Source organism: Saccoglossus kowalevskii, chromosome 18 (genome assembly GCF_978046115.1).
Source record: "Saccoglossus kowalevskii chromosome 18, keSacKowa6.1, whole genome shotgun sequence".
NCBI classification, from domain to species: Eukaryota; Metazoa; Hemichordata; class Enteropneusta; family Harrimaniidae; genus Saccoglossus; species Saccoglossus kowalevskii.
The window spans coordinates 15,336,427-15,399,880 of NC_140658.1; the positions used below are offsets into that span (position 1 = coordinate 15,336,427).

Genomic DNA, 63,454 nt, shown 5'->3' on the forward strand with positions numbered 1-63,454 from the left:
ACATTTTAGGGAGCCCAATTTGGTGGGAAACATTTTAGGAAGCACAATTTGGTGGGTAACATTTTAGAGAGCACAATTTGGTTGCAATATTTTAGGAAGCACAATTTGGTGAGAAATATTCAAGAAGCACAATTTGGGGGGGACATTTTAGAGAATACAATTTGGTGAGCAATATTTTAGAGAGCACAATTTGATGGGAAACTTTTTAGGGAGGACACTTTGGTGGCAATATTTTAGGGAGCACGATTTGGTGAGCAATATTTTACAGAGTACAATTTGGTGAGCAATATTTTAGAGAATACAATTTGGTGAGCAATATTTTAGAGAGCACAATTTGGTGGGAAACATTTTAGGAAGCACAATTTGGTGGGAAACATTTTAGGGAGCACAATTTGGTGGCAATATTTTAGGAAGCACAATTTGGTGAGAAATATTCAAGGGGCACAATTTGGGGGGAAACATTTTAGGAAGCACAATTTGGTGGGAAACATTTTAGGAAGCACAATTTGGTGGGAAACATTTTAGGGAGCACAATTTGGTGGCAATATTTTAGGAAGCACAATTTGGTGAGAAATATTCAAGGAGCACAATTTGGGGGGAAACATTTTAGAGAGCACAATTTGGTGGGAAACATTTTAGGGAGCCCAATTTGGTGGGAAACATTTTAGGAAGCACAATTTGGTGGGTAACATTTTAGAGAGCACAATTTGGTTGCAATATTTTAGGAAGCACAATTTGGTGAGAAATATTCAAGAAGCACAATTTGGGGGGGACATTTTAGGGAGCACAATTTGGTGGGAAACATTTTAGGGAGCACAATTTGGTGGGAAACATTTTAGAAAGCACAATTTGGTGGGAAACATTTTAGGAAGCACAATTTGGTGGGAAACATTTTAGGAAGCACAATTTGGTGGGAAACATTTTAGGGAGCACAATTTGGTGGGAAACATTTTAGGGAGCACAATTTGGTGGGAAACATTTTAGGAAGCACAATTTGGGGGGGACATTTTAGGAAGCACAATTTGGTGGGAAACATTTTAGGGAGCACAATTTGGTGGGAAACATTTTAGGGAGCACAATTTGGTGGGAAACATTTTAGGAAGCACAATTTGGGGGGGACATTTTAGGGAGCACAATTTGGTGGGAAACATTTTAGAAAGCACAATTTGGTGGGAAACATTTTAGGGAGCACAATTTGGTGGGAAACATTTTAGGAAGCACAATTTGGTGGGAAACATTTTAGGAAGCACAATTTGGTGGGAAACATTTTAGGGAGCACAATTTGGTGGGAAACATTTTAGGGAGCACAATTTGGTGGGAAACATTTTAGGAAGCACAATTTGGTGGGAAACATTTTAGGAAGCACAATTTGGGGGGGGAACATTTTAGGGAGCACAATTTGGTGGGAAACATTTTAGGGAGCACAATTTGGTGGGAAACATTTTAGGGAGCGCAATTTGTTCGGCAATATTTTAGGGAGTACAATTTGGTGACCATGTTTTAGGAAGCACAGTTTGGTAAGCAATATTTTAAGGAGCACTATTTGGGTAGACAATCGCATAAAACAACGCTCTTTGTGAAATACTGAAAAAGTCTCGTGCACATTGGTTTCTAATTTACATATATGTACAGGTCACTGGTACTTTCCGATTGCCCCCAAAAAAGCTTAATTTTGTTTAACGATAATTTATAAATAATGATGTTTTCAAAATGCAGTATCAATTCAAATTAAAGCGGGGGAGTCGTCGCCTGCACATGCGTCAGGAGGCAATAGCGTGTCATTGTTTACAAACAAGCGTCTACCCATGAGCCTTTGCGTGTGCTGTTATCGTCGCTTGGGACTCTCCCGCTTTAACTACACCAGACAAAAGATGCGATGTCCCTAATCGGGAATTGTGCGTAAGTAAACTTGAAATAAAAAATATAATTTAACTAACAATGTATACATAATATGTTTGTTTTTATTGAAGCTCACCCGCGCACACTCACGCACGCGCACACACGCACACACACTCACACACACACACGCACCCAATCTCCTTCCCAGAGGCCTTTGCGATTTACGCAATAGTGCCTCTGCCACAGGCAGCCTTCAATTTTGTGGTCAATCACCTCACTACGCACGGCCATTTTCCTGTAGCTGTTACATCTGAAAACGTACTACAAAAAGTGGAAAAAAACGTATGTGACATCCGAACTATTTATTAATGTCAGACTTCAGTAAAAACGTAAATACGAACCATTTTATCGCGGACTATGTTTTGCGAGGTAATGTTATAGTGGTGAAATGGCGCACGTGATACACTGAAATTTAGAGGAAAGAAACGTTCTGTTAACGAATATAGTTGGGAAAGAAACATTAAAGACTAATTTTACTGAAAAGAGTTTCCTAACATTTCCGTTCATCTTGTATTCTGGTGAATATTTCAATACTATTTCTGGCTTGAACGGGTTCGATTTTCCGCGTCTAACAGCAATAGAACACAAAGGGTTATAAGTTTATAAAGTTAGCCATTTATTGTAGAAACTAATGCTTTGGCATGTAGGAAAGGATTGCACTTTTCTAGCGCAAGTCATGTATATTTTAATCTAATTAACAGAACATTTTATTCGGAGTCGGGGCGTGAAACGTCTTTTTAAAGTGATTAAAGTAACCAAGTGACTTACGCATAACTTTGTTAACCGACGGGGTCTTGTAGTTCGAACACATTCGAATATGCAAATGAGTTCGATGCAAAGCTGCTTTGTGCAGTGATGATAAGTAACGCGCATCGAACTGTGCGGAGTTCGTTCTGTACGCTGTCAATCGATTCCTTTTCATAGGCCCTGAACCTGTATAACATTTAAATTTGGTAACGAACAACCATGCAACTTTTCCGGTGTTGTTGGACCGTGAATAAAAAAAAAATATTTTTATAAAAACAAATCACTTCACATGAAGCATGTACCAACTTAAAACATTTTACTTGTGTGTCGATTCAACCGCGGAATAAAACGTAGCACATCCTGATCGTAAATCATGAGACCGATTAAAATAAACCTCATTAATTTATGCCCGGTTGTCTAACGCTATTATATACCTGGCGATGTAGGAATGCCGTTTAAGTTCATAAATATTAAGATTAATAATATTTTATGACGTTTATGGTTAAATATGAAAATTGTACAATGTCTTACATTGGAACTATTTAATCTATAAAGTTGTCAATAAATAAATCCACCTTTGTTTCGATTTTCGACCAAATGATTATCGACCAAATGGGCTTTCAACGAAATGTTTTTCTCAACATAACATTTTTCGACAAAACGTCGAACACCGCCAGGCAACCGAGGTTGCATGTACTTCTTTTATACGGATTGTCATTATCCTATCTGAAATTCTACGTCGTCGTATTATATAGTGACATCTTGATAATACTGTATAATACTGGAAAGTGGCCAAATTAGGCATGTATGTTTCCAACTACAAAATAATCAGCCAGCCCGAGGCGCTCGTTAATAACTATTATATTTATTCAATATTACAATTTCTACATACTACGAGAGACTGTGATAATTGCCGTTATTTGTTAGACGGCTCAGTGTGTAGAGAATTATAGTGAATGAAATTTATTCTTTTCTTCTAAATTTCGAAGATAAACACGCCCTTGCTAAAAAATGAAAAACATACTAGTATTTTCGTCGACCGTCCGATTCTTTTTAATATAATAAGTTCGTAATATTGTAACAATCTGTTCTGGTTAATTTAATTAAGAAAGAGATTAAAACAGCAAATTCATTTCCTCGAGGACTGTTTTTTTTCCTAGAAACTACGAGAATGACGGTAACATTTTGCGAGCTAAGTCGAATGTATATGGTGCGGTGGTTCTTGGTAATTGAAAATGGACAGGGATTATCCCCTGCCGGAGGACGGCAAATAATGGAGCTCGATCTCAGTGCGTGTGGCGATGAACAACCTCGGTGTCATATGTATTATAAGCGTTCCCGTCATCTAATCTTAAACAAATATTTTTCTCTAATCGTTTACAAATAAATTCAATTTCGATATTTTAAAGCTACAACTACACATGTAAAGCGAGAGGGTCATTACCTGCGCACGAGCGGGCATTGAGTCCCAAGCGACGATAATAACACACGCTTAAAAACGCAAAGGCTCATGGGTAGGCGCTTGTTTGTAAACAATGATACGCAATGGCCCTCTGACGCATGCGCAGTTGACGACTCCCTCGCTTTAAATAATGAGCTCCACATTATTATTATTACGCACATTCTCGTCTTTGTGTATAATAGACAGTGCATCGTCCTTCATTCAAGCATATGCCACACATGACATTAACACTGTACAAACATCCAGGGGTCCAGATTCCCATGTAATAAGTGAACTAGATTGAACATCTGAGATAGCAACAGGAGAAAATCGAGTTAAAAATTGATCTCTAAAGGTTACTAAGCATGCTACTATAACAAAATATACATCGTCGGAAAGCTTATATACTGGCAGACGAATGCGGCAGTGCGCGTTGCCGTACCAATGTCGTCACCCGGGGGGGGGTGCAGGCCACCTCTCGTAAATCATACTCACTTCTAAGCCATTTTTTTCTATTTATATGCCCGCTTACAAAATAAACATTCTTTTTTTTTTATTCAGAATGTTTCTAACATGGAATGACAACCGTGCTTTTTTGTACTTAGATCTATGTCCATTTTTAGGATACGACTTCAATAAAGACTATTAATATTATTACACTATGTCAGCTGGGGTGGGGTGGGGTGGGGTGGGGTAGGTGTTGGTCACTGACATGAAATACTACAAACGTGGTAAGTATATTTATTGCCCAAATTACAGTTGATTTAAGTTTCAAGTTACATGTGCATGCTTTACCATGTTGCTGCCATTAAGGATTAACACTGACATTTGCACTAATATGCTACACACTTCTAAACCAAAACATTGATACATCATTACCCACTTCTAAACAAAAAAACGTGGAACGACACCGGCAGTCGGGCAGCATATACCCGTATTGCACTTCTATACAAAACAAAACAAAACAAAACAAAACAAAACAAAATCAATAAACCGATCGCTTCGGATACATAGCGGTTTCTAAACCTTCGCGATTTTTCTTCTGGGCAAATAAGGTAAAATCACGAAATCATGGATATGCCGTTTGAGAGTAAAGTCGTGTACGATAATTGAGGTGAACAGATCACTTCGGAATGCTGCCAACGCTAAATTGCAATTCGACTCTCTAGACGTCGAATCCCGGCGACTTCATTCGGTAGTCCGCTATACTCGTATTCACTAACGCTAGGCTTACTGTGTGGTCAGGTGATCACGGGTCAAGTACAGTCATTAAGTCAAGGAGAAAAGAATGCTTTAATCTACATGGTGACTACGATCGTAAAACAGAGACCGTGAAATGACTTTTGAGGGAAATTTGAGCAATGAATGTTCTGCGGCATTCCCGTGGTGACATCTCGCTATATGCTAGAGTTTTTTTTTATTACGCACACATGGGTCACATGTTTTACATTTGATGCTGAAAAACGTTTTTTTTTGGAGCAAAAACAAGATTGGCATCACACTGAAAATATTCATAAATTTAGTCATTTAATATAACACTGAGCGAGATACCTTGGTGTGGGTAAAAGCACGCCGTTACCCAGCGTTAGCTAACTGTGGTATAAAATACTGGATAAAATGTTAAAAATGGAAGATCGTATAATACTTATAAAAAAAAACAAAAAACTATTAACTGTTATACCCGGCCGAGGTGGGGGCAAGGTCAAAGCTCACAGCTTACGGAAATAAAACAAAACAACAACTTTATTTCATTAATTATGGAGTTGTCCATTGAATTCATGGTTAATTCACAATACGAATCTAGAAGTAATACTTCTTTACTGCATGCGATCTCTGCATTCGGCAGTGCGATGTATCATACACTTTATATTCTATTCTATTCTGCTCAGTGGTCCGATTCACGGTTACATGAAAAACTAATAACCATGTCTGATTGCAAGAAGGCAGCATAAGAGGCGTAACAGTTTACAAAGGTAGGTTCTCTATTTTCATTGAAATTTAATCTTTGGGTTGTACCTCAGACAAGGTTGAACATTCAGTGACGTGCATAGTGATGTATTAGTGATGTTAATATTAATATAATATTATGTTATGTTATCACCTACTTTATATTCACATGAAAGCCAGATTATTATAATCAAAATATTCTCTTCAATCCACGAACCTAATTCGCAAAAAAATCTGTATACCCTGTCAAATTATTGTACATGATTAATTCTTGATGTCGTAGTTGTCAAGTAAATTTCTTTCCGGTCTGTTGTGTCTGTTGCGTGTGTCACGATTTCCAAAATATCTACAACTCGGGGAAAAGAATGTTCATGTGTTGATTAAATGTATTCATTGGAAATTATACGTTGCCTATAGTTATATTCGTATGTTTGATGTTGAGAGTTGGGGGCAACCGAAGAATGGAGTAAATTTTAATATCAGTTTTTTGTCAGACTGATTTGTAAATTGTGGTCACTGAACCTACTGATCACACGTACCTCACTGAAATGATGAACTTGCTGTGAACTCCAAAACCATACGAGACAGCGCATACTTGAGTAAATTGCAGATTTAGTCTTACAAACCTTGGAGATGCAAAATAGATGAAAACGTATATTTTATTTTTGTTCGTAATCCACACAGTACCCCAACACGATTAAAAGTATGATTGCCCGATGTATAATAAACACAACATTATTCGAAAAAGCAAAACAACTAATACGCATGTCCAGTCATTATTATTGTACAACAAGGTCACGTGCGTATTTCACTGTTTTAGTATCACACAAAACAACTAAACATGACATGTTCTCGTCTTTCATTTTAACAAATTGATTAATCTGGTCGTATCTTTTTGTAAATTTATTTATCTACAAATCATTCTCTAATTCCTAGCACATGTTGACACTTTCCACTCAAAAGCCGCTGTCACGCCTGTTTTACAACTTCTTAAATCAACTCCACCTCCTCAACAACATATTTCAGGCCAGCTGATTCAAAGTTCGCATTGGGAAATTGTAGCCAGTAACACCATGGCTTGTCTCTCATTATTGCAAGAAATCAACTGATGCAACGTGGTAGGTGATTGGCTACTCGCTCTGTCATTCACCTGGCCGGTGTATAATGTACGCAACACAACGTAGCTAACAAAGAATAACCGTACAGAAGAAATTCCTGTGCTGTCTGGAAATACTCATTTCTGCCCATAGCTGAATTCGATGTTCTTTTGCCACGTAATTAAAGGGCTAATCTGCACTGGCTCGGAAGGTTGTAAATGATTAGCTAGTTTGAATTTGCATAACAATACTGACAATGAACGTGCATTCAACGCCACAAGTTTTTTGTTTTTTTAGCCAATCAGAATTCATCTTCCGAGCCAGTGCAGATCAGCCGTAATTAAAAGGTACTCTTTGGGAAAAGTGTTAGTATTTAATTATATTGACCAAAAAAAAAAAACAGATTATCCCCGAATCCATGATATTGGACAACATTCACTCATGATGTCATGAACTACTAGTAAATTATCGGCTCTACGAATTATTGATATCAGTTGATATATATTATTCATTAGGTAGATATTCAATGTTATTGGTCGAAAACGGTCACATGATCGTTTGATAAATATTTATATTGGCTCTCCCAGCTAATATCTTACTGCTGACACCATGAGTTACTGCCTCCGATGCCATAACATCCGACGAAAAGATGCATAGTTGACACTTTCTAATTGTGACGACCTATGAGGGCGCACTCTTATGTTTTTGTAGATTTAGCATTCGTTTGAGGGCACACTTCATTTTGTTTTTTTGTGTGTCATGTTCTTGACAATCCATTTAAATTTGCCTTATCTAAAGTATAATGTGTTTGGTAAAGTTGACAATTTACCTCAACTACTCCAACGATTCCTGTTAGTAAATCTGTGTGATTGCATTGAAACATGAGACTCATCCTTCAAGTCAGCTAAAAACGGCCAACGTAAGATTTGGCTAATAGCGGAAACTGTGTTGAACATCTGAAAATGAAACTGAAAAATAACCACACTGAACTTTCGTTCTTTGATGCTTGTGACAATGTTATAAAGTTAATTAGTAGGGTTAAAACAAAGGTGAAGCTCAGTGCTGCCGTTCATGGGAGGCATAGGTGGAGTCGAGGACTACCATAGTCCGAATCACATACAAGATGGATAGATAACAGCACCACAGAAACAGATACATTTACTGAGTACCTCATCACAAAGTAAATCTACCTAGCCGATAATAGAAAAGCCAGTTTCTGTTTATGGTAAACATTATTGGGTTTGTGGATCAACTAGCCATGTTCGTAGTGACTGTGAAGCCTCGACGCACAGGGAAGGTGGCATCGTCACAACTACAAAGTTTAAACTACTCAAGCCATCTAAGAGCCGTGTGGTTGGTGAGAAAAAGATTCAGAGAGGCTCAATTGTTCATATTATATTGGACATTGACTTGAAATAACTGTAAACATGGACAGGACGGAAATTACAAGTGTTACTGACAACACTGCAGCTTTCCACAGTGACAGAACATTTTTTAGGGAGTACCTAGCTCAGAAAGGAAAGTTGGTTGATGTCACATCTTTTATAACGGATCTTCCCGTATCATTATTTAATCATACTTAATATTGTTGTTTCTGTCCATGACATAGAGGCGTGTAATATCAGGTGCATTTGGTTCAGTTTGTTTTGAGATATTAGGAAATCACTTGTGGAGAAGTCCATTCCCTAGACAAACCAACGAAGAAATATTGTATACAAGTATACAAGTATACAAAAAATGCAAGTCTACATGTATAAGACAGGATACCTATGTCACTGTACTAAAGGTAACGTCTGTCCGGGTAGCTGGTAAGAATCCTGTGTTATTTCATGCCCATTCATAATAAAGTGTCATTGACGGGGTTTGCAGACAAACATAACATGTAATGTAATTTGGAGTTATATATTTTGATAGGTGTATGTGTCTTGCATAATTTATTTTAACTACCAAATATAGTAATATCACCACAAATGCACTGAGCAGAAAGACCATTCAAGTTTTTTTCTCTGCTTACATCATATTGAATCCTGGAATAAAGCTACTTTTAACCCGGAAGGTTTGCATTTGGTACTGAGATTTTCCTCGCTTACTTTTACATTTTTGTGACATTTTAGGGGTAATAAAATAGTTATTGTCATCATTCGGCCAATATCAAAAGTTAAAGTCTCAAAGTCAATGTTATTGGCTACAGCCAATAACAGTCACTTTGGAATGGTCATGCTTGATAACAGCAAATTCATGAACGCACTACAAGTTATATTCGCATGCTCACGGACATATTACGTATTAAATCAGCCTAATAACGAACATATTACGTATTAAATCAGCCTAATAACGAACATATTACGTATTAAATCAGCCTACTCACGAATATATTACGTATTAAATCAGCCTACTCACGAATATATTACGTATTAAATCAGCCTACTCACGAATATATTACGTATTAAATCAGCCTACTCACGAATATATTACGTATTAAATCAGCCTACTCACGAATATATTACGTATTAAATCAGCCTACTCACGAATATATTACGTATTAAATCAGCCTACTCACGAATATATTACGTATTAAATCAGCCTACTCACGAATATATTACGTATTAAATCAGCCTACTCACGGACATATTACGTATTAAATCAGCCTACTCACGAATATATTACGTATTAAATCAGCCTACTCACGAATATATTACGTGTTAAATCAGCCTACTCACGGACATAATACGTATTAAGTCAGCCTACTCACGAATATATTACGTATTAAATCAGCCTACTTACGGACATAATACGTATTAAGTCAGCCTACTCACGAATATATTACGTGTTAAATCAGCCTACTCACGAACATATTACGTGTTAAATCAGCCTACTCACGAACATATTACGTATTATATCCGTCTACTCACGAACATATTACGTGTTATATCCGTCTACTCACGAACATATTACGTGTTATATCCGTCTACTCACGAACATATTACGTATTAAATCAGCCTACTCACGGACATAATACGTATTAAGTCAGCCTACTCACGAATATATTACGTGTTAAATCAGCCTACTCACGAACATATTACGTGTTAAATCAGCCTACTCACGAACATATTACGTATTAAATCAGCCTACTCACGAACATATTACGAGTTAAATCAGCCTACTCACGAACATATTACGTGTTAAATCAGCCTACTCACGAACATATTACGAGTTAAATCAGCCTACTCACGAACATATTACGTGTTAAATCAGCCTACTAGCGGACATATTACGAGTTAAATCAGCCTATTCACGAACATATTACGTGTTAAATCAGCCTACTCACGAACATATTACGGGTTAAATCAGCCTACTCACGAACATATTACGTGTTAAATCAGCCTACTCACGAACATATTACATTTTAAATCAGCCTACTCACGAACATATTACGTGTTAAATCAGCCTACTCACGAACATATTACGTGTTAAAGCAGCCTACTCGCGAGCATATTACGTGTTAAATCAGCCTACTCACGAACATATTACGTGTTAAATCAGCCTATTCACGAACACATTACATGTTAAATCAGCCTACTCACGAGCATATTACGTGTTAAATCAGCCTACTCACGAACATATTACGTGTTAAATCAGCCTACTTACGAACATATTACTTGTTAAATCAGCCTACTCACGAACATATTACGTGTTAAATCAGCCTACTCACGAACATATTACGTGCTAAATCAGCCTACCCACGAACACATTACATGGTATAACAGCTAACTTACGTTCGTGTGTTATCACTCAAATCATATTTATTACGTGTATCAGCTATTTTGATCATCTAATAGATGTATGTAACAATTCGTTGACCTCACCCCAAATGAAAAGATATCCACTCCTTTTTGAACGGACAGTTGAAAAGATAGACAGCACACAAATAACTTTCTTTACAAAATTAAACAAATTTTATTTACAATGTGAAATGACCATTAAGAAGGGATGAATATTAGTTCCAAATCAGTTGTTATTTTTAAGCAAAAATCTTGGTGTAATAATTGAAGCGCCGCCAACGACAACATTAGATTTCCATGTTTATTGTTGTAGAAGCTAAAGGATTAACACTATAATGAAACGGCAATGTGAAGATGTGGTTTTTGTTCACACCAAGTTTTAGTAAGCATACATTTATCTTTATTGTTTGTCCCAAAAATTAAGTCAAACCAAATTTTATAAGCACCAATATGTTGGTAAATTGACCCATCTTATTTTATTTATTGTATATTTTGTAACTCTGTTGTTTTTCACCCAAATCTCACTGAAATAATAAAATAAGGCTTGGATATTCTAATATCACGTTAGAGCAACACAGGATTCGTGCAGCATCGTGTCCGAATTCCGTGTAAGCAAACAAATTGTATTTTACACGCGTTGTTTATGTCTCATGGGACCCACATCGAACACGACGCCGTCGACGACTGTGGCGCTCTATTATGAAACAGTACCCCTTGTTTTGAGTAACACACAGCCTTAACAAGTGGATGTGGGTCAGCTTCAGTCAATTTTTCGACTGACATAGCCATGATCCCGGTGCACATATCTATATAATCGCAAAAAAATAGGTGCAAATAGTTTACTTTGCGGTGCCATCATATTTGGTTGAGAGCAAGTCCACCACCACTATGAAACAGATAATAATAAATACACACTGCAAACATTACTGTAGGCACAGCTCATTTAAGAAACCAAGTACATTGCGCCAAAATTACATGCAGACATGAGTAAGTTTCACGCCATATCTCATCAATGGAAATACCATATGTGCAAATGAAAAAAAAAACCTGCACCATTACATAAATTTCACTTGATTTGAAATATACAATACTATATGGATATTGATCTGATGTGACACATTGTCGATTACCGTACGCATGAGATGTAAGCGTACGTATCGGGTTATTTGAAGCTTGGTCGGCACGATATCTCGCAAAATCTCTTTCTCTTGGTTCATACTGTGTTGTTGAATAACGTTTTAGTGTTCTCAATTGTTTTAGCTCATCATATATTATATTAATAAAGTCGGTATATTTACAGAATAAAACAAAAATGTTATGATTTTGCTTATATGTTTTAAAAACTTAGATTTAACAGAGCTTTAAAGTTTTCACTTTGTCATTCAAAAAATAACGCATGACAAACAATACATCAATGGGCACGACCAATCGGTGCACAACTCGCGTATGATTTCGTGTGCGTGTTTATTCTCAGACTAGTAATACAATGTATCACTAGTCTGAGGTTTGTTTCACACGCGACGTCTACGTCACAGGAACCCGTATCGAAAACGACGCAGTGCGACGTCATGGGGTGGTATAATGAGAAGATTCTTGGTGTGAGACAAGACAAAGTTCGAAATACAACCAATATCTATTTACGTTGAGTGGGTTCATGCGACGTATACATCGCGTGTAAAAAAATAATACGATAAAGATTTTCTGTTTCCGACATTGTGAAATCTTTTCGTTTTTATGTAGAAAAATACAGTAGTTCTACCGAATAAATTAATATTTATCAAATTTATTATTCATACATACACTACATAGATTCTAATTTCATTCAGATTCTTTGAGTTATAACAAAAATATAGAGAATACAGCAAATTATTCTTGCGTGATCGGTAATCATGAACATTATCATGAACATCGGTGTGAATATAAAAAACATTTTGTTATGCTTTACATATTCATGAATTTTCTTGTCAATTTCACAATGTCGGAAATGAAATGTCTTTATCGTAGTGTTGAAATAATTGTTTGTTTACATTCGTACGCTTGGTGCGCAACGACCATCATTTTCAACAATATCCAACCGCGTCGACACACTGTGCTGTATATATATATATATATATATATATATATATATATATATATATATATATATATATATATATATATATATATATATATATATATATATATATATATATATATATATATAACCTCAAATATATGTATATATACATTTAAGAGAAAAACGAATAGATTAATTGAATTTGTACTGTACTGTGCCCAGTCTCGTTTGGACATTACGTCATCGTGATGTTCTCGACTTTTCTTTGTCTTACCTCAAATAATCAAGGAGCATGATATTGTCGACCGGTTTCTTCGAATGCAACGTACATGTGGCCATTTTACCCATAAGTCATTTGGTTGAGCGACCATAATGCATCATATTTTTGAATGGTGTAAACCCGAATGTAAGCAAAACTACATAAATTGGCGAGATTACTGAATAGTGACAGAAAAAAAAACATACATGTGGTAAAAAACCCACACTCATAGTATGTACAAAACTCCAGTATACGATTTAAAATGTACTACCACACCCGCCCGGCAATTCAAATGAAGTGCAAATGAAGTGGAAAAACACATGGCTTGTCGACAGAGGGCACTTTTAACGTAGTGGGTTGTTGTGAACATTCATCTCATTTTTGCATATTTCATCTGATTCTGGCGATAATAGTTGTTGGACTAATTGCGTAACGAAAATTTGAAGTCAAATTCATCGGCTGCAAGTTAGAACAAACTGTTTCAATATATAACGACCACCATAACTTCGCCAGTTGTACCGGAGTTGTACCGGGATAAGTTTTATTAACCTTTGAGCGAAAGCGGTAAAATATAAATTTGCATACAAGATCACCATTGTACAGCTATTAGGGAGATTGTCTTTTTAGTGTGCGCCTGTTTATACACAGAGTAAAAGCGCCCGCAACATCGTAATAATCACGGAGATTCGCCGTCGTTTTCAACGGTAACCAGGGCTTCTTAAAATTGATTTCCAGAACACTGCACACAATGTATTCAGACAGAATTCCGTAAGATTTAGGCTCACAATGGGTTATTAATTGACATTGTTTCGTATTTTTCACTACGTAGTCATGTAGTATACTCCCTGATAGCATTGAACTTTGAACTTTGGAGAACGAACATTTCCTGCAAGAATAAAACCATGACGTCACATAGGTTTGGCATATTCACAAACAGTAAAACCCTAAAGTCGATTTCAATTAGTCACGCCCTCTATCGACAAAACGCTTCCGTGACCTGAACATGACGCAAACGGGCGTGGGACATGTCGACGAAAACTGTGAATTGGTTGTGTAATCGTTCGTCATTGAACACAGAATATTTTTAAAAATAATCACAATATAAACATATTTACGATATCGATATCGTTCATTGCTCCCATTAACGTCACAATTGGCCTTCGTCGCGAGAGGGCGTGACTATAGTAACGGCGCATTTTTACCGGTTGACTGCCAGTCTGCTTAGACACTGCACGTCATTCGAGTTACTCCCATCCGGTGTTGGTGAATTAGATGGCGAGTAAACGCGTTGTATGTCGACATATTTTAAACTTTGAGAGGCTGGTTGCGAAAGAATTCCCAGGCGAAGATAGAGAAATGAATATTTTCCAAATAGATGAAAATCTGCCATTTCGTTTTGGTCCTTACGAGAAATTCGGTGTGAATTCGACGCGTTGTTTTTAAACAGCGCCACCAATAATCTGGTTTGCAGAAAACCTTCGTTGTCTTGGCGTCAATGTTTCCGTGTGACTCTCAAAAATTCCATGTAATTGACCTGGCCGTCTCCGTCAATGTCAGCCTCTTCCATCATCTGTTCAATGTCAGTTTCCGTGTAAGTGTCGGGCACTTTCGCCAAAGCCCCGCGTAACTCGTCCGCTGTAATATATCCGTTCCCGTCAACGTCAATATCCTGAAAAACCTCCATGAGATCGGCAGGACCATTATCCACTAGCAATAACAAAACAGAATTTCGGAACAATTATGATAATTAATATGACAGTTAATTGTTATATACAATTGCCCAAATCTTAAAGGGCGGTGGTCGTCGCAAGGCGTCGTGTACGATATGGCCCAATGTGTCGTATAAAAACGTGTAAGACACATCGTAGTAGTAATAATAACGGTTTATTCTTATATTTTAAATACAGTACCCATTTAAACCATTTTGCCATACGTCGTATGAGGTCCATATCGAGCTTGCGCATGCAGCCGCGACGACCACCGATCTTTATAAGATTAACCCTCTTCGTACAAAAACACACAAACATCATCTCGAATCTTGCAATTAAACTTCAACTGACCTCGCCTAGAAGTTGCTCCCTCAAGCGACAAAGCCTACCGTGACGTCAAAAATGACACACGTGGGTAACACAGCAATGTAGTTCAAAGCGACATTTGTGTTTCGTTGTGTAGTCATTCTTCAATTAGGAAATAGCAAATCTGTAAACGGTATTTGTTATTATTACTACACATCAAAACAGAATTTACGCAATGAGCGGTGCCATTTATACACACTTGCGTCACAGAAACACATCGTCGCTAGCGGGCGCGACTTAGAGGAACGATGTGTTACAAAAAACAAAAACTTGAAATTAATCAAACGAATAATAGCGCCTTTACTTGACGATGTGTTTCTTTGACGTGCACAACGAGACGACCACAAATCAAAGCAACATCGACACTGCGGCGTCCTTTTACACACTTACATCATAGCGATTCGTCGCTTGAGGGCTCGACTTATAGATCTAGAACGGGCCGGGTGTAGTACGCCGAACTTCTTACATGGACGTGAACACATCTATCTGCCTGGACAAGCCAAATAAAACAAAATAAGGCTACGGATAAGATAGTATTAATGTTAGGGCTCGACTTATAGAACAGGCCGGGTGTAGTACGCCGAACTTCTTACATGGACGTGAACACATCTATCTGCCTGGACAAGTCAAATAAAACAAAATAAGGCTACGGATAAGATAGTATTAATGAATATTAATTTAAAATGCTGATTAAAACGCAGAAATGTTCGACTACACGATACCAACGCGACCATTTTTAAGACTCGGGCTGCTAACGAGTTTCTATGGAAACTGCCATTTTAGATAACTAATTTTTAGTATAACTTTAATCGACTGATTGATTTTGTCACCGACAACGTCTTCCCTTCAACCCTCTCCATTATATCTATTTTGGAAGTGACAAAGTGCCATTATAGGAGGGAAACGTTCTTGCTGAATGCATTCATGACGCACTTAGCTGACGACGGTAGTCGCCAGACATGGAAAAATGATCGTGACCATTCTCTCAAGCGGCACCATACAAGAACGCCCCACGCTTATGAAATGAAATGAACATTACATGCATTCATAACGATAACGTGCTTCAGTCACATGCTCTTCCGTGCCTTTATGTCATAGGAAGCTTTCTGGCTAATGAAACGCCCCCCAAACGTGTATTAGGTTCCAGTGTGTTTTAAGTAGACCGAATCAGAGATCACAGCGATCCACTGCTGTTCCATTCCGACTCCTTTCATTAAAATACGCATGTTAAAATAATTCAATTTATTCATGGTATCTTTCAAATAGCGGCGGTTCCTCGTAGTACGTAGGTAAACTGACATGCGCCATGTTTGGTAAACGCTTCGCGCACCGTTTCGCGAGTAACACAATCACCGACGTAATTCATTACAAACAACGCAAACAACAACAGAAATATTTATCAAACAATAATAACGACTGTGTTCACATCAGGTAATGTTGTGATTATCATTCCTTCTCTACATCACTGCCACGCACATACACGGCGTATCTCAGTGTCACTCTTGTCCACCGACAACCATCATGCGTCGCTAAGGGTCTGAATTTTACGATGATGACCAATTCCTTTTCTCGGAAAACTGAAGCTGTCAAGTAGGGTGTTATTATAAGTGATTTATCATGGCTACTCAGTTTTCCAGCGAATAGTATGCATTGCAATATGCTAATCATCTGCTTACGGATGTATGATGGTATTAGATGACGTAAAATTACGTTCCTGTCTCGATACTGAATATATTTATTTTTAGATTCGAATCTACGCTTGGTGATTATTTTTCCGTCAAATATGCTAATTTTCTTCAGAGCGGTCTGGCATCCGCTATCAAATATCCTCCATTGCCACTATATGCTATAAATATTTCATGCTGATTTAACAGGCTCACCTGTATGGTTATCTAGAATATCTTCTGCTCGTATTATTTTTACGAATTCTCTGTAATTCACTCTTCCGTCGCCATCTTGGTCTGCTTCTCTCATCATTTCACGCAGTTCGTCCTCTGTGATTTTTTCTCCCAGCTTCTTCATTGTTCGTCTCAGTTCGTCAATGGATATAAAACCGTCATGGTTACGATCAAACTCGCGAAAGGCATGATAAAGGTCGTCTTTAGATAAGTCTGAAACATGAAAAAAAAAGATTCAAGAAGACCACTCGGTAATTTACGATACCCGGGTCATCATGGCACAACGCGGTCACACGAGGAGTAACAATTTTCACAGTCGTGAAAAACGGATGTGCGCAGAATACCAATAATACGATACCCGGGCCATCATGGCACAACGCGGTCACACGAGGAGTAACAATTTTCACAGTCGTGAAAAACGGATGTGCGCAGAATACCAATAAACATCGGGTGGTAGGCGCGGGATTTAAAGAAACAAACTTCAAACAGTATACTAGTATTGATAACAAAATGATTTGTAATACCGTGACGGACGGCCTTGCAAGCGGCAACTCGAAACTCCGGCAGGAAATTCCGGATTCCGAGTTTCGATGACGACGTGTTTCTACCAAACATGGCCTATGTTATGATACACCAGATATAGGTTACTCGGCACCAATTTGAACGCATCGGCGTTTGAAAATAAAGCACAGAAGTTGCAAGAACGAACGATACTTTCCGTTTTGAGCGGGAAAGGCTCCTAAATTACTGGGTGTCGCATCACGATCAGTGTACTCATATCGCCATTTATGATATGTTTGTGACACAAATCCGTCGTGTCAGACAGCAGATCATGCGAGCGGGAAACACGGAACGATGGTTAATACGTAAATACTAACACCTGCTACCGTTGTCACGTGACAAACCGTGCACACATACGTATAGCAAACCGATGTTCTATAGCAATCCACGTATTCAATGATATTTACCGTGACAGGCTGGGGCTGCTTGCATTTAAATTTGCGATTGCCATCATCATTGAAACCTAAGGGTCGTTAGTTTTACACGACTTCCATGCCGCTCGCATGATTGCCGCGAATACAATACGAATAGCATACGTAAAGGTCATTGTAATAGCACATTTGAACATGTATTCCGAGTAGGGCTTTGTAAGCCTGATTGGCGATATAGTCTTGATGATACTATTATTAATGCGTCCTAGTCGTATCTCCGCGTCCTATTCGATGAGACCCACGAGACGTATACAACGCAAGTAAACTACACTGTGTGTTCATTTGTTGACAGTAACCAAAGACAATAGAAAATGTCTAATGTCTTTGCATGAACAAAGAAAATAAAACAAAATCGTTTAGATGCCCCAAACTGAAACCGAATAGGTAATACTAGATGATATTTCAATGCAATTACTGCGATTGAAAACACGGACCAATACTGGCAAAAGACGAGGCACACATACAAACACGGTACATCATCAAACGACATATAAACGTATGTTTTGCTATCATGTTGCCTAACTGATGGAGACTGCCACAGGGGATTTTGGTGCAATCGATCTTCAGAATCCGCACACGGCCCATTTCTTGACATATAGCAAAGCTTTCATATAGCACATCGCCACAGATGTTGTAACGAGGATTATCCTGCACTATCGAATTATAGAACGTCATTTCCGGTTGCGCTAGAGGGTATTATTTCTTCTCGGAAGTGGCTAAGTTAGAAGTTGCTATGCAATTTATGTTTTTGTCTACTTTCATGTTGTTCCCCACCCTCCCATACGCACCGATCAGTGATAATCCAACCAGTTGAACGTTGAGCAAAATATTATGAGTCTCCCAGGCAACCCTCGCCAACAGAAAACCCAAGATCATACTAAAACGTGCCATTGGGTAAAATGTGAAAATGTAAAAAGCGTTGGGAACGAGGATCGTGTGTTGAAGAGCAAATTAGTCTGATACAAACATGATTAAACACGTGACAGTTTTAGGATATGGTACCAGATGTGAATGAAATAATGTGCCTGGAACCTGTGTGACTCCGGTGAAGATCTCATAGAAATTCGGCTTCAAATTCGTGCCAGAACTTGACAGATTTGTCAAATTTAAGTCAATTTGGGTACTGTTCGGGGTTCGACGGGCCGAATCTTACGAAAACTTGACGCGAAATGACGTCACGCGATTTCATTACAATATGTCATATACATTTATGTAAATCAGCAACTTTATATTCATAATTCAAATTATACCCATTCCACTTCGCTCAAGACATTCCATCTCATTCAAGGCTTTCCACCCCGTCCAAAGTATTCCACCTTGATCAAAGCATTCCACCTCACCCAGCGCATTCCATCTTCTCCAATGCATTTCATCTCGTCTAAACCATTCCTCATGGTCCAAAATATGGATTATACGTTGGAAGTAAAACAATTGTTTTAAGCCACAACCGATAACCGAGTTCGATAATATAGACAACATAGAGCGTTGCATTTGAATGTTTAGTGCGCAGAATCGAAGCGCATAATATACAATCTTCCTCAAGCAAGGATTTGAGAATTGCGCTTTAAAAATACCCTTCATTTTATGTCAAGGACACTCAAGGTTATCGACGAGTCAGACGATGTCGATATGAGCATATCGGCTTATTATTTTATTTGACAAAAAGTGATCAGCAACAACCGCCATTTAGATTGGCATTGTGATTCGATTTCAAGCAGGTCACGGTTTTCAAACACTCGTTTCTCGATAGCTAATCAGACTCGTGCTGACCTACATAATAACTCTACAATGACTGTTTACGTTAACGCCAAACATGGGAGGTCCTTTTTTTCCATCTATGACGGTTCAAATCACTGAAACCACGGTATTCAACTAACCAGGCTTTTTAATGAAATTAATTCACCTGGAAAAACAGTCACGAGAACACCATAGTTTAGTGTATGGCATTAATCACCAAACGCAATTTATTCCACGTATATTGTTGATCCCTCTGCCTCTAGCTAATCCCTCTGCCCCGGGGTATAATATACTATTAGCCTTGACATTGACGTATTACTCTAGATTGACCCACTTTAATTAAATGTTTTAACGTCAGTTTTCTTTTTTCTCGTTCCAATTGTTTTCCCTAAATTCAACTCTTAATATGGACCTATAGAATGGTGCTAGGATACACGAGTTGCTTACATGATTTCATCTGGACTAATAGCGTTAAACACGACTGGGTCTGAGTTGTTGAGCTGACTATCACAAATAGCGTGCAACAGACTAAGCCTAATACCAAGGCTTTTGTGGTGTTTTTTTGGGTGAAATTATAGTTGTGGCACCGCGTCGATCGTGCTTGAGGTTGGTCCCATAAGACGTCTGAACGCGTGTAAAATTGTTTTTATTTATTTATTTATTTATTTATTTATTTATTTATTTATTTATTTATTTATTTATTTATTTATTTATTTATTTATTTATTTATCACATTGAACTCATATAGAATACGGTGTAGTACGATGATTATGGCGCTTTAATCGTGAAAAAAAAAATCTAAAAATAGCGAATAAAAATGATGGCCACGCTGTTTCATAGGAATCGTTCATTTGTCCACGTTACTATTATACTACAAATTACTATTATTCCGGTATGTTTAACGTTTGCAAATCACATACAAAAATAAACCAACAATGCTTCTGGGTTCGCATGTTTTTAATTTCAGAAACAAATGTCCCCAATGGCGTACATTTAAAGGTGAATGGGGTCACCACGTAATAATGACATTTGAATACGGATGAATACTAGGGCACAGTCATTGAGGCAATTTACTATAGTCATTCCGTGATTTTTGTTTTCAAGGTTACGGATTCGACGATTTATGTCTACGTAATTTGAAGACCGTAGTTCCTGATTTTATTAACGAGTATGCTGCAGATTTTCTGTATCTGTAAAACTTGTTTAAGCTCTTCCGCTGCAGGCGATTTTAGGTTGCAAATCTTATTAAATCTTCGGTGAGCCAACAGATAGTAAATTTCCTACCAGACTTCTAGCACACGTTCCATATTGTCGGTAGTCTGCCACAAGGTTCGCGGATGATTACCCCGATAACTTGTCACTCAGAAAAATACAACTACGCATGCAAATTGGGAGCGAACTATTTTCTTAGACCCACGATTTAGAAATTGCTTGAAACCCGATGTGATGTGTACATACAAATTTTTTTTTTGTCGTGATACAGGATGATACTGAGACTTTTCTCAGAATTTGTTCACGAGTTTTTAATTGCGGACTGATATATTTAATTGTGCCGGACATGAAGCCGTTTTGTTAACTTTTTTTTGACATTAACGTTTCTGCGACATTGTGGATAATGTGAATACTAGTGTGATTGTCACGCATGCGCTTTCCTCATTCAATCCGAATGTACGTTTTATTCATCAAATTCGGGATGTTATATTTATTAGTGCCTAGTTTTTATCCTGTCACCTGCAAAAGATCTGCTCGAATTTTATTTAAAGTCGTCGCCTCTAACGGTGCACTAGCCGCACAAACATCTGCGCAAGTTTTATGATATCACCTATCTTAATGCGTTTCACCCTGACACTCGATAAGCTGGTTGTCTGCAGTCTCGTAACTAAGTGTCCCCAGGTGTAAATCAATCTTTAAAGTTTTAATTACAAATAAACTGACTATCATGGGGTTGACAGTCGTTTGTGGGTGCGCGCAACTCGTGTAATTTACGCGCAATCTCCCCGTGGTAATAGCGGTTATTTATTGTGGGTTTCGACGGTATTATTCATTCTATTTCGCCAACGCCAGATGGTGAGCAGTGAAGCTATTGTAAATTTCAAAACGCAAAGGAACGCATGCAGAATGCAAACTATTATTACATCATTATTATCTTCTATTTAAATTGGAAATGTGGAATCATACATTTGCAATAAATATTAGACTGAGTACTTAAACACGATATGCGTTGTGTAGTTTATTGTTCGACTAAACTGATACCGTGTTAAGCACCACCATAACATTTATTTTTTATTTTTATTTTTTTATCTAACAAAAACACTAATTACAAACACTTAAGTTTAACAGTTAAAGCGGGAGGGTCGTCACATGTGCACGCGCGGGAATCGAGTCCCAAGCGGCGATAACAACACACGCTAAAAACGCAAAGGCTCATGGATAGACGCTTGTTTGTAAACAGTGACACGCTATGGCCATCTGACGCATGCGCATGTAACGACTCCCACGCTTTAATGTACATGTACTAATTTTTAAAGTAGAATACCCGGTAGGTGCAAACGAAATGAACTTGTACCAGTATGTTTGAACCTGATTAAAGCCACAAAAATCTTAAAACGAAGAACACATCGAATCGTTCATCTTAAAAAAACCAAACAAGTGCCACGTCTCATCAATCAGGCCGAATGCGGGTGCGCAAATTTTTAATATACTGAGAATCTGCGCTGGTATAATGACGAGGAATGTTCCCCTAAGATGTACTAACAATCACAAAATATCTAAAACGAGGCAAGATCGCAACTGCACTGTAATTGACGATCAAGAGTGGCTTCACATAATTGTTTCAGTAACTCAAAAATCGGCTTCACGTTCCTGTATTTTAATTATTTCTATAACTCCATGTCCTCGTGTCAAGGTTGGCCGTAAGCACATGTTGATTTACGTGTCTGCAGATAAGAAAGAAAAGAGACGATTCTTCGTTTTCAGTTTTTGTTTCATCACTATTTTATAACGGATACCAAACTAGCTGAAAAGTTAGAGTTACTAAAAATAGAACTGACGTAATCGTAGTACGCACGCGCAGATATCAAACGAGGACAACGTGCGCAGGCGATAATTTAAAAAGACATTTTGAAAAAAATATGAAAGATAGTTGGCTGAACAAAGACCCTAGGAAATTATTTCAACGCTGTTTTAGTTTTTAGTCAGCTACTTATATGTTTGTCCGAATTTAACGTTAATCGCATTACGTAATTCTTAGTGGCATTATTTCAAACGCACGAACTTTGCCCGGCATTTAGTATGCGTATACATGTTATGTGTTATGTGTTGTGCTTTAAACATGTTAATATGCTACCGAAGAAAAGTCCAGCTAATTAGAATTTCTACTTAAAGCGGGCGAGTCGTCACCTGTCCATGTGACAGACGGTCATAGCGTGTCGTTGCTAACAAACGCGTGAGCCTTTGCGCTCTTGGTGTGCGTTCTGTTTTCGTCGCTTGAGACACAATTCCCGCACATGCACAGGTGACGACCCTCTCCGCTTTAATATAAAAACTATCAAATATCACGTACCCGCGTGTTGTAACATTATTCAAAAACATAAGCAACGGAATTCCAACTATCAGGTGTAAAGCGGAGATTTTTTAAAGCGGGGGAGTCGTCACCTACGCATGCGTCAGTTGGCCATAGTGTGTCATTGTTTACAAACAAGCGTCTACCCATGAACCTTTGCATTCTCGGCATGTGTTGTTATCATCGCTTGGTACTCAATTCCCGCGCGTGCGCAAGTGACGACCCTCCCGCTTTAAACTAACTACTATATCTATATGTAATAGGTAACTGGGCGTGATACAGTGACATGGGCATTTCGAAATATCGTCCAATCAGATCCGTAAATTTGAGTCATGTGACACTCCGTGCCTGGGTGAGGTGATTTACCATTATACATAGATGAACATTTCTCGCACTTTTCCGTACTTTAATTGTTTTGTACATTGTTCTCGGAAAAAAAACCTATATTTTCCTTTTAATTGAAGTATCATTATAGTCTAGTTTCGGCAATGTTGTTACTAAGATACCTTAGATGGAGCTGACCGCCGATATATCATTGAAGACAGAGGAGTCATGTGAATTGGCTTTCCTTTTCAAATATTGAGTGTTCCATTTTTTCCACGCGTCTTGTCCATGGATCTCTGCTATAAATATCAGCGACTCTCTTATTTTTGGAAAGTGTCTTGGAAAGCCTATTTACGGTGATTTTATCAATCAAATAATTTTAGCAATTCAGTAGCTGGGGAAATTCGATGTATGTGCCCCCCCCCCAATTCACTTTTTCGTTTAAAACACTGGTTAGAAATTTTACTTTCAATTCTCGATCTCTTCAGACAAAATATTCAATGGAAATATAAATACCAGTACACGAATCTAATGTAATTAATTGTCTGTAAAATACGAGTATATACTTCACTCTACTAATGCCTAGCTACAATGCTAGTAATATCTCATCATGTAGCGTAGAATCTATGCAGTGTACCAATCAATCTCATATCAGGGGTAAATTCTCTTACTCTCGGGGTCTCCACACTTGTCAGGGGGGAATCTCGTCTCGTCTCTCTATCTCGTCCCCTTGAGGTACGGGATCGGGAAAGTCACTTTAACTTTACAGTCAAGTAAGACACACACAACGAAATACGTTTCAGCTCTCGTCTTAGTCGGTCAATCGAGCACTCTATAAGACACAGCGCCCTGGGGAAATATCCCCAAGACTCTCTTAGACTGTGTCAACACTCGTCCCAAGGCTCTCCAGGACTGGACCACGACTCTCCAGGACTGCACTCTCTCTACTGCGTCTATCGTGCTGTGCTCCCCAAGACCAACTCAAACTCTCTTTATTCATTTTCAAAACTCTAACCAATTACAATGCAGTAAAAAGACTCTAGAGCGTAACCTTCAATCATAAAGCCAATCACACTAAGCACTGACTACGTCATATCTGGTTTGATTAATCGTTCACTACATTAATAACTATGGATACCAACTGTCAGAATCGCGATGGTTATCTGGTAATTAGTTCCAAATCACTGAGCCAAGTTCCGTCCAAAACTTCAAATAGGCCTAAACGATGACAGACATAACACAGCAATTCAGCTAATAATCAGCTAATTAAGTCGGTCAACAGATACGCAAAAACAAATTCATGACACATCCCTTCACCCAAACTGAGATTGTGCCTCCTGGAATAACACGTTCATAAATCAAAGATACCGTCCCCTACTCATCGTCATAGGGTTAAATACAATACTAAGAAAAGGTATAAATCAAAAAGAGTAAAACACACTAATTAAGTACAATGATTATAAAGTATAAATACAATGGTTATAAAGTCACAAATATCAACGGTTATGAATCAAAAAACAAGGGAAAGGCTACCAATCGACTCACTTTTCTCAAAACGGTCCGCTGAGGTAACCCTTCACTGCACTGTCTCCGTTACTAAGGATACAAATTCTATATCAAAAGGTCAAAAAAAAACTAAGGCGTGGCGGTGTAACCAAGCGATCAGCCAATCGCTGCAGTCGACAGCATGATCACGTGATTACCAGGGATGCGTCTCTCGGTTAAAGCATTGCAAAGCGGTAACTAATAAACAATGAATAAAAAGCTATTAATCAAACTCTTGTCACATACGCTTATAAACTTCAACTGAACTCAAAAGTCGTTAATCTAAACACAAGTCATACGGTGTGGAAACAGAATGCAAAGACAAAGCTATCATAACACATTACTCATCTGGCAATTAAAAAACGGGGAAAAGCAAAACAATAGAAACTACTGAGTTACATATAATCCTGTCAATCATGAAAAAAAAGCTTGCATTATCAAACAATACATATATAAGCGCACCATACTCCTATCTCAAAATAACATTAAAAACGTTACAAAGGTGCTATCAACTCAAAAAGCGTCAGAAGTATTCCGGAAACAACACATAAACAAAAACAACTCTTAAAACGTCGATATCTCTGTACATCGACAAATCAAAACTCTTAAAAAAACACGTGGGGGCATCATTCCTCCCATCATATTCCGTACTCATAAACTCATTAAAACACCATAAAAATTCACAAAACTCCAAAACACTGTGTTGCAAATACTTGTCCACTGAGGCGCGCTTAAATCGTTATAAAGGACCTCGCACGTCACTAAATATCATTTCAAAACAAAGATCTGGGCGCTCACATACATACAATTCAACATCACAACAACAAAAAAACGGTAAGAAAAATGATAGGAAAAGCAAGCAATACATTACATTACTGAACAATAGGGTTAGGGTTCTGGAAAACGGTTCAACGTCCTGAGTTATACAGTGTCAGTTACAGTGTCCAATGAGCGGTTCTCTAAGCAAATAGCTAAAGTTCTAATCAAAGTCTATAAGCGTCTTCTTCTTTCGTCGCGTTAGTCCGGGTCGTTCTTTATCATCTTCTTGTCTTTAATGTTGCTCAATTCTTAATTATTCAGTCCTATACGATACTCATCCTTCCGTAGGGGCTTTGAAGTCTTCATTTCTTCAGCGTCGTTCATCGGTGCCATACTGTTAACGGTGTTAGTCGTCAAGCGCGGTTTCGTCTCTGCCATCGAGCCAGTTAGTTCGGTTCACAAGAAAGACACCTCTTCGCCATTTCACTTTTCTTCACAGGATGTCAATGTGTGTTAAACACCTGCCCGGATTCTCCACCACGTATCAGGGGTAAATTCTCTTACTCTCGGGGTCTCCACACTTGTCAGGGGGGAATCTCGTCTCGTCTCTCTATCTCGTCCCCTTGAGGTACGGGATCGGGAAAGTCACTTTAACTTTACAGTCAAGTAAGACACACACAACGAAATACGTTTCAGCTCTCGTCTTAGTCGGTCAATCGAGCACTCTATAAGACACAGCACCCTGGGGAAATATCCCCAAGACTCTCTTAGACTGCGTCAATACTCGCCCCAAGGCTCTCCAGGACTGGGCCACGACTCTCCAGGACTGCACTCTCTCTACTGCGTCTATCGTGCTGTGCTCCCCAAGACCAACTCAAACTCTCTTTATTCATTTTCAAAACTCTAACCAATTACAATGCAGTAAAAAGACTCTAGAGCGTAACCTTCAATCATAAAGCCAATCACACTAAGCACTGAATACGTCATATCTGGTTTGATTAATCGTTCACTACATTAATAACTATGGATTCCAACTGTCAGAATCGCGACGGTTATCTGGTAATTAGTTCCAAATCACTGAGCCAAGTTCCGTCCAAAACTTCAAATAGGCCTAAACGATGACAGACATAACACAGCAATTCAGCTAATAATCAGCTAATTAAGTCGGTCAACAGATACACAAAAACAAATTCATGACACTCACTTCACTAATGCCTAGGTATGTTGCTAGTAATATCTCATCATGTAGCGTAGAATCTATGCAGTGTTCCACTTAATCTCACTCCACTAATGCCTAGGTATGTTGCTAGTAATATCTTATTATGTAGCGTAGAATCTATGCTGTGCTCCACTCAATCTCACTCCACTAATGCCTAGGTATGTTGCTAGTAATATCTTATTATGTAGCATATAATCTATTCAGTGTTATATTAAATAAAAATGTAATTCTACCAGGCGAGGTAGCATCAGAATCATGCACACGAACGCATCCAACACACTTAATAAATGATAGTCATGTATGTGGTTAAAAAAATCCGACGCCCCTACAAATACATGGCAGCGAGATTTACTAAAGCCCAACTCGGGCCTCGAATCGCTTTTTGGTACTAGTATGTGAAAGGGGTCATTGACCTGTTGCGCGAAAACAATATTCCGCCACACTTTTGTAAAAAAAAATAGCAGGAAACAGGAAACAGCTAACCTCCTTCTCAGAATTCTCACAAGTTCAATCAACTTCAACTTGGACATGAAAACTCCTGAACAACACGGTATTTTATCAATCAAGTGAACTCGAAGCACAGACAATTTGTTAATGACGAGAATTTTCCCAAATGGCTTTTAATCTAATTCATCATTTTGACGATTTCAAACTGACAACCTATCATTATTGACGTCTTGTACTTAGCTAGTAAATACCACTTGACGTCACTGACAGCCGGCATATTGCTTTTAAAAGCGCCCAGATCATCTCATAATGTTTGCGCATGTCTAACAAGTTATTTACATCCATTTAACTGCCACCGATATTAAATCCTCGGTGGCACAGAATGATTTGTCATAGTCTCAAAGTTAATAACAAATATAGGGTGATAGTCGTCTTGAAGCATCGAATTCGATTTTTTACAGGCGTTGTATATGTCGCGTGGGACCCATAACACGGCGTGAACGTGACGCGATGACCACTGCCCTCTAAATCCTTCTACGCTCCGATTACTTTTCTCAACATTCTGATTATGACCTGGCAACCACACCCAAAAACAATGGCACACCCTCAAAGCAGGGGAGTCGTCACCTGCGCATGCGCCAGATTACCATAGCGTGTCATTGTTTACAAGCGAGCGTCAGCCCATGATCCTTTGCGTTTTAGCGTGTGTTTTTTCTTCGCTTGGGACTCAATTCCCGCGCGTGCGCAGGTGACGACCTTCCTGCTTCAAAATAAATGTGACTGCTGTAACGTAAAGACAACACACTGTACTAGTACATAGCGAGAATCCGGGGAAGACTCATTGAATTGAAATTCGAATCTAACAAAAGATGTTTCCGAGTTCTTAGTAATGTTATTGTTGATATAAAACCACCAATCTCTAGTGACCTTTCAAGTCTCTGAAATGAACATAGATTCCATAACATACCCACATTGAAGCGGCACGCATACAACATTTCAAATACATATTCTTTATTTTAATTAAAAAAAACGTGTTTCTGAAGTTTATTGATTTCCTGTTATACAAAAACATCCTTAGTTATATGGTTAGGCATTTAATTTCATCTCCCATTAACTAGAACATGCACAGTTGAAGAACGATACCCTGGGCAGACGACAATTTTGAACATACATTTTTAAGCGGGAAAATTGTACGTTCAAGTTGACATCGTTTCTACGTACCAGACTGCATATACATGTTCTAATTTTAGGTTCGGTCGGATATTTTTAAGCGGGGAAACGTTGATGTAAAACAATCATCATGTAATGTGTTTCGGGCTTCAAATATGCTCTTACTTCGGAATCACGGAGGACCGATGAATTGACCTTGGAGGAAATCCACATTTCCTGATGAGGCGAACATTTTTGATTGCCATTATTTGTAAGTTTTTGTACTGGCAGATAGGATAAGGTACGACTCTTGTCTCCGTGGCGGATTGCATATATGTTTTTCGGGGCCACGATGGATCGTAATCGTCATCAAATATGTTCACCATGACAAATACAGATGCGTAAGCGGGAGAGTCGTCACCTGCCACGCAGGGGAAGTGAGTCCCAAGCGACGATAACAACACACGCTAAAAACGCAAAGGCTCATGGGTAGACGCTTGTTTGTAAGCAATGACACGCTATGGCCATCTGACGCATGCGCAGGTGACGACTCCCCAGCTTTAACGCGAGCATGTCAAGCGACAGTTGTAATTTATGCAGCGAAATCGTTAATAAACATAATACTAATGACATGAATGGTTTCCTGGCAAGGAAGTTGCCAAGTTGATTATACAGGATTGAGTGAAGTGCTATACTTGAAACGTTATATTTTTTTTTTATCAAACTGACAACTATTGTCACCATGCCATTATAGGATTAGTAGATTAGACGCGATCTTGGCAGCACGCGGTAAAGGTGATTATGGGTATATGCGACTGAGCACGTAGTGAGCATGTCAATGTCAACTACAACAAATACTATGGCGAGTTAGGCGCGAATATCGTCCCTGCGTTAAACTTTCCCGTAATTGTAAACAACAATATATGCCGTTGTCCAGCGAAGGGACCGAGATTAGTAATGCCTGTTACCATGACGTCCTTATTGCATTGTGTTATGGAATATATAAGTGTATCATGGGGAACAGACCTAGAAGGGTTAGATAGTCCGCCACTGTTGTCATCGGCGTTGTTTATAACAATGTTTAGTATGAGGTAACTCGCGAAAAATGTGTTTAACAGACAATTATAGAGAACGGGAAACATACTACGTAGCCTTGGTAACGACTGGCGAACGGGCAATAATCATTTAGGCCATTTCGCACTGATATCTAAACACTACTAGGACGGCCGAGTTCGAAAGAAAGCTGATATTAAAAGATTTGCATAATACATACACACTAGTCTAAAGGAAAACGTGCATTGTCAGTTGTTGTTTATCACAGGTGTTTCCGCGCCAAATTCGATATACATGACACATACATTATACTTTTATTTATCGGACTAGCATCGTCCTCAATATCTACCATTATTAAAAAACAAAACAAAAACAGAAAACATTTTAAGACGTTCCAGGTTTTCCAATTTTCCAAATCTCATGTTACATCGCGGGAAAAACGATGTTCTCTGACAGTTCACGATAATATTCATCGTCAGGATATCTCGCGCCGGAAAACCGAGTGTCGGTGAAAAGATTATGATCATTGCCCCGGGGATAGGAAGTTGCCGTCATCGAAACACACTGTAATTCATTTATGCACCAATTCCCAGCTGATCAGTGAACGGATTTATTAGATTTGTTCCGCCTAGATCAGAATCGGTTTTCATTAGAAGTGACGCGATTGGTTACACGATATTATTAATTATTCACGGCGACACGAACTAGCGGGCCTCCTTTGCCTGTCCTCGTGAGATTTCTTCATTGGAACACTGAGAGAGCAACATATAGATTTTAAATAACATGATGATGTGTGATGTTCCGGGTGTCGTACGCAGACTACTCTGTGACGTCACAGGTGAACATGGAAATGATATGGGTATGTTAACCGTGGCTCTGTTAACACAAGTCGTATCGGGAAACCATTGCATGGAAATATTTGAGGAGGAAATTAATATTGCGATAATTTACGTAAAACTCGTATGTTGGTGAGTGCATAATTTATGCAAGTCGTCGCAACTCGCCACAATTGACATAAATCCCATGTTAAATTAAAGGGCGGTGGTCGTCGCGCCGCGTCATGTTCGATATGGGACTCATAGCGACGTATAGAACGCGTGTAAAATGCATTGTTTATTCACATGAAGTTCGTACACGCGCTGCGCGGCGACCACCGCGCTTTAACAACACATGTAAAAGACATTATATTTATACAAGAAAGTGTGTCCATGCTTACAACTGTCAACAAATCAGTTACAGCCACTTTCACCGTTCCAAATTTGACATAATCGCATTCGATATGCGGTCAACTCATTTTATATGCCATTACAGTTCTAAAACGTTGACAGAATATGACGCTCTTGTCTTCATATTTATGGGAAGTAAAAACTGAAAGAGTTCATACCCATAGAGCACCTGTTCCTTTGTCTATTAATTTAAAATAAGAGAATACACAATGAGAATTAGCAATTAAAGCAACATGTTTGCTCCATTTTGTTTACTTCATATGTTTGAAATAAACTTTAAAATAACTTTCCAGAAACGTTATTCAATTGGATAGGCACGGATTCACATACATACACAAATATTTTTTTTCTTCTGCCTGGTTTTCGCAAAAAAATGACAACAAAAAAAATGATTCAACTACATGTTATGCCAAAGTGAATTCCCCAACTTGTCGGTGTTTAACCGGGCGGTTGTAGCGCACCAGGTTTTGTTTGGTAAGTGCAGTTAAATCCACCGGGGCCGAGAATTGCTGTATATCAGGTGACACGTGACCACAACGAGAATTCCACACCGGTATTTGCGTGCAATTTGTCACAAATAATCTCCTTGCAGTTATGTCAAACGATTTACAGAACACGTGACCGAAACGGCACTTTGAGCTAATGGTTCAATTGATGAACGTGTTACTCATTTTTCTAAAAGTTAATAATAGCAAATATTAAATTATTGAAAGCGTTTGGAATTGCAGTAAGCTTGATATAGATGAACTAGAAGCGGCATTCATCAATAAACATCTATGCAGCCAGCGGGGAGTAGCCATTAGGAGATGTGGAACAGTCAGTCGCGCACTGAGCAACCCCAAAACGACATTATTACGATGCAGAGTTCGAGTTGGACAACTGTGTACAGTCGAATTATTTATTTATATTCTCGCTGAAAGTACTTCAATGTATAAGTTTACAATCACAGAAATGAGAGGGCAACTAATAGCGTACTGTTTCCGATCTTCCATGACACACACGCGACATTCGATCGCTGACAATTGGCACAATTTGACTTTTAAGTGTGGAGGCGATTTGCACTTCGTTAACGAGTGGCATATTTGTTATTCGTAATCTGCGCAAAGGGGGTGGCCGACTCCCACGAGTACGTCTTATTTGAAATGACGAAGCAGCTCTTGAGAATTAATGCGGGGCATTTGTCTCGATGCCCTTGGGCTTCGTGCTGGGACGGAAATCGAGAAGACGCCTTCTGAATGAATTTTTTTCTACGATCGTGGGTCCGTGAGATCATCTTATACTAGCCGAAGATGAACATTTTCGTTCTGAATGTTGTGTCCTAAAATAGCCTTAACGAGACTGAATATCATTATGATAATACAAATAACGCTCACTAAACTGCATATAAATCTTATCTCAGCACAGCCTTATTGGGTGGCACATCGAGCGGGAATTTTTCAACCGCATTTGCGGTCTTGTAGTTTTTGATTTGTGTTATGAGACTCCCAGTCTGTTTGTTTACATTCATTGTCAGTTTGTTCTGGTAAGGGTAATAAGTTTATGAAAAATATTCAATGCAAAATTTCAAACATTTTTTTTTCCAATTTATTTTGATGCGGTAGTTACCAAATATTCCCTCGTCCTGCCTAATTTGTATATTCCATTTTGGGACTGATACGGGTCTCTAATGAATTAAAAATATATTTGCGTACTCTCCGATCAAGATTATTTTGTTGTACTTATTTATACGCATTATTTGCCAGCATGCAATATGTGCATATATGTTAAAAAGCTTGTTTCGTTTTTTTATTTATTTGTAAACTGTACATATGACATTAGATGACCCCAACATATATGACATATGTCCATGATCCATATACCGATATCGATGAATATAAAAAAAATAAAAAAATAAATAAACCACATAAAATGTTTAAACGGGTTGTAATTACAGTTGAGTAAAAAAAATTGTTCAAATCTGCCTTGCATATAACGGACTTAACTGCTGGAGAACACGGTGTACGTGTGAATGACGAAGGTACTTTATATTTGATGACGACATATAGCTGCAATGTGCAGTATGTCACATGAAGGCCACGCACACTACCAATGACACCACGTGTGCGGCTAATGTATGTGAATAACACATATGTAGATGAGATTTCAAAAAAAAAATGAAGAATTTTATCAACGCCATTTCAATTATTGCCTTCACGACCCACCAAGCGAATGTACTGCCATATGTTCCATTCAATTCCCAGTCAAGTGTGAAATGAACACCCATTGATGTGCAGCAATAAAGTCTATATATAAACATGTCCTACACACGATTCATGTTATTTATTACTTTTGTTTGCTCGATATTGATATGAAATACACACAATAGTGTAGAGAAATTAACAAAGAGCGAGGTCATGATACCAAATTGATGAATGCGACAACGATATCAATTTCACTGTAAAATACTTTATTATTGCTTGGAATTAATTTTCGCTGAAGACATGATTCAGTGAAAATAAAATCCAGCAAATATACACTTGTTTCCTATATTTTAAATTCAACTTGTCAAAAATCTTATATAAATTCCATACAAAACACCCTAAAAGACTTTTCAGCGAAAATTAATTCCAGCTAAAATAAATAATTTTACAGTATATTATTAGCTGTTGTTTACGCGGAAGTATATACAGGATGTGGTGTGCTTATTTCATCATTAGGTGAACTGAGGCACTTTTTGATTTTTTTTTCGTTGGCGGTGCCCACTCACGTTCATCCAACGAAAGCCAACTGAGGATATATCTTCCTCAAACACGAATAAACACTCTATCTGCGGCAATTCTACGGCGAATCAGCATCACCAACAATGGGACTCTTTTATGTGTTATACTCGGGCGCGCTCAATTTAAGTTTCAATCAAATTGTATATTAATAAAACGCATTCAATTGGCGTTCTTATAAACTCGTAATTCACAGACATGTAAAAATCAATCTCCTGTGCAAATAAAAAATAGTCATTTTTCTTTGTGTTCGTGTCTACTGCGCAATGACGACTCCAAATTGCCATCACGCAGATACTTACACGAGCCATTGGTGATCAATGAAAAGAAAGAAATATAAAACTACTAATTTAAAGTCGGGGAATTTAAAAAAAATTGGTATGAGTTAATATTAATTGTGTTGTCAGTGTGTTCTACTGCGCCAGTGTGATTTAATTGCGTATCTAAATACGATTTCATGTTTCATTGTCCGCATACAGAACTAATTCTGCTGGAGGAGGTAACAACCAGAAAGGAAGTCCTGAATAGAATATCTCAACAGTTATATTAGTTTTCGAATTACAACCAATTTAAGAACAGGCCTGGGTCTTGTTTGTAGTAAAGTTAATGTTAATTTGTTGTTGAAACTTTATGAAATGTGAAAAATATGCAACAACATTATGACAGTGTGAATAGAACGTCTGCCTCTGATGGGATGGTACACACTAACTTGTATTTTTAACACGCACATTGTTACAGAGGCGTAAACAAGTTTGCGTGGAATACAGACCCTGTTTTCAAAAACTCGACAAACAAACTCATAAGAACATCAGTAAACTAATATCTGTTTACTTTAGTGCTCTGAACAGGTTGCAATGTGTCCACATCTAGAAGGTAATACAGAGAAGGATGTATTCGGTTTAATAATTCACTTTCAAGAACGTACCTAATATTATTGGCGTTGCTCCACATATATGCCTCGTTAATAGTAAGGCCTAACCTTACTTATATTTGCAATACCGCACACACGACCTAATTTTGACAGGTTTAAGCATGTTGGGCGTTGACATACTTGTTGCCGCTACATTAAATAACAAAACAAGAGAAACTAATCTGTTTGACTAAATAGAATTTCAAAAATAAAAAAGGTGTGTATACACGTAATATTATTAATGCTGCACTGTTTTCAAGTTTTTTCCAAGGTTCACCATCAACCCAATCTGAGGACTTTTGCTTCAATGTTTACCTTGCGCTGTGTGACAGCATCGGCGTGGGCTGGCTTCACGCTCTCTGCTCGTAATAAACTCGGTTATTAAGCATTTTCTTTGGGGATGCCCGGTGGCCGAGTGGAAGACCTGCTGAGACGTGAAGCTACGACGGACGCGAGTGCCGATTCGAGTCATGCACACTGTACATGTTTAATTTGAATTAACATAGTAATTATGTTGCCGTGTATCCGATGTTATTTCCTCAATCAACATTTAATGTTGATTTGATCGAAGCGTACCCTGGGTAATATCAACGACTATGTCAGTAGCTGCTCTTACAACATTGTCAATTAACCCAATATGTAATTTGAGGGAGGTAGCATTAAAGACGGACGATAAAATGTAATTATATTCACGTTATACTGTATGCTGATAAATATATTTGACGATGACTTAAAAACCCACATCTAAAAGCACGCATCTCAGTATTCGTTCAATAAAACAGTGAAATCCTCTAATACGCATGCGCATTGGTTGTTTAGGTACGCGCATGCGTATTAGTGGTATTGATTTTTCATCTAACGAATACTGTCCCACAAAACCAGCATTTTTTTTTATGACAAATCGTGAAATAATCTGCAACATAGAATATCGAATAACATTGGTTGTTTTGGTACGCGCATGCGTATTAGTGGTATTGATTTTTCATCTAACGAATACTGTCCCACAAAACCAGCATTTTTTTTATGACAAATCGTGAAATAATCTGCCACATAGAATATCGAATAACATTGGTTGTTTTGGTACGCGTTTTGGTACATATTACATCTCTAATATAGACCATATACGTATGTCACCAAAATCCGCGAGACTTCTTTGAACATACATTCTAAAATACTGCAGTTAGATAAAACAAGTCTTATGACATGATTGAATCGCGTGTACTTGATTAAAGAATAATAACAAACAGTCATTAGGTTGTTCTCGTGAATTGTAGAAACGTTTGAGGAAACAGTTCGCAACGAAGCAAGTGGTGATTTGTTGTCCTTTCGAACGACTAATATTGCTCTTTTTGCCTGCCCAGATAACGAAACTGGTCTGTACACGAAACTCAGGGACCGACACTGCTCTTCCGGCTAATGTTGGATACAGTCATTGTTTTCACGAGCATTTGTTATTAGTTTTTTTTTTTTTTGCGCGCGCGCGAGACTGGATCCCATCTATTCACAGCATAGCTACGATGAGTATAAGCTAATCGCCTGCTTGAAGTCATTGAAAGTCCCGATGACATCATTGTCGTCCGCTTCGATGGCTTCCACAGCTATCATCCGTAATGCAATGAAACATTTAGACTTACAGATCGATAAGAAGGATTACAAAACACCGCTGAATGTTGGGGATGATGTCGTTTTAAGCAGCTCTGCAATTCTAGCGTGCCACAATTATGCATCCATGGAATTATATAACGATACAACGCATTTGTATCACAACCGTAAACTGTACTAGAAGGTGAAAAGAGAGTTTGCTTTTTTTTTTTTTTGCAAATTATACAATAAAACGTCACACCACAGTCACTCTCCTAGTAGAGTGACTGTGGTCACACAGACAAAATTAAAATACAGAAAGAGTGCACTATATCACCGGCAGGGGTTTAACATTAAATTGTCCTTCACAGTCCAGACCAACGACATTTTTGTATATTCTTATGTACATATAAAAAAACAAAATTTTTGGAGAGCACTTTCGAAATTTTCTCAGAAAGAAACTCATTCAATATGCAGATGTACTAACTAGAGTTGCATATATTGTATTGGTTGAATTTGAAATCTTTGAAATATGCCATGTTTTGTGCTTACAACGGTCACGACATTCTCAAAATACCCCGTTCAACGTTTTTTGTTTTTTTTAGCAAATATTGAAAATGAGCACTGCATTTTCTGGCTGGCGATTCGGGCGTGAACACTTTCTTACAAGACACAAATGTGATGTTTTCCCGCCAAGACTACTCTGCGATGCGCACCCGACTATTGCTATTTTTTCATCAAATGGCTCTTTATACAGCGGTGTTACTCATTATTCCTAACTACATCCAAGCGAAATGTGAAAGGTTTGAACTCTTACATTTATTGTATTAACAATCATAAACAGCGAAGGAATTTGAGGTTTTCTGGACAAAAAATAAATAAATTAGTCACTGAGAAAAACGATGCACATTCAGTTTGATGAAACATTCGCCGGAATCGATCGATCAATCAATAATTAATCGATCAGCCAATACTGATGACCTCTTTTGTCACATTATCCTGACTGCTAGCATCAGTATCGGTGTGATGTTGCAGTCAGTGAGACAAGACACCATATTTTGTATTCGACATTCGACATGATCCAGCTAATTTGTGTAACCTTCAAGTTGTAGTATCCAGTAATTGGCGTTGTACTGTGTTAACACATATGTGATCATCAAATTACATGTAGTGTCATATGTACATCGATCGAAAACACGGCACAATATCTTCAACTACTCATCTCCCACATGCCGTACATTAAATTAGTTCCGCTGGCATAACGAGCTCAACTGCGGAGACAACCCGCGAATGCCAGTTGCCATCAATGTGAACGCATTCACCAAAGCAGCATAACATACACCCTACGTTGTACTCCAGTGTAAGACGCGGATATTTGATATTTAAAGTTACCGTTTTCAAGGATAGGCATAGAAACACTACTAATAATAAATACCGAACATGATTCTGATACAGTATGTTATTTGACTCTTATTATTTTTAACAATATTCCCTAAATGAGATAATAGAAGAGTCAGATGACATTTAAGACATGTCATGTTATATGTACAGAATAATGTACGATTGAGAGTGCATATAGTCAGATATTGAATGACACGATTTTTCTCCTTTTTCCTCGTTTATTTCTTTTCTTTTTTTTACATAGAAACGAACCGGGGAAAATAGCAGTTTGGACCAGCCACCATTCAACTGCACTTCGTGTTTGCTCTGACCAATCACATTCGAATGAATGTGTCGGTTTCAATGTTTACACGTAAGTCAGGCTTTGTTTCAATTGGTTGCGCATACATTTCAATATTGGGTTATTGCAGGTGGACGAATTACACTGCATGTTCACTAAACGAAATCCTGTTAGACCACCACCTCTACTCCTAACTCTAACCTGACCCCTGCCCTCAAATTAATTGTATTACGGTCCCTCTTGGGGACACCTATATGTATGTGAAGGGGCTTATATAACTGAACTTGGGAGTGGAAGGTTATGGTTAGAGTTAGGGTAAAGAATTGGGCATACATTGGAAGTCTTTCCCTAGATTGCTCTTTACGCCAGCAGTGTAATACCTAGAAATTGTACTGGTAGCAGTGCAATGTCTTGAAATTTCACTGATAATGAGTCTTGTCCTTTTTTTAATGTACATTTTGCAAGGTGTGATTAGAATTTCAGATTTATCTCAAAGTCTTGTGAATTTATATAAGTGTTAATAATGATGCCCATCTTGAAATATAATCAACTTAAATTGAATTCCCCGTTGAGTGCCCACAAACAAACAGCGATATTTCCTGATTTGCATAATCATTCTTCTTATACCATAATTGTCATATACTTATTTTGAAGGGTCTTAACACCAATTGAATTGATGTTTTCAATGTCTACCCGTATGTTGTGTATATTAACTTTTGTGGAGACATTCCATTTGTTCGCAGCTCTTATTAATTATGTAACTAACATGCAGCTATGCAAATAAGGACATAATTCATATTTTGCAATAAAAGAAATAATCTTAACCCTTTTTTGAAAAAAAAGTTAAAATGTTCACAGCATGATATAATTGATGGGTAAAGAAAAAGACATGTTTTATCAAAAAATGTCTAAACGTCAATCTCATTCTTACAAATGGACAGTACAAAATATTTACGGCACTGTATTATCTACTTGATCTATCTTTATGTTTTGATATAACACCTGTATAACAAATATGAAACACATATTACAATAAACAATGTCATAATCATGTTCCCCGAGTATTCAACTTATCTTTGGCTGTATTCAGGTGTGGGTGAATTTATTAAGGCAATGTCTGTAGACGTAAATATGCAAATCATTCTTCTATGGCTCTCAACGCTGTAAGTAAGCTGACTGGTATGCAGTCCAGTCCTCGTGGTCTCGGTCTTAGTGACAAAAGAGATGTGTACTACGAGGTGTTGTAAAGAGCGGTAACGACTGTAGTTCTTAGTATATGCAGGGCTAGAAAGGTCTTCTGGGTGTTCCGTTTTTATTTGGTGGATTTAGCGTTAGAGGTTTGCAAATGGTCCATTTATGACTCATTTTCTGTCGCTTGTTGTCATTTACTCGAGACTCTTCCATGAAAAAATCCTAGCAGTAATTACTAGTATGCTGTAATGATCGTTTTTCCCCTGACTATTTAGAGGAAAGAGACGATGATGAATATCACGGAAAACGCAAATGCATCTAATTCCAATCATCAATCACTAAACTCATTCAGTTAAACTGAAAGTGTACCATCATCAGATAAAGATTTGTGTCGCGCCCACTCGACCAACGTATATGATTCGTATAGAAAACATAAAAGGAGTGAACGATGTTGACTTTACCTGAACATTACTTGTATTTATATATATAACACTTTTATATCACTAGTGAATCTATATAATTATAAATTAATGATCGATTATTATTATTATTATTATTATTATTATTATTATTATTATTATTATTATTATTATTATTATTATTATTATTATTATTATTATTATTAATTAATAACGTTGCTGAAATATCTTGGTTAAATCGGAAGGGAAACCACTAGATTGACATTCCCAGTTGTCTGCCTTGTATTTGCGTGACACGATGTACGTCCCTTTACATCTAGTAACTGATTGGTTGCTAATAATATCCCATAAACACAATTGCTCGTACACGACCCAAAAAATGAACACATGAATCACAGTGTCTCCCACGTTCAGGTGAGAGTGACATTCAAGATGAAGATACATTATTTATGTTATTCCATTTACTGATCAGATGATCGATGTTCCACGTCTTTGGATACTGTGTAATATTACAAACGACACCAACAGAGCGCCGTATTTGACACTCGGTACGCGTTCGTAAATAAACCCTTGTGTTTCACACGCGCGGTACGTGTCGGTATGGTGGTATGTGTACCTTCCTACTGCGATAGTTCCTTCGCACCTTCTTGCCACCATAGAGGTATATCTGTTTATACCTCCATGCTGCCACAGAAGTTATTTTCGCCACCCCACCCAAAATGTTTGTTCATTGGAATTTGCTGGCATCGATCATATTATTTTCACCCCTCCATTCCACCTATCCCCGCTTCGTTACATATAATGTATATACATTTAATATGTAGCGAGACTATCGCACCTAGCGTGCAACTCCTCGTGACAGATTCTCGACTCAAACCTTTCTATTCATTTTTTGTTTTTATCAAAAAAATGCATCGCACGCGGGAAGTGAAAAAATCCTTCCCATTTGAATGTTTTCCGGAAGTTCTCCACCCACTCAATGTAACACCACGCCTCCTAACAGTTTCTTGTGCACGAACAACATCTTCAACTGCCCCCGTATATAAACACGCTCACGATGACCCCGAGATGGGGTTCATTTAATGTCACGGGAACTACTCAGGGGGTTGACGAGAGAGTGATTCGTGCTGTTTTACCAAATATTTGTATATACTCTTTAAAACATATCCATGTCCATTATCCCGCAGAGCTTGTTAGCGAAAATGTGCGATTTGCTAAATCGATGACTAACGAGGAAATTAAATCCAACATATGCTCATTGCTAAACTGTTAAAATTCATTGTGCTGATGGGCGTCATTCTGATGGCTAATCGACGCCATGTGCCAAGTCACTCGAAAAATATAATCAATAACATTAGTGACAATCATCTGAACACACACCGAATCAACACTTTCCTCCATTTTCCTTGTGTATAGTAGGGGAGCAACAACAGAGGTGCAAGCATCTATCAACACAAAATTTTAAGAGTCGAATCAATCAACTCAGGGAGGAGGCGGAGGAGAGAGGGGCTATGTAATTCTCTGCGTGCGTCGTGTTCGATATGGTTCCATGCGACGCACGTAAAGCGTGTAAAACACGTTGTATGTAACGCACCCGGCATGACAGCAGTAGGACTTTAATGGAGGCTGCACATACACAGTTTAAAGCGAAGGACTCATCACCTGCGCATGCGGAAAACGGCCACAGCGTGTCAATGTTTACAAACAAGCGTCTACCCATGAGCATTTGCGTTTTAGAATGCGTTGTTATCGTCGATAGGGACTCAATTCCCGCGCGTGCGCAGGTTACGTCCCCCTCCGCTTTAACTTATCGAGAAAGTATGTGAGAGCTGCAATTGACCTCTAAATCGAACGGGTAATGATCGAACATTAATGCTTTACATGCCTTGGTGGATAAACCAATGTGAAAGTTCCTCTCGGGAAATGCTGCGTGCTGATAAACCTGAATCAAGTGCAAGGCGTAAAATTACTAAGATCGGGGATACTATATATTTATAGTGTTAAGAAATAGCTCTATATAAACTTCATAGGAAAACACTTCAGATTTCAGCTCCTTCGTATATACATAAGTAACGGTCCTTACTTCTTAAAGCGTTAAAGTTAAGTTGTCACGTGAACACCCGCAACATTAACCTGCATAATTTGTTTCATCGGTTTAAAAAGAAAATAATATTAAGACAAATAGCCAATTAACAAAAATTAGTAACACTGTATACAATACTATATAACAATGTGCAAAAGGTTGCATCAACATATCAGAGGAAACATTATGTTCAAGAAGTACCACGGAATATGTTCTAATAACTCATAATAATGAGGAGAATTGCATTCATTTGACTACTAGTATTTTCACTTTAATCTTTCTACCATCTCCCCTCTAAGAGTTTTAATGGTCAACCCCTTAGGCGGCACATCGTTGCATCCAATGACGTTTTGGTCGACCGCACACATCGATCAAACAATATTGTAATTAAAATTTCTTTGGTGAAATTCCACAGTAAATTTATAAAATATTTCGGATGGCATCTTTAATGAGTTCTTGTGTAGCTATTTATTGAACTTGACACGACCCAACCCATAAGTACTATTCAAGATCAATGTCTGTACTGTTTCATGAATTTATTCCGCGCACAGAAAGCACACTCGAGACCAGTCATGGCCCACTAACACCAACAGCGAAAATATATTTGATAAATTCAAAAAACAAATTATTGGAAATATACTAGTACGAAAAACTTAATGACATCAATACGGTGGAGTAAATGAATGAATGAATGAATGAATGAATGAATGAATGAATGAATAAATAAATAAATAAATAAATAAATAAATAAATAAATAAATAAATAAATAAATAAATAAATAAATAAATAAATAAATAAATAAATAAATAAATAAATAAATAAATAAATAAATAATTTAAAAGTTTAATTCACAGCAACGCCATCTGTACACTGAAATGAGTTGGAATGAATCCGTTGGTATATACGATATACAATTCATAAATTATTACAAACCATGCAGAGAAAGTAAGCCTCTAATAAAATAGGTCAAATTCTGTACAACACGGAGATATAAAATTGTGTATCACTAGAAAATAGCTTAACGATTCAAGAAACGCTGATAGCGCTGATAAACATCAGATGGATGATCCCAGTGTAATCGGTCACTTCAAATACTAATATGGGGAAAAGTCTCGCGAATTTCAGAAGGCAACAGAAGCCGCCAAACGAGCACGTTAATGATACAGCTTGACATCTGTCGCCAGTCATATGTAGCGCAAATTGGAAACGTCTTCAAAGAGTTATTTCTGTAAAAAGGGATATTATCAGCCTGAGTGTAGTCAGCGAGAGTTGAGAGTGTGTTTCGCTTACCCATAATGCATTTAGAATAAACACTTCCGGTTTACTATGATAACATTTATTATAATCATAATGTGTATATCTTTTATTTGCCCCCCCCCGCAATTTTTTTATTGAAAAAAAATAATTGCATTCAGGCTGTCTAAATTGAATCATTTCCACTGGCATAATTTGCCAGACAGTGGGGTATCGAGGGAACGCCGGTTATTCAGTAACGTGTCCTACATTTGGCTCATCGCTAACGGCACTGTTTTATCTGATCGACCACAGGTTCATCGCTCCGGTGGATATTTTCCATAAAATCGTGTTTAGTCATATATCTCGCCAAGATCTAAAATGGCACATGTAATTACTAGGCTCATGTGTTTATCGAATCATGCGTAACATTAAGTCATTTACGGACACGCGGTCCATTAAAACATCTTTATAATACCATAGCCCCCCCCCCCCGTGCATATATTACATTCCAGATGTTTTTAATTTTAATATTTCCAACGCCGAACGGAACCACATGAACGATGTCCTACAGAAACTGATTATTATTGCAGATGAACACAATCTTTTCACAAGCAGACACATATAGATAAAAAGGTACACACTAAAGTATGTAATATCACTTAATAACTTGTATGAATGTGTAATTTTGAGCATAAATAGAGTGGAAGAAGATATCGGGACGGGAGATCGATATTCTCCACGTGCGAGACAATTCTTTTCCACGAAGCTTTGATACGTTATTGTTTTAATGGTACTGTTAATCGCACAAACTATAATCGTAGAATGCAAGCTAAGTCCACGTAACAATATGGGTCGTGTGTAGCATTTAAATAGAGGTTTTTATTACTAGCAGCTTCATCTACAGCAGTATCTAAAATAGGCCCATAAAACGGCGATGTACTTGCCATGGTACAATGGTTAAATCTTACACCTGGGCGTCCGCGATAAAAACATAAACCGGCAAAACGCGCATGAATAAAAAAAAAGCACAAATAGAAATCGAATCTTTAGTCGCCCGAAGTTATGATTTGTTTTTGGATATATATTAGGCCTTGAATTATACGTACGCTGACAACATCGCGCTGTTTCCCCTTCTATTCTGCACCCCTCCATCAGTTGACACGTGTTTGTCTAATCTGACAGAGGTTACACTACTTGGGGTCACGAGGTCATCGTCTTCCCATCACCTCATTAAATAACGTATATTGACCTTTTATGTAAAAGCTTCGATCAATAATTTAAGGAACATGTCAGTCTAATCCACGCATTATGTCGGGAAAATACACACCCTTGATAATAATATGGATCACGAGGCGGGGGAATCAAACATATATTTTATTTCCCTAGCTAAGAACGTCGACAAAGTACTTTTTAATCGATTTTCATTCGTCAACAATTTCTGACACACTTTTAAATCAGTACACACACTGGTGTCACGATTTGTATAGGGAATCATTAATAATACGATTATTTCTATTCAATCGACGATTATAATATGAATATCATTTTGACATATTTGTCATCCAAAACAGAGAATGGATTGAAATACATATGGATCGGATAATGATTATCTGTCTTACAGCCCATATCGAAGTATTACTGAATACAAAATCGCACGCGAGAATAACTTATAGGCCACGAAAAATAAAGATTGATTGCACTGAGAGAAACGCTAATACAGCATGTCAGAGTCGCGGTATGTGGGACTTATCTGGCGACTCAAAATACGGGCACGGCAGACAAGTGACAATTATCGCTTCTATCTAGTGTTCAAATATTTGATGAAGGCAAATGAAATGTAGTTTAATATATGTACACAGTAAATGCGTACGTATGCACGTCGTGAGAGTGGTGGGTATGAACTGAATACTATGTATTGTTCGGTTGTGAGCTATCAACCAGAGATTGCATATATAGTTTCAGTTTCACGCTTATCAATTGAAACAGAAATTACACTGGACCTATGCGCGCCATTTGACTTATTGGAAGCAGGCGTCCCGTGCAGTTGATATTTAGAATCAAATATAAAACCACAGTGGTTTACATTCTGTGTTGCAACACATTGTTTAAGCATCGTCATCTGGCCACCATTTGATCGCCAATCGGACATGATCGAGCATACGCCATGCTGCTGGGCATCACACATACAGCGTATTCCAAGGTATATACTGCCATTATTCCTTCGATGTATGATGGATTTAAAAAAAAAACACTATGATACATCCTTCCAGATTTCATTTCCTGAAAAATGAGCGCGATTCTTGGCCACACTGGCGCCATGGGAGTATTGATGACACACAACACGACAACGACACATGTCAAAATGATATATTTAACTTGTTTTTCTTGCTATATTTATTCATGATGAACAACACCTGTTTTTAATATTTGTTAAAATCGCATCCGTTGTAATATAATTCTGTTACATGAGGAGAGGTGAAGTGAAGAAAGGAGCAATTCAACACAATGATCGTGACCATATAGGGAAATAGTTGAGGAGGACATTGTGTTGACGGGTTTTCGCGTGAAGAAAGCCGAGGGGGGAATACCCAAATTCCAAATATCAACAGCATTTCAGACTTCTGGTCGGCCTTTTTATAAGCTAATTTGAAGTCAGAAGGAGGATTTCTTCTACCTTCCTAATAGACAAGACACTAAAAAGCCGATACTCCATTCAACATTTACCTTCTAGACATGGTGTAATTGTCAAAAAGACACGCACAATTTAATTTGATATTAACTAGATACATTGCTCAGGACTGTATTTAGACAACCTATTAGATCACGCTGCGTGCTGCAAAGAGTTATATTACTTGTGTACTTTTGTACTTATTGATATATATTTTTCTAAAATCGTTTAAAAAAATATATTTTATACAAAATTGCCATAATGTCCTATCGGCTATAGATCAACATTCTAATAACAGTTAAATCTTTTAAAGGTCACACAAGTTGACGTCAAAAGGTCTAACAGAATGCCACCTGCCACTCTCATTATTTAATGCTGTGACGTTACCTCTACATTGCGATGCTATACATGGAAATTAAATACCACAACATTGAAAAAGTTAATTCAGAAAACAAATCACTAATTAGTTTGATCATGATAATTACAAACACCAAAAATTGGCGCGGGAAACGTATTACACAACCATATACAGCATAAGCGTTGACTTGACGCGAGTGGGTCAGCTTAAACTTATTGCCACGACAGTGTCGTTAAGACAGCTCCCTACTGATACAGGTTCCGATATAGACTCTCTGCGGATGATTATGTAAACATTGTCTTTTCCATTTTTCAGGAAAATCGATGCTATCAATGTCAGAGATACACTTCGTAATATTAAAGCAGTGTCCAATATGCCTATTACGATTTTACACCTACACTAAAACAGCCTTTCAAATCATGTTTTCCAACGTGATATTCTCGTGCAGATACTATCATGCGGTAGACATTGAGGGAACACTGTGACAATATATCATCTGAACTCACTATTTGATATGAGCAGAGACTCTGTTGTAGAGAGTGCAAAAATAAAAGGTGTCATAATTTTGCCTCAATGAGGATTTGTATTCACGCAATCACCGTAAAGTACTAGACAGTATGCAGTATGAACGAATTCAAATTTATTATGTTCCAACCTGACAATAATCAATATAAAAATTGTTATAAATGTTTGCAAGTTCTTACCAGAAATACAGTTACCTTTCAAACAAAATAAGAATTTGTTTATTCTGGTGATTTCCGTTTGTATTATTCACTCAGTACGGCAATTACAACTGTCTTGTTTGATAGTCCTCGGTACGTACGACAATGTCCCTACTGTTCGCAGACATTTTCAGGTCACCGTTTTCAACGACGTTTTTGAGTTTTGTAGCACAATACTCATCACTCGTCGTGATTTTTATTTACCGTATTTGGTAAACTAGTGTTGTTGTCATCGTGTAATACACCAGGCTATTCACGGATAATCCAATTTTGTGATGAGATTATACCCGTCACTGCCCGTCACCTCTGTCTACCCAAAGGCTGCAAGCAGTAATCGCCCAAAATGGAGCAAATTGTGTCTCTTTGCAGGTTTATTTCTTTATTTGTGGAGTAACTTGTTTAATTAATTAAACAATTGAACGTAATTATTTACCCTCCGAAAATCATGTACAACAGTTAGCTATATTGTGACATTTTTCAATATTTTGTTGCAAATTTGGAAACAATTATTTTGCGAACGGCAACAAAATTTGCTTTTGGCATTCAAACGATTAAACAGATACACAAGTAATCTTTCTAATACTACATTTAATCTAATACTACATAGCGTGTCATTGTTTACAAACAAGAGTCTATCCATGAGCCATTGCGTTTTTAGCGTGTGTTGTTATGTTCGCTTGGGATGCTGTGTGGGTTAAATTACAACGTAACCCGAACAAACCAAAGTAACAAACAACCAGCTTCTTCTCCTTCAGACATTTCACGTGACATACTGTATGACAAAAGAAATGATTGCCCACACATTTACTGCCATATTGTAATTCACACAATCAATAAGGAATCGCAATTCTGTCAAACAAATAAATAAAACATAGAGCAACTATCACAACCCTTCCCAATATAATCTGGATCATAATCGTCATTTCAAGAATAGATACAAATGATGATGTTGTATCTGCTGTCTGGTATGATCTTTTCCTTGCAAATAAAATAAATATTCTGAAACAATGCACTAATATATTTGAACAAAACTTTAAAAATTAGCTGAAATTTAGGTGAGAACAATCGTGTCCAAAAATGAGAATGATAAATGAGGTCATCGTAATGTCATTTCTCAATTAATATAAATTACTCTGACAGTAAAAAATATCCCCCTCCATAAAAAATTGACAAATTAATTATTTGGCGGATTTTCATATTTTACTTGGTTAAACAAATTAGTCTCATAATTGTATTTCTTTTGGTTCACCGAAATGTCGTCCATCTTCGATTTTTTTTTCTTGAGTCTGTGGTTTACCACTTATTCAAAAATAAACAGTGACAGGGATGGTGAAAAACGTAATATACATTTTGAGGCTATGCAAGCATTGCTTAATCAGTCATGACTATGGTTTGTTATGGAATACACGCACAATTCAAGAAGTTTCATTGTGAGTCATTTTTAGCATACTATCGATTTTGGCGGGAAAAAATACAGTCAAACTTGTTGGTGTGAAAGGTATTTTTTTGGAGGTATCGACTGACTTGAACATATGAACAAAAAAATCTAATGCACAATGAGGTCATAAGTAATTACATAAATAATATAAAATATTCATTTTCTGCAATTAATATTACATGTACATTTATTGTATGTGATAATAATATGAAAATGTAAGACGAATTGTGTACAAGTTCTCAAACAGTACAGCATTATTATATAAATAAAGATTGGAGGGAATAATACTTGCCATGGTTTTGGAAGTATTGTACATATTTTCCCCAAAAAATGAGTGACACTTTATAACATGGCGAGTTACTCCACTAACCACGATCTAATAATGTAATTTTTATTTTACTAGCACAGGGTTCACATACTCAACACTATGCATGTCTTAATTCTGTGCACTTATATCATTTCTATGTCTAACAATTGTTTGGTTTTAGCCAAATATTTACCAGTATCAAATTGTTTAAATTATTGCAAACAAAAGAAAATTTTAATCTATATCTTAGCCAAGAGCCTAAAGTCATTAATCAAAAATCAAAGTTTGAAAAAATAAACACGATCAGATAAAAAAATGACAACGACAACAACAATACGAACAACGACAGACATTTCCTTTCAAATACTTCAATCCAATGATGATCGAGCAAGATAACACCAACTGAAATATCGACAAACATATGCATAGTTGTGGAGGCGTAAAAAAATTGAATTTCAATTCGGGGCTACCGATCATTAGTCGACGACCAGTATGCTGCTAGTGATCGTTTTTGATTATATATGCTGCTTCTTATCGGACTGTGACAAAAGTGACATATGCAAACGATTTACGTGTTACAATCATTGATTTTCATCCTTTCCCAACAATATTCCACTCCCTATTCTGCGCATTTGTGTAGTAAGTATGCAAAGTTTTCTCGGAAATAACCTCAAACAATATACCGTATTTAGTCTGTTATATGTTGTGAACAAATATGGCAACTGCGTTACTGCAGTTATCTTGAACGTTACTGTGTTGCGCATAACTGTGTGACCGCTTTCACTGTACGCTGTTTCACAAACAGTCTTTTTTAAGACGGTAAGAGCGGCATAGCAGGTGACGCGCCTGTCTACATTATTAGCATGTCCACCCCATGTGTGTATGCACATGTGTGTCTACCTATAACGACAACTCTGAGACGGCCGACTGGAATCAAGTCAAAAAACGACACGCTGATATGTTTATGATATTTCCACGTGGCATCGACACAGTGTTCCGTCGCGTTGATCTGAACAAATATGAGATCGATCTGTGTATGTGTGTGTGTGTGTATGCCGGTCGAACATGTGCGTGTCGCTAAACATAAACGAATCAATAATCCGTGCTTAGACGTTAACTCGTTAGAGTTAAATATATTTACATTTGGCAATAACCTTATATTAAAAGAGGGATCAATACCTTAACAGTTTCTGACGGTGTGTGGCCCAGTGTCATTACATTTGTACTACGGTGTTTCTAAACGGTCTATTGTGACTAGTAAAGGAAATGTAGTCAACTTATAAATATGGTGAACCCTTTGTCAAACAAGGGTAACGAATTCGAACATCAATACTAGTAAAGTTAGAACGTTTCTTAGGAACATGTCGCAGCTAAATCTAGTATACATCCCGTGGTTTCGTCGCAAATAATATCACAAGCGTGGATTATAAAGCCAAATGCACGGAAGCATCAGCAAAGTGACGTAAATCCGCAGCTGATTTTCTAGGATATCTCAACAGCGATTTTACCCACTGTAGTCACGACTCACTGTCAAATCGAGCGATGTAAATTGAATCTCATTTCAAATATTTATACTTGTCTCGGACTAGCTCGGTGCATTTGCAAACTCTTTATATGAAATCAACACCGGTGGGAAAAGAAGACCTGGCTTTATTATCGATTCAAGTCGTGTTGTAGTCATTAGCGTTCGGGTAATAATAACATTAATTGCGCCAATTTACAAGTACTCTCTCCTCGGGGCTTTGCTGAAATGTACTACTTCACTCCATGACCTAGCTCGTTTGAAAGTGCAGCTCGTTTTACCGGATCGGGTCATTCATAGGTGGGTTAATTTGTCCACCGTCTAGAGCGAACGTTCAAATGTGAACTATCGCAAACCTAGCTAAAGCGGCCACAATCACCGTGGCGCGTTTTATTCGGTGTGGGTCCCGTACAACGTATACAACGCGTGTAATCGGACACGCTATGTACGACGATCTATGGGCGCCGTATTATGACAAAATTATTTGGTAGGTTTACTATGTTTATTTCGACACACATTCTCAAACTTTCCGGGTCATTCAATGATGCCGAAGGACGACCTTCCAATGTAGCTAGCCATATCGTATTGGAAAGTATTCAATAATCATGCGATGTCAATATTTGGACTGAAAAGTATTAAATGTGGAAATCGTGAGACAATTAATTAAAATACATGTAGTTTGACAATCAGTTTTAAAAGATAAATTTGTTTTCTGCCAATAGTCAATAGCGACCAATACAATCTTTTCTGGTACGATTTATTTTACTATTTCCCACAACGACAATTCTATGTTCATCATATTTCAATATATTCAAAACTAAAAAGGATTCCATGTTTGTGAACTTACACATCGCGAACGATATCGAAATATCAGAAGATGTCTTTGTCTAATAAAGTAATGAAAGGTTCCAACACTGACAAAATTCCACCATGAAAACTGTATACCCCAATATCCACCAGAATTATATCATTTTAAGTATTTATATTGTTTAAGTAGACTTCCTTTTGCCTTGAAATGTACGTTTTCAACGTTTTGCCCTCTTTACACAAGCACCCTTAAAGGGCGGTGGTCGTCCCGAAGCGCGTGTTCGAATTCCATGTAAACAAACTGTATATTTTACACGCGTTGTATACGTCGTTATGGGTCCCATATCGAACAGGACGCGACGCGACGACCACCGTCCTTTAAACTTCTTCTGGCGCGTTGTTATGCCTGAAAATGTTCCTTCCTAAACATTGTTACGTCATACGCTGGCGTTGAGTCTAGTGTCTGGCCGGGGATCGTTTACAAGTTTTAGATGCGCGCTACTCTGTTCAATGTCGTTTGCTCACTGCAAGTTGTAAACTTTCACATTTAGACCGTGGCAAATACCGACACTTGCAACTCAGAATTTCCACTGAAAATTTGACAAGATTTCACGTAGATTTCCATTCTTCATTCCGAACGAGGATGAAGAAAAATGGCTAATCTGGTGATGTACTCGGACACGTGACACTCAAACAGGCATTCATTTGTATTAAAGAGCGTAGTTGTTGCGCCGCGCATGTGCGAGATATGAGTCTCATATAAACAAAGATGGCGATTTTTACTGTTGCGCACACCAAGACGCTACCAAGCTTCAATTAGCTATTTTTGTTGGTGTTTGGAAAGTATCGAAGGAGTCGCTGGCGGTAATTAGTGCAAGTGGCGCCAAGGACAAAACTCGCACTCGTGATTTAATTAGAAATTGGATTGGATTATGGAAAAATCAATGTTTATCAACACAAATATCGCGCATGCGTGGCGCGACGACTACTGTTGGGGTTGATGCAATACAACTATGGTTCGATCTAGGGTACGATATATTCACGTAATTACGGAATCATTATGACCGGCCATATCGACATGTCACAATATGCTAGACAAACATAATATACAAGCTATTTTAGATGTTATCATTGTGATCGTTTCAGTGACGTCACAATACGAACAGTTTTAATCCCAGCGTGTTGTGGCATGAAACAACATACTCACAATGAAAAAAATAACATCATAGCTCGGGAACAACAAGTGGTATGATTTTGTTGGAACCTACTATTTTGCCCCCAAAAACGTGAAAAAAATCAATATACCCCGTCGAGAAATGTAACATGTGGCCATTTGCTTTCAGGGAATATTTAGTATTCGATGGCAGAATATTACCCATTGTTGTCAGCGATTTCGTATCTCATTCATCGACATTCATCTTGTATTGGAACAGAGTTACTTTATGCAAGACGGGTGCTAATATCGGTGAAAGGTCAAAAGGTCAACACGGGTCATAGAGTGGATTTTCTGGGTACATATTTACAAAAATCATAAACATAAATGTTCCTAATTTTTACATACTTGAACAAAATATTGATCAGAACTTGGATGCCTAGTAATTATGTATATTTTGCCAAAAAACTACAAAAAAACACTGAATGTGCAAAAGGTTGCAGGGCAATTTTGCCGGGAAAGCGTCCAATCAAGTGTCAGTGTAGCATCCATTGTCTGTTTCATTAAACTAACCAGTATATGTTTGAGGTTATGAACAATCATATACAATGACAGTGATACTGGATCAAATACGAAAACCAGTGCACGGAATCACTCATAATTTCAATGAAAAATTGTTGCGTTCCCATGGAATGCTTAGCGGTTTAAAGGTCATTCGAATAAAATGTACACGTAACACGTACGCTCAACATGTATTTGTAGTTTTCTCCTTTTACCTGATGAGTAAATGATGTCTCATATTAACCTGGTTAGATTCAACTACCGATGTTTATTAGACACGACGTCTGTCGAGGTAACAATTACAAACCAAACATACGTCACGGTGAATAGAATAGATTAGTAACCCCGGGCACGAAGATTGGAACAACACATGACGTAATGCATCTATTTTATCCCGACGAGTGTTTGTTTATTGTTTTTGATATAATGTAACGTTAGTTCACGTCCCAGCATTCTAAAGTATTCGTTTACATGACTTGTCTGAGCTGTTTCACAGTATCAGTTTAACCTTATAATCTTTTAATAATACATAGACCGTATTTTAGTAGCCAGTACAGATTTTGTTACGTTTCTCTCTCTCTCGACTGGTCAATTAACGGGAGCGTTTTTGTTCTCATCCACGTCTTTAAAATAAAACCAAATGTACCCCACTATAATGACAGAAGGGAATGCGCCTGATTTCAAAAACAAAACCGCAACGGAATATTTGTTACACAATAATTACCCATCGAAGTATATTTACTGGACCGGAACACACAGCTACTAGTGTCTATGCCAGTGACTAATGGGACACGTCCCTCATTGTGTAAGCGCGTTTTATATGAATAGGTCGTAAACTTAGGTCCGCGCCATTCCACTCCCCACTCAAATATACGGTCGCGGACGACGAAAGTAAGTGTGCCAAGTACCTAAAAGTTAGATTAAGAACAATAGAGTTCCTTCTTGTAAATTATAATGATCCTTTATTTCCAATCCCTACTGATGAAGTGAGTCAGAATGTGGGGGAGGGGGTGAAATGCATACCTTAGCCGCGGACTGAACCAAAGCGACTCTGTAACCACGCGTCTGCGCCCATATATGGTATGATAATGTCCATATTAGGTCATATACACCATGTATGGTCATGATGTGTCACAAGTTTTCACAATGGCCGTCTTCGTTATGCTAGTTGTTTACTGCATGTTTAGAAAAAAATGGAACAACCTACAGAAAGACGAATGCCTATATTTCACTCCATCATCTTAAGGGTGCGTATATCGATTTTCCCGCTGTGCTTGTTAAAAGCCAGATGCCAAATACTAACGTTTTCCCAAAGTCAAATTGTCGACTTTTGGAATCAATTTGTACTCGAGGGTAAATAGCAATAAAGTCACACGCTATAAACTGCTTTTAATAGTTTACTGTTGCGTTTCCCGCCAAAACAACGCGTTTACAATTCGCGAGTACTACAGAATAGTCGAGAATCGGCGAAGTGTTGTAATAAAATCTTGAGCAACGTTTTGAAGCATTTCGCATTTGTGAAAAAAAAGAGAACAACAAAAATGCATGGATTTATATATAATTAATATATTTTATCATTCCTCAGCGATATTCGCCAAAATCGTAATCCAATTTGTATTCCCTGTCGACTCAGATCGCATTTCAATTATAACAACGATTCCATCCGATTCGTGTAGTATCGCATCGTATACACAATTCGCCAAATCCCGATGGCACCCGAGAGAGACGTCCTGCTCATTTAAGAGGAGAATTTATTGCAAACGCGTTTTGACGGTATCGTCGCTGTTATCTCCTGTATTATCGGACTTGACATTTTAACTTGGCGACTATTTGTCATTTCCCAGATTTAGGGCCGTCAGAATGAGACTCCATAATTGGTTCTACAAATGATGATGCGGAAAGCAAAGCCAAGTGCACAATATAAAAATATGGTAGCCATGAAGCATTTTAACTTAATTGTTGCTATCTGCAATACCCTGCTGGTATAATATCGAATATGGAGAACTCGGTGAACACGCACTCACCGATTTCTCCAGTCTTTCCCCGTTTCTGTGAGTAATAACATTTCAAACTGCAACAATGTTTTACCGTCAATTCACTGCGCAGCTTTTCAGTAGAACGTACTCAGTCGCTGCTGAGTGTATCTCATTGTGTGGAACGCATTGACCAAACAGTCACGAGCATTCACAGATACTAGCATGATTGACTAAATAATATACTTCATCGTACATACCTTGCCTACTGTTGGAGCAGCCCATTTCCACGTTTCCGTGTTCAATTCGTGCGTCGAAAAAAAACCCACCGCTACGATCTAGGTTGAGTAAAATCCATTACCTCGACTGCCGAGTGTGTGTAATTGTCTCCAAGTACAACTGTGGGTAGGCTGTCAACCACACCGAGGTGTTTACATTAATCGGAATGATTGTCGTAAACGCCGACTGAAATACAATACAGTTGTAGTATTGTCGACCCACAATGCCCAGATTTGGCCTCATTTGCATGACAATTGACGTTACCTCACGGAAACCTTGGTTACCGAGTGGAAGCGAAATTCAACCGCTGTCCCGGTAAATACATAAATAAACATCAACGGTAAAGCAGGCGGTGTCCTGTGGCATACACCACACCGACGCTTGCATGGACTAAAGCCAGTGTGCTGATGACTCTCCACTCAATGAGATCTCAGTACTGCCACTGATCGGAACAACTGATGATCGGGTGTCTGCTTCGGAGATGCTCGGAAATGTTACTGGTCGAGAAACGTTATAACGTCCCAAATTCAGCCCAGCGTGGCTGCGATAATTTCCCAGCCGTGTCTATGTTTAACGTTGTTTCTATTTGTGTCGTGTGTATATCGACTATAAAACCGGCGGACAAATCGATGATGCGTCCATCGGAAACAGCCTTATCGTCTTGAAATCGACATCTGGGTGAGCCCCCGAGAGAAAATCGCTTTTTTACGCAATCCGGCGTTATTGATTACTCTGACAGAAAGCCGGTAGATATCTACATGACTGGAATTTTATGGATAATACAGAATTAACCGGATATCAAATATAGGGAAACATCGCCAGTATTACCTATTAACAGATCATCTGTAATGGTTCGAAGTTATCCGAGCGAATACAACTCTAGTCGACGTATTCTAGAGTCATAGTCATTTAGCAAATAGTATGTTAACCCACAGATTCAATAGAGCCTGTGTTCTACCCCATAACTAGTACGCGTGACTATCTGGCTTGCTCGGGTTACTCGATCGTCGTATAGATTTCAGACTTAATATCGAACCTTCACAATATCGGTCTAACCCCGAACTCACTCTACGGACCTCTATGTAAATGATGACGCCTATCGAGACGGGCGTGTAACCCGTTAAACGATAAACGTACTGCTCCGGTGAAACATTACTGGTATGTGGGAACATGTTCGCTAATTAATTCATGCCCCGGAGATATAATATTCAACTCCCATACTGCATTGCAAGGGCGACGATAGTAGTATTCGTGGGAAAGAAACATACGCGTAATTCGAGTAAATACTAAAATGATAAATCATGATAATAATAAAGTAAGTTAAAGTTAGAAGGTACCGGAGAAATAAATGCTCTTTGCAGCTGGCGTCTCGTTTTTTTGTAAATCATAGCAATATTCAAATGAACGTTTTAGCGGAAGCCTGTCTGCGCGAGCAAACCAAAAGCTAGCTAGTGCAAATGTGACAGTACTGGTGCCGGAAACGTCGCAAACTCGTGAGGGCGCTTATCCGTATTTCGTGAAAGTGACACAAACAGATGCATCCCAGAAAAGCCCCAGAAACGTGATTGTGAGTAGGTATACAATTTGTTATTTAGCCAATACATAAAAAAAAACGTGAAGCGACTAACTAGGCCAGTCGAGTCTATTTTGTATTCAACAATGACGTAATCAGGCTGGTTTGTTGGATGACGTATGGTCTTTTAAAATGACACGACAAATGTATTGCAATTGGAAAGCAATATTTCTAGTACCCGCATTAAGAAATATCACGCGACATTTAATCACAAATTGCGATATATTTACCCTAAGCCGATAACATTAATAGGTCTTTCTACATCTGAGTGTAATATTTTGACATGGATTTGAAACGCACATAAATCATATTTTTTAGCATGTACTTCATAGTTTTATTTATATTTATACTGTATAATATAAACATCTGCTTATACGACCACAATATGCTACTCAGCTTGGCAAACTGGCGAGACACGGCTGAAATATTACCACGCACTAAATCGCCGTTTTTGTGAAGATGAATCGTTCCGAGAGTTGCTTCGTAATTAGAATTCTATTTCCTGTAGACTGTTTCTATTTCTGTACAATCGAAGACTGGGTGTACAGCGATAGACGTCCTCCAAAGTGTACCAGTAGCTTTATAGACAAAATAAATTCCCACGATGCATCCTTTCACATGTTGATTCAATATTATGAAACACCAACTAAAATAATAATAATAAAATGGCCGCCGAACTCTCGTTGAGAGCGAGAAAGCCACGAGACTTTTTTTGTCCCTCAAATAGTGTCCTATTCTCTCTCGCCATCGCGTAAACTGTTCTATGTAACCATGGTATTGCAACCAGTGAGTGGACTGCGGAGAGAATGAACTCCATTAGGAGGGGCAACAACAAGTCTCGTTTCTTTTGCTTTCAACGATATCTCTGGTCTATTCAAATACATACCACGGTCTAAAAGTAAAAACAAACATATGTATCTAATTTTCTGATTTAGATTTTATAATGAAAATTGTTATGATACTATCGACTGCATATAAACATATAAATGCTATTTGTCTGTAAGTTTGTAATGAGCAATGTGTTAACTGTATAATAACGGTGTTGACTATAAATATTCGACTGTGAACTTAACGACGGAGGCTCGGTGAAGATGGATGTCTGTTTTCAAGTATTCCCTCGTGATAACGTGTCTTAGCTACTTATCGCTAATTGCGGGAACTCTAAAAAAAATACTATTTTTATTATTTACAATTATTAAAATTTTTATGAGAATAAATACAAGTACATATTAGAATTGAGAACAACTGTTTGTAGTTTGTTATTTTTCTTTTTAATTATTGCAAATTAGTTTGCTATTCACTAAACATAACACTTTTCTCATCAGTCAGCATGTTACCCTCACAATTCCAAAATCAATGTTTGTTTTACCTACACCTAGATAAGAATTTCATCGAAAAAGACAAAAAAAAACAATTAGCGTTACCAACACATTTCTTGATACACTGTTATTATACATTAAATCACAGTCCCTCCACAAGTGGAGGGACTGTGATTAAATACATAAAATACCAATATAGTCAGTCGTATATTATTATAATCAAAATACGCGGAAATACGAAAAAAAAAACTATAATTACAGGAACTAGAAATATAATATTATCCATATAAGTCTTCATATGTTAGGAGTGTATAGTTAAAGCCTGTAAAATACGTAGTTCAACTGTTTGTACATGTATATTACTGTAAAATACATGTACTTTATTTAAGCTGGAATTAATTTTCATCTAAAAATCTATTTTCGGTGTTTTGTATGGAGTTTATTTTCAATGATTTTTGACAAGTTTAATGTAAAATATAGGAAAAAAGGTATGTTCGCTAGATTTTATTTTCACTGAATCATTCCTTCAGCGAAAATAGCGAAAATTAATTCCAAGCGAAAATAAATTATTTTACAGTTTATCGAGTTTGTATTCACCCAAACACGGACATACATCTGGATTTAAGGGGAGACTCGCATATATCTACAGTTAGACGCATACTATTAGTACACACAATTAGAATCGTTACCTGATGTCATTTTTATTCACAGCAACCACTCAAATTACCCACAATGCCTTTCATCTGCGCAAGATTGCGGGTAATTGTCTGGACTAATTTCCATAACTACATGCGTTGTCAAAACGTTTCCTGGTCATATATCACCAGCGCGTATATGTATGATATTTGTATTCTATCGTGATCGACTGATTTGAAAACAAATTACGGACAATCATTTAGTTTGCGTTTTTTGTCGTACATGGGAATTCGTTTATTGCTCATCGAAGCATGGCATAGGGGTGACTAACATGTGATTTGGTGCTTGTTGTCGTAACCTCTGCTAACAAAATCATCAACAGACACACACTATTTTTTGCAGAACCGTTTTTTTTCAATATTATCCAAACACAGTATGATTAATAAATAGTGTTTCTATATTTTACCATAAAATTAAAGCCCGGTTTATGTGTTGTTTGTTATTTATTAACTCCACTGATTGACGACAGTTTCTAAATATACTGGAATTCTGTACATGTATTTTGAGGTCGAATAACTGTGGTTTATGACGTCATACTATTAATTTATACATAGTACGCTTTGGATAGTCGAGGAATTGTTGTGTGTATAGAGACGTGATTGGTTCCCATGGAGAGGAGAAGATCTTGCTTATTTTCAATATGGCGCTCTGTACGGAAATTATACATTTTAAAGTACGAAGGATTTATATGTTGTCTCACCTCTTTTCGTAATGGAGAATAATGATCCCCAACTGTAGAAAAAAATCACGTTTTCCTTTGCAATTGCAAAGTGGCACTCCCAAAGGAGGGTCATCTTCCTCGAATGTTTCAAGAAAAAGCGCACGCGTTCGTCGTGCCGCACAAGTTCGAATTTTATGAACTATGTATTAAGCGTAAAAAAAATAGTAGATCGTTGTAACGTGAGATTGCCGACATGCAAACTAAGTCATGATTTATCTATCCAATTTGTATCACGACTCTAAATTGGCATTTGATGTGAGCGTTTTTTTTATGATATATTACAATGCCGAAATGATGTCTTCAAGTTGTATTTAACCCTAAAACACTTTTCTTATTATATTTCATAAGTGCATTTTACCAATAGAGATATTAGAATATTTAACTAACATAGCAAAAACAAAATTAAATAATGGTAAATTGAACTAAATTTAGCAAATAAGACCCTTTTCGCCCATAAACCAGTTTTCTTAAAAGCTTGACAAATATTTTGTATTACATTTTCTTCATCACAACGTCATTTTTAGGAAACTGTTTTTATGACGTTCCGTTGACGTCACGTGTACGTGATTTCTCGATTTCGGCACGACTGAAAGTAGTACCGTGACCGAGTCACCAGGGTGTCAATGACCCTAGGCGCAACGACGTAACTCTGCAATTACGAAAATAATAATAATTAATACTATTTTCAATTCCAGTACACGATTAGTACCTGCTATATTGGTATTTACTAAAAGTTTTTAATCCCGGAAGATAAAAGTTAATAGTCAGAAATAAGCCTTGACATATAAGATTGCTTTTAGGTGTTGCTTGGCTCGTCTGGATCTGATCGATTAAAAGCGGCGACAGCACTCGACAACTGAAAGACGAAACCTTCCAAACCATGTGCTAAAGCTATTTTTCAATTGTCCTCTTCAGGGGAAGTTAACAACTTGACCTCTGCTGTACTGCCATCAATATTTTATATTAGAGACTATGTTCCGCTTTTAAAACCAGAATACCGCAATTGCTCATGGGAAATTAGGTTACTACTGTAGTATTCAATAATCCACGTGTCTGAGTAAGTGCATGGAAGGTACTAAGTGGATGTTTTTGCAACGGGATTACGCTCCCATCGGTATTGTCGAATTTCTTACAGATTACTTAACCCTTCCGTTCACTCGTATAATTGCTAGTTTCAGACACGTCACAAGGAATCGTTTAGGATATATCTTCAAGCCCCAGCTAGTGGCAATACGTCTTTCCTATAAAAGTTGCGCCCTCTAGCGACGTAGATCTCTTTGACCTAAACATGGCGTAAATCTGTGAAAGCAATATCGTTCGAATCGTGGCAATAGTGTTTGTTCATTTGCAAACGAAGCGTTGAATTAATATCGGCGTGGTGGACGGCCTTTCTTTGACAGGATCAGCGTCACAGAGACGCGCCGTTGATAGTAGGCGCAGCATTTGAAAAAAAAAGTGTGTTGTACAGCCGAATAAACGTTAAGTTAGACGAAATCATGTCCAGTTGTCATATCCAAGAAACGACATACTATAGAGACTGTACAACACAACATGTCATTTATCATATGCATCGTTGAAAATGCGAATTAATTGATTGCATTGCTTAATACGTCCGTTTCCAATACGCATAGTAGGGGGGAAATTTTGGCTTTTTACGATAATATCTGGTTGTCAAGTATTACTCCAATTTGTTTAACTGTTTAAAGCAACACACATAGCACATGTGTTATTTGTTCAACAGTTAAATAAAAATATAGTCGACTTGTAACCATTCAAATGCAATTACATGTTTCCGGCATTCATCAATAATGTTGTCTATATTCAGACATAAATATATTAACGTTACGTTGACAGTTCCAACAGTGGCCATTGCATGCGACAGACGGCCATACGCGTCCTTGTTTACATACAAGCGACTACCCATGGGCCTCCCAGGCCCTGCTTTAATAACGATTAAAAACTGGTAAAGAAACAACGTAACAATCGGAAATCGTAAAGACGCCTAGCGGCGATATGAATATCAGCGAACATTCCTTCTCTTTGTTTTGACATTTGCTTTACGCTGGAGTCACCACAAGATGTCGTGACATCATCAACATTCTTAGTTTTTGAAAACAGATGTCATCGGTGAATATCCGTGTACAGCAATCCCACCGATGATGCATTACGTCAGTCGATTAACAGGTCCGTTTACTTCTCCTATGTTTACGTGAAACTATTCAACTGATTTAAACTCATATTCCTCACTTCGCAGAACCGACATATTCGAATGTCATCATATCGAAATGTACTGATGTTGTACTATAACATATTATGCGCATTCCGGGGACACGTTATGCGCATTCAGGGTCCGCTTTACGCGTATTTCAGAGCCGCGTTACGCTCTTTTAGGGGCCGCTTTATGCGTTTTTAGGGGCCGCTTTATGCACATTCAAAAAACGCGTTAGACAAATAGTAAATCAGTGACTGATTTGCATAAATTAAAAATATAACTCGTCCATAAGCACACATTCGCCTGGATGATGTACTCACATGCTATAACACGTATTTCATGGGTATTTATGCTTGTCACGTTTCCACTTTTGGTGATGTGTTAGCGATCATGTTTCATTAAAATCGGATCAGATGTTCTCACTTCAACCACTACACGCATGTATAGCGGAACAATTAACTCACAGTATTTCGATCTGTTTGATTGCGTCATAAAAATACAATACTAATAACTGATGAGTATTTTACAATGAGTATTAAATGGTTTATATTAAAGGGACGGCAGTCGTCGGGCCCTGTTTGATATGGGACTCAAAGCGACGTATACAACGCATGTAAAATACATTGTTTATTTACATGAAATTCGAACAGGCGCTGCGCGACGACCACTGCGTTTTAAACTATATATACATATGTATTTGTTTACAGCTGATAACAAATCATCCAATGCGCATGTACTTTGTAGTAATATTACGTGTTGTTTACAGTTTCTACAAATATCATAGGCTGGGCGATAAATCACATTGCATGTTGTAACATACTGTTACATACGGAAATATACTATTCCAAATTATTCGTTACGGCTGACTTGAACAACATGCAAATGCAAAATGCCTGAACGAATTGCGTGTCCCATGGCGTAAGTACTAACACGCGAACTCCGGAAATAAAGTTTTCACAACTCGACAGTATAAATGCTTCAACGAGGTTATCGCCCCGAGCGCACATTATTCGAGGAGCCACACTACGTGCGAAGTGCATATTTTCAATTCGGCGCGCTCTCTTTTCAATCTGACCTTCTTCAGTGTAAAAAAAACACATTTTTCACAGTCGCTATGGCAACCACATATTGTACAAAAACATTACGCAGGAATTCTGATGTTTTCATTTCCCTAGGCATTGTTACGTTGACAGTAATTCAAAACATGCTCTCCTGTAATCTACCTTCAAAGAATGTGGCATGTTTACACAGTACAGTGCTAGACCACTTCACTTCAGTAAATTGGACTCATTTCAAGAGATGAGGAGTTCATTTACATATATTTCCAAAGTACCAAGCGGAGCTGTGACGCCAGCATACGAATGAGTTTCAGCTTCAGCAGTGTAATCCCGATACATATTGTATGTAGTTCCTACAACAGCGCTAGCTTCCCTACGTCATTCGGCGGAAGGATGGATAGAGGTGGAGATGTTATTCGATGAGAACTATTTAGTCATCATAATACGACTAGAATAAACAAAATGGCGTTTATTTAATGATGAGCTACTCGGACAATAATATCACGTGATTCTTAAACTCGATGATTTTGACATAGAAAGTTCTCATGTTATTGAGCCACGGTATTTTAAGGATTGTCAAAACGAGATTATGTTCTGACAGCTTTTTTTCAAAACAATATCCTCCAATGTGACGTTCGTCGTAGAGGGAAAACTTTTTTTTTTAAATTAGACAAACAATAAAAATGGTCGATTTGCCATCCTTCGATATTCTGACGCGCATATCACTGGAACGCTTTTGGTTTCTGTTGCGTATACACAGTCTATCTGATATTTACTCCACACAGACTCACATGTAGGTGAGACAAAAGTACCATGGCAGGATTCTCTTATCAGTACACAGTATTAGTACTGACAAGATGGCCCGATCGGCTGCCGAGTACAGTGCAGACTTATATATATTAACATCACTAATGCATAATATTACTAAACGCAACTATTTCACGTATAAATGTGTAATAAAACCACCATGGTAGCATGTAGTCGTACTAATCTTCGCGAGTCAAGGTTCAATTTA

The 63,454-nt window shown here is 37.8% G+C and overlaps 1 protein-coding gene across 4 annotated transcripts; it reads right to left on the reverse strand.

Annotated features, from left to right (window-relative positions):
* Window positions 1-13,733: 13,733 nt before the first annotated feature.
* Window positions 13,734-55,079, reverse strand: LOC100367142 (neo-calmodulin-like). 4 transcript variants are annotated; one of them, XR_014926940.1, is made up of 4 exons: window positions 17,726-17,969; window positions 17,184-17,414; window positions 14,431-14,935; window positions 13,734-14,114 (listed from the first exon to the last, which is right to left on the reverse strand). XR_014926940.1 is itself a non-coding variant. In XM_006822758.3 (3 exons), exons 1-3 carry the CDS (start codon window positions 54,864-54,866, stop codon window positions 14,721-14,723), a joined length of 471 nt encoding a protein of 156 aa, XP_006822821.1. In that variant the 5' UTR covers window positions 54,867-55,079; the 3' UTR covers window positions 13,734-14,720. The 4 variants fall into 4 exon arrangements, 3 of the variants coding, with proteins under 3 accessions (XP_006822821.1, XP_085348827.1, XP_085348826.1); XM_006822758.3 differs by lacking the exon at window positions 17,726-17,969 and adding an exon at window positions 54,842-55,079 and having other exon boundaries at window positions 13,734-14,935; XM_085492701.1 differs by lacking the exon at window positions 14,431-14,935.
* Between the last annotated feature and the right edge of the window lie 8,375 nt (window positions 55,080-63,454).

Bases quoted from the DNA above. Each gene is read 5' to 3' on its own strand.
- LOC100367142 (XM_085492700.1), bottom strand. From the start codon at position 17,816: ATGTTTGGTAGAAACACGTCGTCATCGAAACTCGGAATCCGGAATTTC. The intron at 17,415-17,725 runs GTATTACAAATC...TTCATGTTTCAG, and splicing joins TTGCAAGGCCGTCCGTCACG to ACTTATCTAAAGACGACCTT. The intron at 14,936-17,183 runs GTGAGCCTGTTA...TGTTATTGCTAG, and splicing joins TATTCTAGATAACCATACAG to TGGATAATGGTCCTGCCGAT.